Raw genomic sequence first — 72,089 nt, forward strand, 5'->3', positions numbered from 1 at the left:
ATGTATACTGCAGTGAACACATAAAGCTTCATGTGATTAATTGATCAAGTCAGAATTTACTTGTCAAAACCGACAGACAATAGGTTTAGACTTTAGAGCCTCAGCCATAAAATATCCTGACCTGCTATTTAAGCCTGGTGAACAATGGAATCTTACTTCTTGAGATCAGGCAGCCTTGTGGGGCCCTCCTCCAAAGTGGAGGCCCAGCCCGAGTGCCTCTTTTGCCCTCTGATAAAAACGTCTTTGGGAGGGCTGATGAGTCCCAGGAACGCTAAACAAAAGAGGCAATGGTTGGAAGCTTTGGAATTAATCCTAACCTCCGGCATTGCTCTGGCCAACAATCCAGACCATCGCTCTTCGCCTGCCAAGCCATTACAAAAGGGAAAATACCATATGCAAATCAGGCCTGGTCTGACCCCAAAAGAGGCAGTCCTGCCCAAACTGCTTGGTCATATACCTTCTCCACAAGACCACAAGCATCGCCAATCATGTTTCAGCCTTGTTGGGCCTCATCAGCGAGGAGTAGCTTGGGTCTCTAGGCCCAGCAGGAATGGGACCATGTCTGGGCACACTTGTTCCATCCGTGTTCACTCACACAAAACAAAAACAGGTACAACATGCGGCACTGCTAGATAAAGTAGATAAGCTAATTGACGCACTACCCCAACCTTACTTGACAGTGGTGGTGAAATTCACTGCCCAAACCAACAAAGCAGACAAGGTCTCACTCGGTAACGCTGCTGTGGAAATAACAGCCAAGCAAGCAGTGTATTTACAGGTGCCAAGTGTTTCTGAGTACCCGGCGGTAGCGCAGAGCAGAGAACAGCTGCCAGACTCCTACAATTCCTTATCAATTGCACAACTAATTGAGTTGCAGGGACGGGCCCTGTAGGAAAATAAAGATTTGTGGTTGAAAAGGGGATGCAAGCAGTTCCCTAGTGGCAACAAGAAACAATGGGCAAAGCAGTTATGCCACACAAGTCGCTGCTGCTCACATTCGACCAGCTGCATCATCCAACTCATGAATCAAAACAGCATATCGCTGCAGATATTCAGGAGGACTAGATTGCCCCCAGTCTGCAGGAGACAATAACTAAAATGGTAATCAACTGTCCTACTTGCCAGATTTACAGCACTGGTCTCACCCGCCGTTCAACTTGAGAAAGACTGCTGCGCCCTTCTTGGCCCTTCTGTGAGTTGCATATTGAGTACTCCGATGTGCATGAAAGGTGTAATGGTTCTCATTATATGATAGTGGTAGTGTGTCCTTTTTCTCGGTGGGTGGAGGCTGGTCCTTGTGCACACCCTGATGCAAACTGTGTAACTAAGTTCTTGGTCAGAGAGGATTTCCCTCGGTCGGGCGTGTGCAAAATATTACAGGCTGACAACAAGTTCTTCAAAGAGATCACATCATTATTGGGCATCAAGCATTGGACGTGTACAATTTACCACCCTCAGGCCAAAGTGGAGAGGATAAATGGTCTTCTGAAAAGCAAATTGTCCCAGTTTTGCACCACACTAAAGAAAAACTGGGTGCACTGTTTACCCTTGCTCTATTTAGCAAACGCACGCAGCCCTGCAAGGACAATCAATTATCTCCCCACAAGGTGGTAATGGGGTGACACATGCACATGCCCTATCTCCAATCAGGAAAACATCTGATGCTCACAAGGCTGCATCTATTTTAGGAGATGAAATTCGTAGGTACTTATGTGCACTAACACAAGCCATAAAATGTATCTCTCAACAGACCGCGCCACCAAGCACTAAAGCGACGACCAGTGCTGCATTTGATTCTCCACCCATGTTTTTGTAAGGAACTTTGTCTGCCGGTGGAGCGAGGCTAGATATAATGACCCCTTTGAGGTTGACTATGCTACTCAGCTTGTGGTAAAGTTTTGTGAGTTGCGGCACTGGGTGAACTTATCTGATGTTTGCAAGGCACCCCAGGCCACAATCCCCGGCCAACTTCATTAAAGTGATAACAGTCCAGGTTAAGTGCTGTACGTAAAAACTCTCCTCCTGATGATAATTCTGAAAAAAACACATATAGCTTCAGCGTCACTGTTGTTTCCTTCTGATGTGTGTTTAACTTTATGTTCCCAAAGTTCTACAACAAACCTAACTCTGTGACACATAGAAACAATGCAACGCATTGTTTGCACTACAAGATCTCCCTCTCTCTCTCTCTTCTTTCTCGCTCACTCTCTCTCTCTCTCTCTCTCTCTCTCTCTCTCTCTCTCTCTCCTCTATCTACCTCACAGTGAATGTACATGGGTCCAACAATTCCATTTATAAAAAGCAACTTTCTCGTTTTCAGAAAGACTCTCTTAAAACAGTGTTTCCCCCAAATACATGTGTGTCATGCATTGGGTAGCTGGTATATTTGCTATTTCTATGTTTGGATTAGGAATATATTTAGGGTGCAGTTTTATGTAAGGTGGTCATATAAAAAGGGGGGATAAGAATGACAACTAGTACTAACAGATCTTTTACTAATGGCTCTTTGTGTACTTTAACACATGACGATGTTGCAAATGTGACTGAAACAAATAATACCATGGCCCTGGTCCATGATACACAGCCTAGTGCATCTGTTAATGATACACTTGTCACTCAGCAACATATGGGGAATTTTGCAAATGTGGTCAGGTTATCATTATTTCTTAATGTGTTCTCTAACATAACTGTAAATGACACTTTCTTTCCTAGTGTTTCACATTTTGGTGGGTCCAAACGTTTTAAAAGTCAAATTAGATGGGGCAAAATACGATCAATACCAAGGACTTGGGTTTGACACAATAGAAGGTGTGCACCATCCAGAGTTATTGATATTTGTGAACTATTTGTCCTTGTGCGTGTGAAGGTGGGAAGCTGTTCTTTGTGGATTCTTGTGCATGCTATTGTTAATTTGTCATCCTCCACACAGCCCCCGAAATAAGAGGACTCCCCTACTCTGTACCACATATTCTGCATCCAGAGTTAAGTAATAGTTTTTACCTAGACATGATCTGATTGGAGAAAACGAAATTTAATGGAAGCTCTTATATTTGTTCCTTGATTTCACACGTGTCGGGAGCACCAAAGGTATTATTGCCAAAAATAAATTTGATTGTGAAGGCTCAATGTTTGTTGCATCTGACCTTGTGCATATTGTGAAGCACTTTCCAGCCACGAATCGTGCGAATAGAAGTAATGGATCCTGATTAACTGCAATGTGCTCAAAACCCCAAATGTGTGCAGTGCCTGCATAGCCCATACCTAAAGTTGGAAGATGTGAGGTTTGTGGCAAGCAGATGGCAAGAAACTACCATGAGCTGCATGGCAGGGGGACAAGTAGAATTCGAAGAATTGATAGATAAAGTGAAAAGTGCATGCAGCTGGTACTGGAATAAACAAGTGGCAAAACTCATGTGGATCGAGGCAATGGAGAAACCAGTGAAAGTGCAAAAGCAGGAAGAATATGAACTGTGTTTTTACAATGAAGGCAGCATCTTTGTGTGGACCAATAGTAGGTGCAACAAGACATTATACATCCCAGGTCTCAGGAAAGAACATCAGCCTTGATGAATAACTATTGGGTTTGTGGCCAGAAGGCATTTCTGCACCTCCCACCATCATGGAGGGGCGCCTGCTCGCTGGCCTTGTTGCACTTCACACTCCTGGTGGTCCCTGAAGAACATTTGATAGTGAGACCAGGTGGCTTGTCGGTTCCAACAACTACACCAGGGTTCAGCATGCTCACAACAGTCCTACTACATAACCCATATTCAGAATGTGGCCAGAGAAGGTCAGAAAAGGAAAAAATGCAGAGGACTCTACAGCAAAGAAGAAACCTTTTTTGCATTGCTGTTTCAACCGGGAGGGGGCTCCTGATTTGCAGTGGGAAGTAATCCAGCTGGCCAATGACACTGAACAAGGCCTCAGCACAATCAAGATGGATATGTGTGCAATCCATCTGATGACATTGCAGAATCGCTACTTCCTGGACCTCCTCACAGCCATGGAGGGAGGGGCCTGCAAAAAGATTGGTGATTCATGTTGCACCTACATACCTCCTAATGACGCAGAAAATGGGTCTCTCACCAACATAATAGGAGCTCTGTACGTCCTCAGCACTCATATGCAGTCAGAAGCTGGGATACATGAGAGTGATTGGTTTGATAACCTGTTTTTGTGGGCACCTTTGTGGATGGGAGCTATTGCATAGATGTTGGTTCCTGTGATCATGTTCATGTTTGTTTGTGTACTGCACCTGCCAGCTGGGGCATCGATTCAGTGTCAAAGCAGTGTCTAGCAGTGTAATGATGATGGTCTCAAATGGGGTACGAGAGGCATTGTGTGGTACAAAAGATAGTGCAGCTCAGACTGACAATCCAAACAAGCCATGCATGGTTGCAATAAAGCAACACCTTCACCCCCCAGGCACCACCACAGTTCCCCCATCTGAAGCAGAGAATTAAAATTAACACTGGATAGATTTAGCCAGGGATGGCGGCCTAACAAGGCTGAAACACATGTCTGTGGTTGCTGTTGGTACTCTTGTTCAGAAGAGAATGGCCTGGCATTTCGGTTCTGGACTGCCCTTGGGCAGGACAAAGACTGATATGTAATGGAACTTTCTCTTCTGTGAAAGGATGGTGAGCTAAAGACTCTGGTTGAGACTCAAACCCAGGATATAGGCCAGTAGAGAGAAACTCCCAGAACCCCCCTTACTTATGCATATTAAGTAGGATTGCGTTTTCACCCCAAGTTACTAGGGTAATCCAGACATGGAACCATTGTTCACTGTTCTTAGAGAGGCACAGCTCCACCTCACTGATGAGGCCCAACCAGGCTGAAACACGTGTCTGAGGTTGCTGTTGGTACTCTTATTCAGAAGAGAATTGCCTGGCATTTCAGTGCTGGACTGCCCTTGGGCAGGACGGAGAATGATATGCAGTGGCCATTTCTCTTCTGTAAAAGGATGGTGAGCTAAAGACTGGTTGAGACTCAAACCCGGGATATAGGCCGCTAGAGAGAAACTCCCAGAACCCCCCTTACTTATGAGTGTATATTCATGACATGTACCCCAAGCAATACGCACACGCAGGGGAAAGCATACAGTCTGTATGCAGGGCATGGGTACCAAAGGAAAGCTCACCTCCTTACTTGGATGCTGAAAAATGAGAAAGTTTAAGAAGGCTAAAGAAGAATGGTGACCTCACATGAGAATGTTTTAATGTAGTATTAAAGAAAGAGGGGTATGATGGGAAGGGGGTGATTGTCCCAGGCCACTCAGCGCTTTCGGATGAGGCAGAGGCCTGGAAGTGTGCAATAGGAACTCGGGGAGGGTGCAGGGGGAGGGTGGGGTTGACATGGGCTATAGTGCGGCGAGGGTGGTGTATGTTTTTGTTCTAGTATACATGGGGAACCAAACCTCATCTTAGATAGTAGCAGCCATATTGAAATTGAGGCCTAGTTATGGGCTGCAGCCAGGTACAGGGCTCAAGCCGCACGCACATGGAAATATGTTTATGCACGTGGGAATAGGGAATAGATTGTAGCGTGGCCATAGGTGAGAAAGGCCTGGGCTTCAGAGATTCATAGGCCCATCATTGTCTTATGTTGCCAGCATTCATACCCTAGAAGGAATGCGCCCCACAGTGCCACAATGTGGGATGAGAACTCTCTGTGAAAAGCGATCCCATCAGAAGGAGGACACAAGCCTCCAAACTTCCATGTCCCAGCTCTAAGTAATGGCACTCAGATACCCATCCCAAGACCCCCAGCATTCCAAGGTACAAGTCAATCCCAGCCCACGACCATAGAATCTGTTAAACCCCTAATTGATCAAGAAAGATCAGAAAGCAGGGTCCAGTTGCCTTCACCATAGGTCACAAGATTTGTGCTGCAAGGTGCCGGGAGGGGTAAAACAACATAACCAAAATGAGGGTGGAGAGCTTTGGATGGATGCTGATGTATCTAAAATCGAGCAGTAGTTTGTTAGATGTAATGACCTTGAAGTATCCTATTAACCCTTGTCTGCAGTACCATGTGCACATCGGGTTAAAGATAGAGCCTGCATTGTTTTTCTTTACAAAATCACTAAGTAATTGTAGATTCATGCCTGATGACGTGCAAGGAGGAGACCATGTGGAAGAAGATGGACAGAAGGGGCTGGGATGTGTACATTATGTAATTTACGTCACTGATGACGCTGTATGCCTTCTTAAAGTGTTGCTCGTAGGGATTTTGACAGAATGTTCTGTGGCAGCAGAGTGCTTTTCTGGAGTATCTTTATTTTAGTGGAAAACAACTGTGTTCTCCTTGCCAGAACTGTGCTTTGCCTTTTTCCTTAGTGGGTAGCATTTTTTCTCTTGTGAGTGTTGAGGGCTTTCTCTAAAATAGAAAACTGATTTACTGACAACAAATTCAACAGAACACTGTTTCTGTATTTTCAAAAGTGATTGCATTATTAGAGTTTAGCCCATTAAGTTATGAAAGCGTAATTATTGGTCATACTTTTCAATGATCATCACTGTAGTGCTCATACATAGACCGTGACAGATGTGCATGACCTTAGAGTCAATCATGCGCAATGCCGCAATTTCTTACACTGCTAGTGGCATTCCAATAGAAATGCATACGTTTGGAGTATGGCATTGTACATGTGCAGCATTACTATTGCATTGCAATGTTCGTATCCAGACATTGAGGCCAGGTGTGCTTTAATCCCTCATATGGTCTCAAATGAAAGTAAATTGCCTCTTGTCTGCAAATATTAATGGAAGTATGTAACATGTATACTTATGTGAGTCATTAAGATAAATGAAGATAAGATTTTTAAAAAAATGTTTTTTAGTTTGTTATGGCAATGTGTTATATTATACTGTACATAATCTATTTAAGTTTGCTGCACTGTAGAATGTAAATACTTGAACTCACACAACATTCCACATTGGAATGTGCAACCATTGAATGGAAAGATATTTGTGTAGATTTGGAAGGGAGACAGTTAGAAAGTGAAGAGAGTGACCAGCGAGAGGGGGCATCTGGGGGTCGTCTTACCCAGGTGCTGCAGTACATATGAATACATTGTATATCTGGATATAATCCAGTGGTGGGAATCCTACTTCTTATGACTGATGTCAAGCTGGATGAAGTGCCCCCCAGATGTCTTGTGATTAGGTGGATGCCTGAGATACTTAAAGGGATGCCTGCCTGGTTTCATTGGATCGTGTCGGATCATGTCTCTTGTTGCAAGGTTGTTCATCATCCGACCACTCAGTGCACATGGCCCTCATTTGCACAGGGCAGTAACAGTGAACAGCCTCGGTGCTTAGCTGCTAGCTATATCTTGGTCGAGCAAACAGAGTCGAAACATGCACTGGTGGAGAGCTCAAAAGCTGCCCCACACAGAATGTGCCCGGAGGTACAATGGCTTGCTTTTCAGCTCAACAAGCAACACCCCTGCGGATTCATGAACAGTGTTGGTGACCTTATACTACAAAGTATAGTGATACCAAAGTAAAGGAAAGGACCTAAGATCATGCTGTACCTTCTGTGCTTTGTAGGTGTGGTGCACTGCCTGGTTAAATATTAATCACTATAATCCTGGGTGAGGGAAGAAACTCTGACATGAACTTTTATTGTGTGCACTCAAGGAACTACATAGCTGCGTAGTGGCAGGATAGAAGGACGTATATCATCACACTGTTCTGTGCTCACACACCCTGAGCAATCTTTCTTCTCAATGTTTACCCAATTAGGGTGTACCTATTGTGAAATGGGAAACATGGGAGAGGACTTCCAGGACCATGTCCTGGCAATGCAAGTGCTTTCATACAGCTTGGAGCGGCGTCACACTCTCCTTATGCATAGCCTTCGATTGGAAGGAAGGGCTGCCAGATCATGAAAAGCCTCCCTGAACTATGAGTGGAACTGGGGGAGAAGAGGAAGAGCCTGTTGGTGGTGAATCCCTACGTTCCTATGAGGTCATCCTCTTTGAAGAAAAGTGTAGCATAGTCCTTGAGAGGTATTACTTTGGCATACAAGATCAAGGTAAAGGAGAATCGGTAGAGGACTTCATTATATAGCTAGATAACAAGTGTAATATTGGCCTGTCATACAATGAGCACCTTCAAAACAAGATCATGCTAAAAGTCAGTGAGACCAAAATAAGACAGGAGATCTGGATGAAGGGGACCCAGTTGGATGAAGTTCTTGAAATTGCAAAGAAAATTGAATGTTTGATGGTGTGTGCCAAAGAATTAGACAAGCAGAGTGTATATGATGGTTATAAAGTGTGTACTGCCATGGTTGGCATAAGAAGACACAAAGACCTGCTGTTAAAAAGCAAATATCTGTACAGAAGAGAGAGTACTCTAGGAAGGGATTTGCTTGTGATTTTACACAAGACAAAAAGCGGTGAGAATAGGGTGTTTAGAGGTGTTTCAGGTGTGGGAGCACGTTCTACTTTGCCAGTTATGGAACATACACTGGAATCAGGGCTGTATGTCATAAGTGTGGAAAAAAGGGGCTTTTAATTTCTGTTTTTTTTTTCATTCTTGCAGTGACGATTCCAGCTGAGAGGTCAGCGGGAATAACACGTAGCCAGGAGGTGAAGACGAGAAAAATGTGGAAGAGGAAAATGTAGAAGGAGGGAGTTTGGCTGGCACCCAGGTCGAGACTAGACCAAAAAGGGTGAGCAGTCTCATGCTCTAGTGATAACGAATGGGGTCAGAATCCAAGTTCTGGTGGATTCTGGTTCCGATTATAGAATATTGTACAGCAGGGTGTGGACTACCAGGTTTATGTTCTGGGACTTGTGGCTGCTGTGAACAGTCAGGCTGTCCAGTTTCCAGAGGAGAGATGTAGTGATGTCAGGTGCTTGAAGGTATTCATCATCGCATACAACTGAAAGGAGTTATTAAGCCAATGGTAACTAAAGTACGAACTGTGCCTGTATGTATGAGAGAGGAGCTTACTGCAGAAATCAGAAAGTTAGAATGAGAAGGGGTTATTGAGGCTCTTGCAGCATCTGAGTGGGTGTTACCTGTGGTTGTGGTGTGCAAGGCAAGTGGTCAGATGCAGTTGTGTGTAGACTTGAGAGGACTGAACCATGAGGTGATTGTGGACAAGTTCCAACTCCCCAACATCGTTGAGATGGTCAGCATGGCCACATCTCCCAAAAACATTAGCACACTTGAACTGGCCTCCATGTATCAGCAGGTGAGGCTTCATCCTGAGCCCAAGGCCCTTACCACACTTGTCACTCATAAAGGGACGTTTAGATTCAAAAGGATTTGATTTGGTTTCCATTTGGACTGGTTTCCGTAAACTGTGTTTGTTTAGAGAGTGATGCATATTCTGTTGAAGGACATAAAGTGCTTAGCATACTTCCAGGATGGCATAGTGATCGGGAGGAGTACTACCAAACATGATCAAAGACTTGTCAGGGTGTTGGGAGCATTGTGTGAGGCAGTTCTCACACTACACAAGGATAAGTGTATGTTCACAATGACAGCAATAGAATATCGAGGACACAAGTTGAGTGACAAGGGTCTTGAGCTAAGAAGGGAGATAGTAAAGGCAATTATGGACTTGGAACCACCCAGGAACAAGATAGATGTTATGTTGCTCTTGGGGATAGTTGAGGATTAGTCAAAGTTTGCAAGGCACTCTGTGGATAAATGCAAGACCATAAGGGAGTCCTGATATAATTGTGTCACATTTGATTAGTGTAAGCAATGTCAGCAAGAGTTTAATGATGTGAGGAGGGTTATTGCCAGTGCACTAGCTTTACCCAACTTTGATACAAGGTGAGAGACTTTCATCATGGCAGATACGAGTGATTCTGGTTTAGGGGCTGTTCTCGTTCAGATACAAAGTTGAGTGGAGAAGGTGATCACATTTGCTCCTCTGGTTTTGAGGGAAGAAGAACTATGGTTTTCTGTCATTAGTAGGGGGGCTCAAGAAGATTATGGCATTACTCTGGGGAAGGGGATTGACTATAAGTACCGACCACAAGCCATTGGTTAGGGTATTCATGAATAAAGGTCTACATGGGGTGTCTCATAGTATTGTGAGGTGGGTCACCTTGATTCAAGGGCATGACTTTGTTCTAGAGAATGTTTCCGGGAAAGGAAAACACTCTTGCAGACTTCCTGTCAAGTACCAGGCAGCAATTTTATGTTATGTTAAGGGTCTTGTACCACGTGTTGTTGTCACTTGCGTGGTCTATTGGCACTCTGGCAGATCTGCAATGGGAGGGTCTTGGGGGCTTGTTAGTGGGGTTGAGAGGGAGAAGAGCAAGAGAGCTGTTGGCAACTTCAGTTCAGAGGAACCGGTCACTGAGCATTGGGCATTTTTGGTCAGTAGCTGTCATGTGATGTTGAGGTTTGGTAGTGTATGGTTTTGTGTCATGCTGGGTGTTGTGAAGTGCATGCAGTTTGTGGTGTGGTAGAGGTATGGCTGTTTTAGTTCAGAGTTTGAGGGTGAGTTTGCAGAACGGTGAGTTTTTAGTACAGTTAGTTAGTAGCAATATATGTCCTACACCCAACCAACGTGTGACACATTAATGTTCCCAACATTTCATCTAAGTGTGGTGCATTTCCTATCCCCACCAGCCTATCTAATTGTGATACATTTGCTACCCCCAACCATCTAAGTGTGACAAATTAATGTTCTCAACATTCCGTCTAAGTGTGGTACATTTCCTATCCTCATCAGTCCATGTGTGATACATTTCCTACCCACACCAGTCCATCTAAGTGTGGTACTTTTCCTACCCCCATCAGTCCATCTAAGTGTGAATCATTTCCTTCCCCAAGCAATTCCATTTAATGTTCCCAACAATGTTCCCAACAACGTCAAACAGAAGAATCTGAAGAAGGGGAGGAAGATGCTGAGCAAATCTGGTGTGTTAAAATACAGTTGGTGAACATGAGTGGGGGAAGCTGCTCGGGAGGATGTAGAATTGAATCATGTTATAGAGTAAATTTTAAGGTAAACTGGAATGAATGGTCTGGCTCTGATGAGCTGGGAGCATTTGGCAAAGTTAAGGCGGATCTAAGTTTAGAAGGTGAACTTCTATGCAAGGCAGGCCGGATAGTGCCTCAGAATGGGAGTGCAGCATAAACTGCTTGAGGCAGAGGATTAAGCCCTTCTTGGAGTGATTAAAACTAAAGGGAGGCTAAGGGCTGATAATTGGTGGCCAAGACTAGACGTGCAAGTAGTGAACTTAATCAGCAGTTGTAATCTGCTTTGAGAGGCTGGGCAGGGATCTGTACCTATACACACCCCCTACCTAACATGCCCTGGGAGTTAATTGTTCTCAACATTCCTGGTTGTCTTCATGGAACTCTCTTATAAATGGATGGAGATGGATGTTGTGCTGGAAGTGGATATATGAATGGTGGTCAACGTCCTGGATAAAGTGTTCCAGAGAGAGGGCTACCCAAGGAGGATTATATCTGACAATGGGGTTCCGTTGATTTCTAGGTTAAGGAAACATGTTTGTGAGGTATTGGAGTTGCTCATCACAGAACATCCCTGTACCAGCCTTAGCCCAATGGGACTGTTGAACTATTTATGCACACCCACATGCAAGGCATTAGGATGTCTCTGGCAGTGGGGCATGGTTGGGAGAATATTATTGAGAGGAGGGTGTGTGCACTTAGGTTTGCAACACATGCTACCACAGATTTAGTTCTGTTTGAAGTGTTGAGAAAGAGAAAACTACACACAACGGTTTTTCCACCGTGGTTAGGAAGGCAGTGTTTTGTGGATTTGGATAAAGAAAGTCTGAAAGTGGAGGTGGGATAAAAAGCTGAGTGGATGAAGGAGAGGTATGATATGTTGAAAAGCACCAGGAGGAGTCAAGTGTCAGAAGGAGAAACTAATTAAATTAGAAAAACAGGTCTGGTGTTTTAATAACACAGTAGGTTTTGGGAACTGCGGCCAATGAGTAGAGTCTTGGACGATGCAGTTGTATTGGAGGATGGAAGAGTATGGAATTAAGGCAGGACTTTAAGGGGAATGGCTTTTTGATGTGTTCACGAGGTGACTATGAAGATTATCAAGTTTGTGGAGTGCAAGGGGCAGGTGTATTAAATTGTACTGTTTATAATGTATAGTTAATATCATACAACATTCCACTTTGGAATGTGCCACTGAAGAAATGAAAGAGCTTTGTGTAGATTTAAAAGGCATAAAGTTAAAGAGTGAAGCAAGTGATCAGCAGGAGGGAGCATCTGTGGGTCTTCTTACCCATGTGTGGTTGTACATATGAATACATTGGATCGCTGGACACAACTCACTGGTGCGAATCCTACTTCTTATCACACTGGTACTATTAACACATTGTCATGATTGTAATCCTATAATATTTGTATAATGTTGTGTGTGTATTTGTTCAATAAAAAATAATTTAAGGAATTATGTTTTTGAATAAATCATGTTATTGATTGATTGATTTTAATTAATATTGGTCGTGCTGTGAAAATGGACACACTAGTCAACACAAAATAAAGTAGCCTTTCAGGGAAATCCAATTAAAAGCATTGCAGGTTTGCTTAGAAGTGCTTGTACTATCCCTTCAGAAACATGGCATCAATGCCACCTGAGAAAGTCAAGTACTACCCCACCATTCATTTTAGAAGAACTGCTGGCCCTGATTAGCAACCATGCTGAGAAATAATGACAATTCCCACTGTAAAGTAAAGCCTGCATGCAGCTAAGAGCCAGTTTCGTCTTATTAATAATTCTTATTATTGATTGGGCTGACCAATGAAAAGCATATGAATCCTGCTGTAAAGGAATCTAAACATTAGATACCTTCAGCAAGTGTGGAGGGAGATCTCTGATATAGGAGTAACCATCTTGAGGTGTTCTAATACTGTTTCACTAATATAGTACTCTTCAAAGACAATCTCACAAAACAAACACACGCAACACATGTTCTTACTCAACACAAAGGTTGGGCTCACTGCCAAACAACAGGCCTATTGTCCTGTTATTTGTTTTCCTAGAAAGAGACATTGGAACCTTCCCGCTTTGGTTCAATGGTAAGTGTTTGCACTGGGTAGAGACACCAATAACCCCTATATACATGTCCCTCACTGTGACTTGAATTTCAATGCTGTGGGGAGGGCAGTTTGAATATCAAGCAGTTTTCTCAAATGTTTAACTTGAAACATCAAATTAAGGGCAATGCTATGTCTTGCAATTACCGGTGTTTCTCCTTCATTGCTCCAATTTAACATATCCTCTTTTACTCTTGTTCTGTCCGCCCATTGCCCAGCATGATGGATTGGAACAGGATACCCTCACCATCAACAGTGTGCGTGCATGTCTTTGCGTTTTGATGGGTGAGTATCCATGTTGCATTTTCTGTAACATGATGCCAAAGAAATCCCTGACAAACATGAGCACCGAAAAATGTCAGAAATCAGTATGTGCCATTGTTCCCCATGTTTGCTGCATGTGTAACTTCACTTATATGTGCTTTGCATGCTACCATGCCATGATGTTTTATTTTTTAAGTGGTACTCATGTCACTGTGTTACCTCCCTTGGTCAAATCATCTATGCCTGCAGCTACTGTGGTGTAGTGCATGTCATTGGCCATCTCCAATCTAGGCAGTGTACTCCTTGATGTGTGTTTAACTTGGTGGTCGATCTCACTGTGACTCTCTCTCCCTCTCTCTGTTGTGCTATGCTACACTCATGGGCAGATCACAATCTATGCCTTGTCACCATCTTGCACCGTGTGTTGCTTCTGCAGTGGGTGCTCTCTGCATGTTTTCAGGATCCATTAATGTGTTGTCATGGATGTGCATATTCTTTCTGTTGTTACTATGCATGTCATTGCATTTAGGGGATGCGTCTCCCGATGGGTTTCATTGTATGCAAGGCTGGTGGTTCCCCTGTGCAGGTAAGTGAAGGGCATGTGCAGACACTTGTGTGGTGTTTTGCTGGAAGTCTTGCACTGTGTGTGATCATTTTTAATTGTCTTGTCTTGTGGGGCGCCAGTACTAATTTGTGGGTTCATGGTTCACAGGGTGTGGTGCTGGTGATCGGTCTCTGCATGGTGTTGCGTCTATGGATTAGTGGGGCCACTGGTTTCATATTCAAATTGTGGGAGTTTCAACTGTGTGCGCATTTCTTGTGTGGTTGGGAGTGGGTGGCAGGGCCGGCTGTTTGTGGCCTATGGCCTATGAGAGGTGTTGATGGTTGTGCTGGTGTGTGTCTCATTGCACTTTGACCATGTGTACTGAGTGACAATTCACATCCCTTGCAACTTTTGTGGGGAATGGTTATATGGCGCATTTGGCCTCTCTTGCTTAGGCTTCCCCAGTTATGGTGTGCAGCCCCATTTATGAGCCACAACCATGGAACCATTGATGCACATTTTTGGGATGCTATGTTGTGAACCAACACATTACGTTGTGAGGTGTTGGTGTTTTCACATGCATGTCCCATGCATGCTGCATCATGTTGTTTGTAGCTTCAAGTTGACTGCAGCTGGGTGCATGATACTGCTGCATTACATTGAATGTGCAATTGGACCAATTGTATGCTGTCAAATTGAAGTCTGCATTGACTTTGCAGTTTTACTTTGCACCCTATGTTTAGCATGCATTTATCCTTGCTTGCAGTATCACATAGCTTTGTCTTGTCTGCTTATGTCTTCCATGAGCCTTCCAGTCTGACATCACCCTCTCTGAATAGATACCTAAAGCATGATCCTGCCAAGAGTGCAAGAGATGAGTATTTGTGCACTTGCATTCTTGTGCTTTGCATCATGGGCTCCCATTATGGTGTTCAGTGCACTGTCCCAATACTATGCAGGTGATGGCATGCCTTGTCATGTCATTGATAGTCTTCCAGGGGTCTGCCTGCTTTTTTGGGGGCTCAATTATCTGCATATGTGATTTATTCTCATTTTCATGCAGCATGTCGACTGATTCGTGCGTTGTGTATGTGCTATCATCTTGTGAATGGGGATATGTGACATGCACATTTGATGCATGTCATTCAGGGGGAAAAGCAGTGTGGGGGTTGTTGTTGTTTGTCAGTTTCTGTGTGTTTGATTTTCATGCAGTGTACAGGTGTTGCTGCATGTGTGCTGGGACACATGTTGATGGTTGTCTTGTGAGTTGTTGTTTTCATGTGTTGTATGTCACTGCGGGGGGCCCGTGGGTCTTGAGTTTTTGGGTGCATGGATGTGTTAGCTGCACTCTGTTTCATTGTGTTCAATGTCAGCAGATCCTTCCGTCAGGGAATGATGGCTATTTCATGGGATGAAGTTTGTCTGTCGGCTGCATGCCAAAGGGATGATTGTTATGGAATGGCTACATTAGTTGATGCATGTCTGGATGTGGCCATTCTGGTGTGTCACCCTCTTTGTCACAATTGTCAATTACCTCTTGTTAATTTTTGGTTTTTGGATGGGGTTTAGTGTGGTCATGTTGCCAGATTGTATCACATGTGGATTGATACTGCACTGCTTTTCTACAACCCACAATTGGGACATGTTTGTGTGCATCATGCACATTCTAGGACATCTGTGCGGAAATATGCCATTGCGCTTCTTGTATTTTGTGTCCATGTTAATTTTGGAGGCCATGTATGGCTTGTGGCTCAGACATGTTTCAGGATTTCTCGCTGCGTACACATTTGACAGGTATGTTAGCAAGTCAGATGGGATGTTTTGGGTGCCAAAGTGGTGATCTCATTAAATGGTTGGCATGGTGGTAATGGTGTCCTCCCTCTTCAATGTGTTTCTTTGTGATACTCAAAATGAAATGTCTTTTTAATTTTAAGGGATGCACACACATTTGCACTTCCATGGGCACCTTCTCAGTGTGGTTTTGTGGGCACATCATTGAATGGCACCTGGCATTTTCCATGATCGTGTGCACTCCACTGGGGAATTATTTTAGGTGAAAAAATATTGCACAAGCTGGTTAAGTACAGCCTCTCCACGTGCCCTTTGCACAGTCATACACAAGTGGTGTGGTGTGCCTGTGGGTGTGGATGGGGTGCCACTACCATGTCCACCGGGACGCCAGGCATTGTTGACACATTGTGAAGAACACATGCTGCCACAATGATTCTGCAGACTGCTGGTGGTTGTAGTGTGAAGCATCAAGGCTGGCAGAAGTGCATTAACCTACTGAGCTAACTATGCTGCACATTAGGCCAGAGATTATTGCAAACACCCAGAGCTTAGTCAAAGAGTGTAACAAAATGCTGCTAAGCATAGCTTCACGGATGGTTTGATTACATAGATGGCTAGCCTAATTAAGCACTTCTGTGCTTGTGAGGGGTTAACTGCAAAAGCTTTTCAGTTCGTAAACATCTATTTTTTCGCAAGAAGCTCCACTATTGGCAGACATTAAACCCAGCACGGCTTTCCACCGCGCTCTGCTCTTGCAGGTGCACTGATAGGATACATTTCAGGAAAAGCTTCCCAGAAGAAAAAGGAGGGGGCCTGAGCGCTAAGGAGAGTGGAAGCTTTCCTATCAAAAACATGTTTTGCGCTAAGAGGGCAAAGAGAGTTTTGGCAAGAAGTTTCTAGAAGGGCCAGTGTGCCACATTTATTGACAAGAAGGCCCTCATAAGAAGCCCCTACCTCAGCTAGGGAGGGAGGACACATCCTGGGCTGTTTGGAACGTGCATGGAGAGCAGTGCCTGGAAACCAGCCAGCACTGAAGGGCAGAGGCTCTTGGCTTTCACATCCCGCCTCCGTGAATGCTGCAGAGTTGGGGCTAGGCCAGTCCCAGAGGCGAGAGGCACCAGGTGCGAGGGTGGCATGGGTTCTAGATGTGACAAGATCGTGCCAACATCGGCGATTTCTAGGAACATAAGAATATTGTAACATTTCACTTGATAATGACCTGTATTGCTTAACTTGCACTTTATCCCATTTTGTTGAAAAATGCTGCTTAGATATAATTGGCTTATTAGTAAATAAATGCAAGTATAAATCATTCTTGTTAGTGGGATTCTTCCAGATTGCGTACATTGGGCCTCATTAAAACCCAGGCGGTTCGGGGTTAACGACGCTGGTAAAGGTGCCAGCGCCGTCAACCCCGTACCACCTGATTACAAGGTCCCCTCGCGGGACCCGCTCTGCATGTCTGGTTTCCAGACGTGCAGAGCGGGTCCCGCGAGGGGAGGAGGGAGCAAACAATGGGCCGCTCGTAATCGGCCCATTGTTTGCTACCTCACCCATTCCCATTCAGCCCTATGGGGTCTGAAATGGGAATGGGGAAGGTCCGGGCCCGGGTTCCTAGAAGAAGGAATTACCGGGCCCTCCGAACTCGGAATGGCCCGGTAATTCCTCATTCTGGGAACCAGGACCCGGACGCAATTTGGCGGCAGCCATGCCGCTAATAGCGGCATGGCTACCGCCGAGATCGTAATGAGTCCCATTGTGTCTCACATAGTTTCGAACCTATAATGGGAGTGGTAGGGTGTTTTAGAGCAATCAGGGCTGGTCCTGGTGTGAGCAGATACTCTTCACACTACAGTGGTGCTTATATCAACTCACCACCAGAGTGGTCAAGGGAGCGGAAACGTGACTTGAGCACTCTGAATGTGTGCTCCACTATGCCCAGAGTCGCAATATGGGCAGTGTTGTACCTTACCTTGACAGGTGTGTTGGGGTCGCGTATGGGCGTCATCATGTATGTGATCAGAGGGCTGGCACTGTCCGCTGTAGAAGTGAGAAGGGTTGTCATTGTCATTTGTTCACTGTACCTATTGGTCTGTGTGCAACATGCATGCATGTGCATGGCCATTCATACTCACCAATAAGCTATGTGTTGCCATGATTCCAAGCTTCCAGGGCACAGTGTAGCGGCGACATCCTGAAGATTTAACTATCATGTGTGCTACACTTCAGTAATGATGCCCTTGGCATCACACACAACCTGAACATTGATGGAGTGCCAATGTTTCCGGTTGTGGTAGATGTGACCTGTTGCTCTAGGTGGACGTAGAGCAACATGGGTGCAATCAATGGCACCTAGCACTTTTGGGAAGAGTGCCACCCCATAATAATCCTGGACCACTGATTGCCTTTCTGCCAGTGTCATGTGCATATAGATATGCCGGCGGACAGAAGGACGTGCAGTTATGATTGCCAATACCTAGTGTAAGCAGCGAGACTCAGTGGCCTGGGAGATGCCACCTACTCCAGCAGTGATCTGTTGGAATGAGCCAGTGGCCAAAAAATTAATAGCAGTGAGCACCTTTTTCAAGGGGCTCAGTGTCGGAGAGTAAATGGTGGGTGTTGTGAGGTCATCTTCCCACTCAGTGACCAGGTCTAGGATGATATGGGGGGGAACCTATACCTGCTATAGACCTGATCATCAGGCATCCCAAAAAGGCTGGTCCATGGGTGGAACATGCATGCATGCGTTTTATGCATTTGTTAGTGTGCACATTGCCTGGCGCAAGTGTTTCTGGATTTGAAGGTGTTTTTTCACCACCCGGCGTTCCCTTTTCAATTTCATTGAATATGTTTCTGTTGTGCGTGTATGGTTGGTGCTACAGTTTGACGGTGGAACTTCCCTCGTAACGTCCACATTTTCACTTGTTCTTCCTCATTCCACACGTTCCACCACCTTTTTTGGTGTCTGCACAAGGCTGCCAAGCCCTTCTCTTGGAGTCTCACTGAAGGCATTCTGGACCATAGGAATGGATAAGTAACTGCAACCTGATAAGAGCAGATGCTGAATGCTGAAATACACAGAATCTGATAGAGTGGTTAAACAATGTAATATGCTTATTGAGAAGCTTATTAAAGGGTATGTGGCAGGAATCCTACACACATACATTTGAGTTGAAAAAAACTTTACAAAATATAAGCATACTATATATCTTGTTAGATGCAGATGTTGTTGAATCTGCAAACAGAAATCTTGGAGAGCTTTACAGTAGTTTTTGATGCAGGTGGCTGTGAGTAACAGGAGATATGTACTCTGAGAGTTCAAGAGAATATCTGAATAGTTGAACTGAGATGACAGGGTTACATGTAGAGTTTTTTATGTGATTTGGGGATGGATGTGTGACTGTTTGAAAGCAGCCAATGAGTGTTACAAACATAAAAGTAAAAATTGTAAAAAAGCTGCCCTGTGCTACGGTGTTTGCGGACACATTGGTAGTCTGCAGACACCATACATGCCATCTGGGTCTTTCAAAGATGCCTGGCATGGAAAGGGGACTGCAGAGACTGCTGTTTGTTGTGGATGCCCGTAGATATATCGGGGATCAGCCAGTCAGGCTTGCTGGTTGTGGTGTGCAGCAAGACTGGGTAGCAAGAAATATCTTTGTTGTGTGCAGTGAAGGTGGCTATGACTATGCTTTCACAAAGCAGACTGTCTGGATTGTAGGTGAATCTTGGGTCCATTGGCTAAAGGTGTATTCTGAGAAGTGTGGATTGTATGAGCATCTTAGATTAGAAGAATTTCAAGTTTCATGGCATGGCATTCGAGAAATCAAGTGGGCGGACAATTCTCCTGTTTTGAGAGAATATGCTTAATTTGAAGCATCCACACATCATTGTTGTTCACTGTGGAGGCAACAGTTTGGGCTATGTTACCGGAAATTTCATTACAGTTTGCCATGAAGGATACATTTGAAAAGTTGATGGAACTTTTTCCACATTCAAAAATGATCTTTTCTTGGATAGCACAAAGACAAATGTGGATGTGGTTGAATATATTTTGTCCACAAATTGAGAAAGAAAGGCACACTGTGAAAAAAAGTTGTATGTGCTTTTTCAGGGATGTTGGAATCACATCTTTTTATAATGAAATTATCACATTTTATATTGTCAACATTTTTCAAAGAGTTGGAGTGCACTTGACTGATGGTGGCAATCAATTATTTTCTTGAAAATGTTCAAAATGCATTGCAGCAGTTTCTGTGAACACATAAAGTATGTATTCAAGTATTCTTTAGTAGTTGAAGTAAACAAAAAGGTGAAACTAAAAAAAAATAGAAGCAATTTTTATGAAAGAAAAATTAACTCCAATAGAACATTTGTTAGAGCCATCATGTTTTAACGAAAAACAAGTTAATTGATTTTTAATCCCCCACCCAACGACTGGAATTTTCCAGATGTCCACGGACAGTCATACTGTCTGCAAACTATGCAGACTAGACTGCAGAAGTTCCTGTGATTTTTATTCTTAGTACTATTTTTTAACTGTGAAAGTTGGTTCCTAAAGGACCCTTTTTGTGTTTGTATAGTTTGTATTTTTTGTATTATTGTATTTTCTTGGCTTTTTTGTTTCTTACAGGAGAGGCAAGATAAGATGGGGGAGGTTATGGAGGGAATGGGCACCAACCACAGAGACAGAGGGGCAGATGGACAGTGGAACATGCTGGGAGGGCCGTAAATTAAAGGTTGGTCGCACTGTTTCTGTGCTACTTGAATGCGGCCTCGAAAGCACTTCAAAATTGCTCCCCCCTGCAGATCGCTGTGGCGCAGTACAAACAAAGTACTGTGGCACTCAAAAGGTAAGGGTCAAGAGCATCCTGTATCACCTGCCAGACATATAACCAGATCCTCTGCCCCTAATCCGTGTGGTAGCAGGAGCGGTTGAGAAAGATTGGGTAGAGCTCATCAACCTGCTTCTCCATGCTACAGGAACAGCCTTTCTCAGAGCACCCGGGTGGCTGGATTTGGTGTGGCGGCGCATGGAGGGTTGTGGGAGTACAGCCTCAATGCATATTACCTTTTCTCCCCGAGCCTTTGGTACACCCTTAACAGTGGTAAAACATTGCCACACCTATGACTCACTCCGGGTGCTGGAAGTCGGCAATTCCTCTACCTCATCTTGCTTTTCCTCTTCATCCTCTTCTGCATCTCTGCGCCTGGTCCCCCGTCCAGCCCTCTATATGGTTGTTGTGGTTCTGGCGGTAGAGGCTGGGGAGCAGGAATTGCCATGACAAATGCCATTAGAAAAGGTTTTAGAAATTCTGCAAAGCAGGTCTTCTCCTGGATAGCCAGATTGAGAATGACTAAAAGTAATGGATGGGTCCCTACAGAGGAACCGACTGCAGACATTGCGAATGTACGTGGACTATGGAGTCGAAAGTAGCCATTGGAAAGTTGGAAAAAGTTGACATATCAACTAAGAATGGGTCTAGGAGCTCTGCAAGGGTAAACTTTCAACTTGAAACATATTAGATTGGCCAAAAATTGCAGTTTCAAACTGTCTGTGGTGACAAAACTGTTCCCAGAGATGCCGTCATGCTGCACGTGTGAGTAACATGATGACATCACCAGATGTCCATGGAGGGGACGGCTGTCCATGAACAGCATTGAGCAGGAGACCGCCGGACGCATGTGCATGGATGTCCGCCAACTGGTGCACTATACGCAGATTAATTAAAAGTGTGTCATGTGAGAATGGACATGTCCAGACACAGTGCGATGTCCGTGGAAAGTCCATTTCGTAAACAACAACACAGACAGTTGTATGGTCCGCTGACTATTATGAGGGTTTAAAAAAAAATGATGATGACAGTACAATATACACAAATACGTTTGATGTCATCTTTGATGTCCTGGGTATTAGTCTTAGCAGTGCACAGTGGTGGCGCTGAAAGACCAAAGAAATATCGAGGCTTAGTACCACATAATGAAATACGCCCATCACAGGTCGAAAGATACAAGCATCTTTATTTCTGTACAGATTTAAAAGCAAAATAGATCGCTATCTGGCCCCCAACACCTCACAGTGTGTACCAGCAGATACAGTGAGGGGTGAGAGTGATAGACATCCTAATGCAGTCTCTTTTATACATTAGTTCAATCATTATCCAGCCCCTCTACAAACTAATCATTTACATGCTGGGGTTTGTGCCCAGTACACATGACAAATATGACAATATTTTTTAACATATTTAACAAGTTTGCTTGTCCATGAAAATTCAATTGTAACGTTGACTCTCCAATCCACATTTAGCCTAGTTTCAAGAATGCACACAATGCAGTTCAGCAAAAACTCACGGTCTGAGTTTGTTCTACATTCTTTTGTTGTTTATATGAGGATGAGGCTTGTGAGCAGAGACAACACTTAGATTGCAATTCATACTTCTCAAACCTCAGTATGCACCCACCCAGGCACTCAGATCAGCCCAATCACATTGCCTAACCATTCCTAGATACAAACTTCAGAAAGCCGGGGATGTAATTTTCCCAGTGCTAGCCTCTAAACTATGGAACTCACTTCCACTTACCATCAGATCCTTATCCTCTCCTACTTTATTCAAACAAAGAGCCAAGCTTTGGATAGCTCCTACACTTGACTAACTGCCATTCACCCCGCTACTTCATATTCTTCTCCTTATCCCTTGACAACCACCACCTGTTTTACGGCATTTCCATGTACGTTATGTATTGCCTCACGCTGTACTTGTATAATGCATGTATTACAATGTAACTATAACCATTGCCTTAACTGTAACTACAACTACTGCATTCACTGTACCTTGTTGTTCTAAGATACGCACCTGGATGCCTTTGGACCTGGAGCGCTATACAAATAAATAAAATACCAATACAAATACAAATACGAGTTGCAAGGTTTCTTTGCATAGAACAAACATTCTGCTCTCGCCCGACTAGATGTTTACGTAGCTCAAAGGTCATTTGGCTCGGCTGTAGTTGAAAACACAATCCACCATATTAGGACACAAAGCAAGAGTTAAAATCAAAATGGCGGATGGTTCTTAAAATGGCGGCAAAGTTGATTTGAATCGGAGCATTTCAAACGCGGTTTTCTGTACAACGCAAATGTGTTCAGGCCAATATTCATAACAAGACGGTATCACACGAATATGGTTTAACAGTGCGAGTTATGGTTGCTTAGCTTACCATAACTGGAAACTTTATTGGGGTTTTTGGTTTAATTGTAAACATAACGTCCCTTTTACAAAGTAAAAAGGTAAATTCTTGCCGGACCGCACAGCAAAAACAGCTGGATGAAATGGGACCAGGTCCGAAATAACTTGGGTACGAAGCATTGACCCGCAATCCTTTTTTTCGGGTCAGGGGATATGGCGTCCAGTACTTTTTTAAAATATTTGATGGGGAAAGGGGATACCCCCTTCTCCCAAAATTATAGAGTCACCACCCATGGTGCTCCCATGGTACTTTGCAGCAGAAAGGCTGAGAGGCATATCAGAAATGAAAAGCGGCCTTGTTATCCCAACATCCTATTGCAAATAACATTTGACTTGCTGGATTGATCTGAAAATATTTTCAAAGCATAAAGTTTGTTAAACCCTTCCCCCTGCCCCAAACTGCACATTTGGGGAACAAAACATTATAAAGTGAAAAAGTTATTAAGAAAACAAAACACCACAGTTTCACAGTTATCAGCCCGTTAATTTTCCCATTAAGAAAAAAGTCAAGTTTTCTGAACAGCCATAGTACGAAGAAACCGCTTGGCAGATTTGGACCAAATAAGAAAAAACTTGGGCACATAACGTGGACTTACATTTCTTGACTGGTTTGGGTAAATCCATCCAGTAGTATTTAACATATTTGGCAGAGCTCCTTAAAAACTTTATATCGGCCTTGGTGCTTTATACAGGAGAAGGGCTAAGGGAGGATAATAACGTTTGATTTTCTGAATGGATTTGGATGACATTTTTCCAAACAAACAGTTTGTCAATTGCATCCCCAAACTGTAATATTTGCGAACAACTCATCAAAAAATGAAAATGTTATTAAGAAAACATAAAAGCAAAGTTTTCAGCCTAGTCCCACTCATTTTCCCTTAAAGTAAAAGTGCAGTTTTTGAACAGCTATAGCGTGAAAACTATGTGGCGGATTTGGACTAACTAAGGACCAATTTGTGTACAAAGCTTTAACTTAATTTTCTTGATTGTTGTGGAGTAAATCCATCTAGTAGATTTTAAAATATTTCACAGTGAACAGGGTGCCCTCTTCACCTTAAAAACTTTATTTTGGTTGTGGTGCTTTCTAGCAGAGAGGCTGGTATAGCCTAACAACTTTTGACTAGCTGGATGGATTTGGTTGCCATTTTCTAAACCAAAGGTTTGTCAAGCCCTTCTGCCCCTGGAAATCTGGACTTTTTGGGAACAATTAGTCAGAAAATGAAAATGTTATTACGAAAACATAAAACAACTGTTTCCGTTTTCAACCTACTTCATTCATTTTCCCATAGAGAAAAAGTACTGTTGTTAGTGTGTGAACATGGTAAACAATGTTTCCACATGAAGCATGCCCTGTGCAACATGGAATCCTTCTTAGGGAAGGTTTAATTATAAGTGTGCACATTCCCTATTATGCTTGTATGGCATGGAGCATATACAATGGAATGGTGTGGGGTGCATGCTTAATCCTGTTGTAGTAAATTGCTCATATAAACTGGATATGGGAACAGTGCTTTTAAAAAAAATGTTTTAAAAGTGCAATGAAAGCCGTCGATAATCGCCCGTGTTTATACACTTTTTCTTTCTTTTCTGGATTGGAAAATGCGTCAACGATACCAGGATTTTCTCAGAAACGCACCCGTTCAAATTATTTTCGCATTTCCCAGGAGATTTGCAACACACACGACAAATGCTGGAAACCGACGTTTGCCTCAGACCGTGGGTTATTTAATCGCTGCTTGTGTAGAAATGTACTCGAGGCCATCTCCCTCGTGTTTTTTTTCAATTCCCCTGGAAGGTAGTTTAAGTGAATTCACTCGTTTCTTGGTTAACTCGCCCCCTTCGACCTTTGAGACGAAATCCAAACTCATCCTCACTTTTTAATGAAGCGCACCCACACAAACAGCAACAGGGGAATGCTGTACAATCTGCCCAGTCAAGGCGCCGCATTTGCATGTGCTTCTTGTGACTAAAGGAAAGGTGAGCTGAAAGCACGTATTATTATGAATAACATAATTGTAGCCAGACCTTGCTATTTTAATACTTATTATTATGCAGTATTTCACACATAATGTTAGCTGGAAAAGGCTGTGGGTGTGTTGGTGCACGATCGTAAGTCACTTTCTAATTACAGGTATGTGCCAGAAGATAAACCATTTTAATAGCTGGTGCATGGGCGCATCTAAAGGCGAGGTCTCCCTAAATCTGTAAAATATAATAATTATGTGGCTGATTGTATGGAAAGGATATTTCCCCCCCCTCTTTTAAACCTAGTAATGCAGGTCCCCTCTGTGTTGCCTGCGCTGTGCGAGAGCAAATGTTCCTTGGCAACTCACAAACTGCTTTTAAACTAAAAGCAAAGAAACACAAAGGTATACCTTAAATGCACCTCTTTTCCTGAAACATGCGATCCGTCCTCTGAAATCTCTATAATCATGCGGCAAGCAGATACATTTGTGTAGGTACTTTTGTTAAGATTGTGTTCTTAGCTCTGAATTTAAACCTGCAGCAGTATTCGCTTTCTCTTGTGTGATGTCCAACTGAGAGCAACAATGGCGGTATTGAAAGTTGTCATTTTACACCGCTCTCTGGAAAGATACCATTTTTTATTTTATTCTATTAGTTCGCATTTGAAAACTAGTCATAAAGTTGCGCAGACTAATGCATTTGCTGTTGGATATTTTATGTAACCATAAAAAGGATTCTTTGTTCAGGATGAGGGGACCATGGAACATGAGTCATCCGTGACTAGGTTACATGATTGAGCGATATGGTGACCCGTATTTTTACTGCATAGTTGAAAACATATATACATATTGCCACAAAATGCCGAGGGGGTGTTTAGAAAAGTCAATATGCCGTGGAGGCCTGATTGGGAGAGGATGGATGGGGTTGGGTACACAACGAGGCACAGGGGAGGGCCCAACTTTTTTGCAGTAAACCATTTGTTAAACATGTGTCTGTAATACAAATCTACAGTGACAAATTGCATGATAAAAGCATAGGACCAAATAGAGATGGCATTAGTACTTCCAAGCTACACAATCCTTGAGCTGACGATTAACAACTTTGAAATCACACCTTTTTAATGTCAACATTCTTGGTCAAATATTGTACAATGGCACTTGACATTCCTGTCGCTCCGACACTTCGTGCCCCCCCCCCCCCCCAGATCTTTTCCTTGTCACCCCTCCACCCTTGCAGGCTCTTAGCACATTTTGCAGTGACAAGCTGCAATGTAACCGCAGTCTCATGTACTATGATAGTGGGTGGTGGTCAAGATCATCCAACCTGTGGTGCCCAGAACAGTTCCATCCCACCATTTCAAAGGTGCTTCATCCCGTGCTTGGGGAGGGTGCTTCTAAAGTGTGCTTCCAGGTAAGTGGAATGCTTTTTCCTCTTTTATGAGTAATATTAGTTGAAGGAGTTTAGTCTTATTAGAGGTTGCATGACATAACCTTAACTTTTCTGGAGATTTGTTAGGAAAGGTTTGGGGTCACCCAGTGGTATAAAATTCGGACCCAATAAGGGGGAGGCACACAAGTCCCTCTACATTGCACCAGTGCTCTAGTTGGTTCTTGCAACAGAACGCTGGTAAGTGGGGCATGTTAAACTATGTGTGACATAAAGGGGGAGGGGATTGGGAGCGGGGGGGGGGGGGTGGAGGGGGATGGGATGGAGGAGGGCTTGAGATGTCATGATTAGATCTGCAAAGGCAATCTGTGAATATTCATATGCCCCAGAAATATTCAAGGGTCACTTTTTGGTGCGTGAGATGACCCTCAGTGTTATTTCTGTTCGAGGCTTGTGTTACGACTACTTTTTTTCCATATGGTATTTGCTTCATCATGTTTAAAAACATGTTTATTTTATAATGCTTTCATACTGTACAGCGTTTTGTCATCACTTAAGCAGGGACCCCAATAATCATTTGCATTAAGTTGGTTTAATGTATTCCCTGGAGGAGTTGGAAGTGACACTCCAGACCAAAAGTCCATGCAATATATGGTTCCCATAGTACATATATTGATTTAAGTCACATTGAATGGATGAATGAATGGGAGAATTAATTAAATGCTTATTGCTATTAAAACTGAGAATCAATATGAAAAGATTACCACAAATAAAAAGAAACACTTGGGCAGAAGCACATATACATTAGAAATAGTACCCTCATTAAGCTCTATAAAGTCCACTTATATGTACTTCAATTCAAATAAATAATTTGTATCCTGTAGGATTCAAATAAAAATAAACATACAAAAACGAATCATGTTTTTTGCCAAAATTTAGTTACTATAGACCAAATTGACCAGTCCATTTCAATACATTTCTACATGATACAAATGCCATTTTTTATAATGTATCATACTACGGTAAAATGCTTCCAACCAAATTCACTGATCAATTCCGCTGACATCCTCTAAAGTGCAAGAAAAGATGCCTTTACCTGAAGCATAATTACATAATGGAACAATGTATTGAGAAAAAGTGCTAATCACAAATAATGAACACTCGGGGGCCGATTCATGCGAAAATCTTCGCGCAAGCAGGCGCAAGCAGGCGCAAGCAGTGCACTTCATGGAAGTCCCTGCGTGTGTTTTCCTCGGGATGTGCGCCAAACCCGTGCATGGCGCACACGTCACTGCAACATCCCGAAAGACGTGTGCGACGCGCACAGTGAAAGCGCACAACCTCGGCGCATACACTAGAAAGTGGGCGGAACACGGGGCGTAATGCGCGGAATGGGGAACAACTCGCGAAAACAAGGGCGTAACTGGGGATGTACTGCAGGGAAGCAGACGGAACGCCCACACGCACCCGAACCACACGTATTCATGGAATCGAATAGGGCAAAGCCACGCACAGCGAAAGACACGCACAAGCCGAAACACGTCCGCCACACGAAGGCAGGCGGTAGCGTCCCTGCGCATTACAAAAGTGGCAACATACAGCAATTGTGCCTGTGCGAGCGGGGCGTGTATTTCGGGGTTGCGCGGGAAGTTACACACGCGATTGAGCGGGGTACGTGTAATCCGGGGGTTCGCGGGATGTCACACACGCGATCTGGCCTGGGGGGTTTCACGAAATCGGGCCTGGGGGAGAGGGCTACGTGTATTTCAGGGGTTTGCGTGAACTTCTTCACGCGATCGGGCCTGGGGGAGCGGGCTACGTGTATTTCAGGGGTTCGCGTTAACTTCTTCACGCGATCGGGCCTGGGGGAGCGGGCTACGTGTATTTCAGGGGTTCGCGTGAAGATTTTCACGCGATCGGGCCTGGGGGAGCGGGCTACGTGTATTTCAGGGGTTCGCGTGAACTTCTTCATGCGATCGGGCCTGGGGGAGCGGGCTACGTGTAGTTCAGGGGTTCGCGTGAACTTCTTCACGCGATCGGGCCTGGGGGAGCGGGCTACGTGTATTTCAGGGGTTCAGTGAACTTCTTCACGCGATCGGGCCTGGGGGAGCGGGCTACGTGTATTTCAGGGGTTCACGTGAACTTCTTCACGCGATCGGGCCTGGGGGAGCGGGCTACGAGTATTTCAGGGGTTCGCGTGAAAATTTTCACGCGATCGGGCCTGGGGGAGCGGGCTACGTGTATTTCAGGGGTTCGCGTGAACATCTTCACGCGATCGGGCCTGGGGGAGCGGGCTACGTGTATTTCAGGGGTTCGCGTGAACTTTTTCACGCGATCGGGCCTGGGGGAGCGGGGTACCACTCACCGTCTGCCTTGCGTGTAGAAGAACGCGTAGCCAACACCCGCTGTGAAGTAATAGCGTGTGAACCCCAACGGATGGAAAACACACGCACCGCACGAAAAGCACATACAGAACATAAAGGCACGCGGGATCTCCAAGCCCTGCCAGGGCAACGCCCGTGCGCAAAACGTCACAGACGCGCGCTAAGGGCCTTTCCTCGATTTTCACGCTGACGTGCAGGATTTTCACGTGCCAAATCACTCCGCATCAAGCTGGCCACGCGAAAACACACGGAAGACCACGCTCCTGCCCAGAAGGCCGAATTACTGCCCCCCAGTGCCCCGAGCAGCCTCCCACGTGCCATCTGCTGCTGCCTGCCTGCCTGCGTGCTGCCACCGTGCCCTGCCATTTGGTGCCTGCACATCAGCCATCTGCAGGGGTCCAGTTGCTGTGTCCACCCCTGCTGGAACAGAAGACTCCCGACTCAGATAACATCGCTCCACAGCCCAGCCCCAGGACCCAGTTGCCCACCCACTCCTGCCCCTGGGGTTGCCATGTCGGGCACATCCACATCTGGCACCAGTGGCAACCCCCGGCCAGAGGGGCAGAGGGGCACCAGCTTCACTGCCACCGAAGTTGGTGTCCTGGTGGAGCAAGTCCTGGGGCAGTATGATGCCCTCTTCGGATCGTCCCGCGCCAACAAGGAAGGACGGGAGAGGATCTGGGCTGACTGTGTGGTTGCCATCAATGCGGAGGGGGTGGCAACCCGCACCATCCAGAAGGTCAAGAAGCGCTGGGAAGACTTGAGGTCCAGGACCCTCATAAAGGCCCGGTGCCTCGTGGAGGGGGGCCGGGGCCGCATGAGTTCCATCCAGATGTGGGTCCTGGAACGCGTACACCCAGCGCTCCACGTCCAGGTCCTTGAGAGGGAGACCCGTCTGGAGTTGAGCGGTAAGTGGCCAAGCATTGCTGTGTGAGACACGGCATGTTGCAGTGTGCTGGTTGTCTGATACTTGCCTGTATGTGTGACATAGGCCATGTACGCATGTATGTGTGCAGGGACATCATGGTAATGCATGTGCGACCAGTAATGTGTGAACCGCACGGTCGTTGCATGTGTTTAAATGCGACATGGGGAGCCCTATGCAGATTGTACACATGAGAGCATGGCAGTCTCTGTTCCTGGACATGGGTGGGGGTGAGGGATAGGTGCTGATGCCAGGTACATATATGGTATCCATGTCTATGTGCCTGACCTGCGCGTCTGTGACTTGTGAATGCCATGGATGCATGACACATGTCTGTGACAATGTACAGATTCACTGATGCAGCCTAGTCATCCTTGTATCCACTGTGATTGGGGTGTACGGGGCCAGATGGATGTGACCGAGGTGAAGTGTGTGCATGTGATAGGCATGACCCATGATGCATGTGAGTACCATTACATTGTATGTTTTGTGAGTCCATTGGACATGTATGGAAATGTCCATGGCATGCACCATGACTGTCACTGTGTGTGTTTTGCCTGGACTGACACATGTGTTGTGGAGGGACATGATGGAAGTGTACTTTGACAGTGGCACTCATCTGCTATTGCTTCCTGTCTAGGGGACCATTGTACAGTACCCTGATACTTATGTTCTATGTCTCCCTCTACGCAGCGGCTAGTGAAGAAGAGGGCGGAGACGGCGCTGTGGAGCAAGGCGGCGGGGATGCCCCCACGGCTGCAGCGGAAGGGGTGGGTGAGCCCCCACAGTGGCCTGCTACGGCGGAAGACGGTGAGGAGCCATCCAGGTTGGTGGTTTCCACAGAGGAGGAGGAGGCCGCCACTGAGGCGCACATGGGGCCTGGTGGGGGCATCCCTGCTGGTGCAGTCCAGGGGCAGGGGCAGGAGGCAGCACAGGTCACCGTGGAGGGGCCTGTGCATGTCGCTGTCCCTGACCCTGTGGGTGCACCACCATGCACCAGCAGGGATGCCCCGTCCCAGGCCTGTCCGCAGGTAGAGGGGATGTCCATGTCATCTGACTCCCCTCCACCTGCGGACGAGGGGACCCCTGGCCATATGGAGAAGGTCCTGATTGGGGTCGCGATGCGCACGGCTGTGATTCGTGATGCCGTGCGTGCTTCCCAGGAGGAGCACGCACGTCATCACGAAGAGCACCGTGCCGACGTGGCCCAATTGGGATCGTCCATGTTCGGGGGTTTCCTGCATGTGTCGGCCAATCTGGCGGCCCTCTCCTCCTCTGTGGAGACTATACGCCAGTCGTTCTCCTTGCCGTCTTCCGGCCCAGATGCCACCAGGGCCCCCTGTGGACCTGCCCTGACCAATGCAGCCAGCTCGGTGGGGATCCCATCCCTACCACAGTCAGGAGTCAGAGGTCCAGCAGGGGTGGACACCACAGCAACCGGACCCCAGCAGATGGAGGATGTGACGGCATCATCGGGCAGGGCACGTGCACGACGGCGTCGGTGGTTTCCATCAGCCTGGATGCCGTCGTGCTGGCACAGGCAGTTGCGTCGGAGGCAGCAGCAGGCTCAACGTGGGAGGCATCATGGCTCGGGGCCATCAACATCATGGGTGCAGGCATCGGCCGGAGGGCAGGAGAACCCTGGAATGGGAGTGGCTTCCGTGTGGGAGCGGTTGGGCCAGCAGATAGGTGCGGAGCGGCAGCGGGCAGAGGAGGAACGGCTCACAATGGTCAGGGCGGAGGACTCCATGCGGAGGGCGCTGAGGCGGGCTGAGTGCCTCGAGGGTCTTCGCAGGGAGTTGGAGCTGGACACTGCATTATCCCTGCGGGACCTCTGGGCCAGGGAACATGCCCGCCTCCAAGCCATTGAACGGGTGTTCGATGATGCCCTGGCGCATGACAACAACCAGTGAGCCGTCGGACTAGCCCGCTGCCTTTGTATATAGTTATATAGTTAGTGGTAGGTTTCCTTTAATTTTTTTTTTTTTATTGGTTGCGATTGGACAATGCGCCACATTTTTGTATATAGTTCAGTTTTTAGTTAGTTGTCATAGTTAGGTTTCATTTGGTTGGGCTCATGGACCCGGGATTATCTTGTAAATAGTTCTTCAATGGATTTTTTTATTTTTTGGATTTTTTTCATGGACATTCATCTTCTTTTGTTTGTTTTGCTTTGTGGTTTTTCTCATTTAATTTCCATTCAAGTTGATTTTCAATACATTTTTATTTTCATCCAATGTGTCGTATCATCTCATTACTTTCATGCATGTCATGTTGGGTGTTTTAACATTCACTTGCAGCCATTGTGTGTGACAGACATGTGTTCATTTGCATTATTTACATTGGGTGTGTAACATGTAATTGCCTTTAATATGTGGGTGGATGTGATAGTTGGTTGGGCATTTTGGCAGGGGAGGATGGCCATTACGGACATGATTGGGGATTGTTGGGACCCAGGTGCAGGGGGGCATGGATGGGACATGGGCGAGGGCCTGGTGGAGGGTGCCCCTGCACTGCTGGGGGGTAGGGGGGTGGGGAACATGAGTTGGACATGGGTGGGGGCCTGCTGGCAGGTGCCCCGCAATTCTGGGGGTGGGGGTGCAAGGGGACATGAGTTGGACATGGGTGGGGGCCTGCTGGCAGGTGCCCCGCAATGCTGGGGGTAGGGGTGGTGGGAGACATGGGTGGGGGCCTGGTGGAGGGTGCCCCTGCACTGCTGGGGGTGGGGGTGGTGGGGAACATGAGTTGGACATGGGTGGGGACCTGCTGGCAGGTGCCCCGCAATGCTGGGGGTGGGGGTGCAAGGGGACATGAGTTGGCCATGGGTGGGGGCCTGCTAGCAGGTGCCCCGCAATTCTGGGGGAGGGGGTGCAAGGGGACATAAGTTGGTGATCATTAGTGCAAGGAGACATGTGCCTTTGCTGGGGGGCAGGCCCATGTTGGATGGGCTGCCTGCGGGACATGGCCAGGGATGCAGGGTAGTCCCCTGTGGTGTGGGCTGCCTGCAGGGGCCATGGAGGGTGTACAGGGAACACCTGGGAGGACCCACACTGGCAAATCACATGTAGGACTCCCCGGCACCCCTGAAATACACGTACTCTGCTGAAATTGCGTGTAAAACTTTCCGCGCACCCCTGGTATACACGCACACACTCCCCCAGGCCAGATCGCGTGTAGAACTTCCCGCGCACCCCTGAAAAACATGCACCCAGGCCATTCGCGTGTGGAACTTCCCGCGCACCCCTGAAATACACGTACCCAGGCCATTCGCGTGTAGAACTTCCCGCGCACCCCTGAAATACACGCACCCAGGCCATTCTCATGTGGAACTTCCCGCGCACCCCTGAAATACACGCGCCCAGGCCATTCGCGTGTAGAAATTCCCGCTCACCCCTGAAATACACGCACCCAGGCCATTCGCGTGTGGAACTTCCCGCGCACCCCTGAAATACATGCGCCAAGGCCATTCGCGTGTAGAACTTCCCGCGCACCCCTGAAATACACGTACCCTGCTGAAATCGCGTGTAAAACTTTCCGCACACCCCTGGTATACACGCACACGCTCCCCCAGGCCAGATCGCGTGTAGAACTTCCCGCGCACCCCTGAAATACACGCACCCAGGCCATTCGCGTGTGGAACTTCCCGCGCACCCCTGAAATACACGCGCCCAGGCCATTCGCGTGTGGAACTTCCCGCGCACCCCTGAAATACACGCGCCCAGGCCATTCCCGTGTAGAACTTCCCGCGCACCCCTGAAATACACGCGCCCAGGGCAATCGCGTGTGGAACTTCCCGCGCACCCCTGAAATACACGCGCCCAGGCCATTCGCATGTAGAACTTCCCGCGCACCCCTGAAATACGCGCACCCAGGCCATTCGTGTGTGGAACTTCCCGCGCACCACTGAAATACACGCACACAGGCCATTCGCATGTAGAACTTCCCACGCACCCCTGAAATACACGCACCCAGGCCATTCGCGTGTGGAACTTCCCGCGCACCCCTGAAATACACGCGCCCAGGCCATTCGCGTGTAGAACTTCCCGCGCACCCCTGAAATACACGCACCCAGGCCATTCGCGTGTGGAACTTCCCGCGCACCCCTGAAATACACGCACCCAGGCCATTCGCGTGTAGAACTTCCCGCGCACCCCTGAAATACACGCACCCAGGCCATTCACGTGTGGAACTTCCCACGCACCCCTGAAATACACGCGCCCAGGCCATTCGCGTGTAGAACTTCCCGCGCACCCCTTAAATACACGCACCCAGGCTATTTGCGTGTGGAACTTCCCGCGCACCCCTGAAATACACGCGCCCAGGCCATTCGCGTGTAGAACTTCCCGCGCACCCCTGAAATACACGCACCCAGGCCATTCACGTGTGGAACTTCCCGCGCACCCCTGAAATACATGCGCCCAGGCCATTTGCGTGTGGAAATTCCCGCGCACCCCTGAAATACACGCACCCAGGCCATTCGCGTGTGGAACTTCCCGCGCACCCCTGAAATACACGCACCCAGGCCATTCGCGTGTGGAACTTCCCGCGCACCCCTGAAATACACGCACACAGGCCATTCGCATGTAGAACTTCCCGCGCACCCTTTGAAATACACACACCCAGGCCAATCGCGTGTGGAACTTCCCGCGCACCCCTGAAATACAAGCGCCCAGGCCATTCGCGTGTAGAACTTCCCGCGCACCCCTGAAATACACGCACCCAGGCCATTTGCGTGTGGAACTTCCCGCGCACCCCTGAAATACACGCACCCAGGCCATTCGCGTGTAGAACTTCCCGAGCACCCCTGAAATACACGCACCCAGGTCATTCGCGTGTGGAACTTCCCGCGCACCCCTGAAATACACGCACCCAGGCCATTCGCGTGTAGAACTTCCCGCGCACCCCTGAAATACACGCACCCAGGCCATTCGCGTGTGGAACTTCCCGCGCACCCCTGAAATACACGCGCCCAGGCCATTCGCGTATAGAACTTCCCGCGCACCCCTGAAATACACGCACCCAGGCCATTCGCGTGTGGAACTTCCCGCGCACCCTTGAAATACACGCACCCAGGCCATTCGCGTGTAGAACTTCCCGCGCACCCCTGAAATACACGCACCCAGGCCATTCGCGTGTGGAACTTCCCGCGCACCCCTGAAATACACGCGCCCAGGCCATTCGCGTGTAGAACTTCCAGCGCACCCCTGAAATACACGCACCCAGGCCATTCGCGTGTGGAACTTCCCGCGCACCCCTGAAATACACGCACCCAGGCCATTCGCGTGTAGAACTTCCCGCGCACCCCTGAAATACACGCACCCAGGCCATTCACATGTGGAACTTCCCGCGCACCCCTGAAATACACGCGCCCAGGGCAATCGCGTGTGGAACTTCCCACGCACCCCTGAAATACACATGCCCAGGCCAATCGCGTGTGGAACTTCCCGCGCACCCCTGGAATACACGCGCCCAGGGCAATCGCGTGTGGAACTTCCCGCGCACCCCTGAAATACACGCGCCCAGGCCATTCGCGTGTGGAACTTCCCACGCACCCCTGAAATACACGCACCCAGGGCAGTCGCATGTGGAACTTCCCACGCACCCCTGAAATACACGCGCCCAGGCCAATCGCGTGTGGAACTTCCCGCTCCCCCCTGAAATACACGCGCCCAGGCCAATCGCGTGTGGAACTTCCCGCGCACCCCTGAAATACACGCACCCAGGCCATTCGCATGTAGAACTTCCCGCGCACCACTGAAATACACGCACACAGCCCAATCGCGTGTGTAACTTCCCCTGCACCCTCAAATACACGTGCCCTGCTGATATCGCGTGTGGAACTTCACACGCACCCCGAAATACACGTACCCTGATGGAATCGCATGAGGTACTTCCCGCGCACCCCAGTGATACACGTAGCCTGCTTGCTGTGCTGGTACAGGGTTAGCGCAGCCCTTTTCGCTGGATTGGGTATATTGATGGCTTTTCCCTGTGCGAGAGGCGTTCTTGGGGGCGTAACTGGCGCTGCTGCAGGGTCGCTGCGCCACTGTGCGCCACGGCTGGTTTTGGTGGCTGGAATCCATGAATACGCTGTGCATGGAAATGGATTTTAGCGCACGCGGCTGGCGCAGGGATTCGCACGCGCACACTGTGCGCCAGCCGCGTGCGCCACTTGTGCGCTGAATTCTATGAATTACCCCCTCAATTTTTATCCCATTGCAGGCAAAAGTGTGGGTGCCATTGTAAAGTCATATGACACTCTCGGAAATGAAACTGTGTCACACATACCAAATAGTGAAATAGAGTAATGGGAGAAGTTCAGAGAAGCAAAATACAATGGAGTGGGGGACCACGGAAGAGGAAGTGGGACACGTGGTGAGTGCCAGTGAGGATGCTTAACACTTTCAAAGATTATCGCCTGAATAGGAAACATGGAAACAAATCACTGGGACAGTGACTCCTGCACAGATCACATTTACTAGGCAGGTGGCAATGGGGCTTTGGGAATAATTTGGGTAACAGGTGCAATGGACAAATATGTGGCCATTGGAATACAATAGAAACAACTGTGGCAAATGTACCATGAGGCCATGGCCATAGGTCATGGACAGTGCCTTTCCCTAGTTTAAAATCATTGGTGTAACTTGTACAATGGCAATAAAGTCCATGTCTAGGGGATCCCAAAGAAAGTATAGTAGAAATAACACCTTGAACTTCCGTTATGATAGAGTTAAGGTGAGCTGATTTATCACAACAAAACCCTTAAAATTCAGACAGTGTGGGAACTGCCGACCATCTTAACTCAGAATCCCCCCATGTTGCAAAGCCCACAAGCAGATCATTGGTATGTCATTCAAAACTACATACAAGTGACATAATTGGGAACATCAACAGCGCGGGGGGAGCCAACCTAAATTATTATCACTTTCCATGCCAACCACACACACAGCAGCTATAACCACACCAGCACACACTCATCCCCACCTCCATTGGGTACTCATTACAAACCTACACTCATGCAAAAAAACAATTCCAGCAACACTATGCAGCCAACATTATCCTGACCACACACAGCATATGCACACAGTCCCACTACATACACATTACAAGCATACAGTCAATAAGTTAAAAAGACACAGCAACCAAATGCTTAGCGACAATGCCACCCATAAGCATATCAGCTATAACCACACCAAGCATATGCACTCAGCCGCACTGCCTACACTATAGAACATATACTCAAGTAAAAAACAAAATAATGCCAGAAACAATATGCAGCCAACATTATGACCACACACAACATACACTCACCCCATTATCATAACCAAACACAACATACACACTCACCCCATTATCATGAGATTCACTCACCCCACACACTCCCGAAAAGCATAATTTCTGTAACAATATGCAGCCAGCATGATGGCCACATAAAATACACACTCACATCATTATCATAACAACACATAACATAAACACTCTCCCTGCAATATGCACACTCAACCCATCATCATGAGACATACTGAGCTCATAACCAACCCATGCACCCCATTGTCATGGCCACAGACAAAACATACACAAAGGACACACTTACCCCATAACATACATGACACATGCCTAAGAATAAATGCACTTATATTGTGGATATATAAAAATATTTTCTTAAAGAACGTTTACAACTTAATATTCAAAAGTACACATGCTACATTCACAACCCTTTTGCGTATACACTTATTTAGTGCTCCAATTTGAAAAAAACTACAACGCAAACGTCTTTGTAAAAAAAAAAACACTTCTGGGTTTACAAATTGCACATGCAAATAAATACAACTGTGCATGCATAATGTATATCAACTAATCAACACATAGAAACATTAAGCCAAACCTATGCTACAACAAATGGACATGCCATTTGTGCTTTAAACCACACTGAAACGTGCAACTTATTCAACCAGGCCTATTAACAGTATTAACATCTTCAACTGAAGACTATGCCCAGCTCTTACCCTTTACAGACGTATATACATTGTTAATAATAATGTTAAACTTGTACTTTTCAAATTTTACAATTTAAATTAAATAGTGTATTACAATTTAATTGCAGCAAATTGCAAAATGTCAACAACAAGATCACGCTTACAACCTTCAGCGGAGTGAGGTTAGTAAATTACGTTTTATAAAATCGCCTTTATCAGTGAATGCAACTATTGTTGACATGTTAACATTGTAAATAATAAACACCTTTTTATGTACTCATTTTATGATGCAATTTAACAAAAAATAAACTAGAAATATAACTTGAAACAGTTGTGTACTATTCATTTTTAAACAAATCAATAGGCTTAATTTTCTGCATAGCTTCAACAAGTGTGTATGAAAAATTCAATTATATTATTCATACTAAATAAAAGTTAATACAAGTGTTCCCTCCAGCGTACTGTTATAGAACTATATACCAAATGTCAATACAGATGTAGACATTAGCATACTATTAATAGCACCATATAGAAAAGGTAAATACACATGTAGGGAATAGCGTACTATAAATAGTAATAGATAGAAAATGTTAATACAAATGCAAGCAGTAGAACCTACTGTCCTTACAATTATAACATCAAGGTATTTACAAAATGTTAATACAAATCTAAGCAGTAGCATCTCATTTCCTTACAATAAAAACATACAAGTGTATACAGTAAACAGTTCAATGTTTCATACTTTATCATGTCTTCTTTTGCATAAGTGAAACATTAACATTGAGAAGAGGTAACATGACAAGTGTAGCCACTAGCATACTGTTAACAGCACTATATACAAAATGTCAGTACACATGTAGTCACTAGCGTACTATTAATAGAACTATAGAAAAAGGTAAATACAAATGTAGGCACTAGAATACTATACATAGTATTAGATGTTAAAACAAATGTAAGAAGTAACATGTAATGTTCTTACAATTATAAGGTACAGGTGTGTTCAACAAACAGTTGTATAAATCTATATGTTTCATTTGCTCCATAGCTTTAAAAAGTATGTATGCAAAATTGAGTTATGTTTGTAATGCTATGTACACATTAATATGGATATAGACACTAGCATACTGTTAATAGCAGTATATAGAAAATGCTAATATGACTGTAGTCACTAGCGTACTAAACATAGCACAATATACAAAATGTTAATACAAATGTAAGCAGTAGCAGGATATGGGCTTACTAATATAACATGCAGGTGTTTTCAGATATGTTTGTCATTCTAAATAAACATTAATATAACTGTAGCCACTAGCATGCTGTCAACAGCTCAATATACAAAATGTCAATACAAATGTAGGCACTAATATATTAATAATAGCACCATATACAAAGGGCCAATAAAAATGTAGGCACTTACATACTATAGATAGTACTGCATAGAACATGTTAATATACATGTAAGCATTAGCACCTTGTGTCCTTACAATTGTAATATACAGGTGTGTACAGTAAACAGTTGGACAAATCAATATGCTTCATGTGTTGTATAGCTTCAACAAGTATGTACACAAAATTCAGCTATGTTCGTAATGCCAGATAAAAATGAATATCCATAAGGCCACTTGTGTATTCTTAATAGCACTATGTAGAAAATGGACACATGACTGTAGGCACTAGCATACCATACATATCACTATATGCAAAATGTTAATATGAATGTTAAAAGTAGTATCAAATGTCTTTACAAATATGAAATACAGGTGTATACTGTAAACAGTGCAAAATTTCATATTTTAACAACATCTCTCCTTCTGTATTGGTGAAACATCAACATTAAGAGGTGAGAAGATGAGAAGAAAAGAGCAAACACATCATTGCAATACTTGTAAGTATAATTTATTGTAAAAACATATCAAACATTCACCAACTTTAAGTTTTTCACATAAACAATTGCCTGGTAAACCTAAAAATGTAGAAAGCCAATAAAAAACAAAACATAATTATCCACTGTTATTTAATTGCAGCAGGAAAACATAAGTATAAAAAGAAATCAGTGAAAGAAATAAGAAATCATAAAGAAAAATACCAACCAGGATTTTCAAGTAAACATTCCAACTGTTGACATTACAACTATACCAACTATTGATAATGCCATAGAGGAAGTAGTCGAAAATATATGTTTAAAATAACAACTTACAACAGAAACAACAATAGTTATTGCACCAGTTGATGTCTTACCATCTGTATCCACAAGTCCTTTAAAACATTTAAAAGAAACCAGAAAAAATATATACTTTTCAATACTCCCAATGTTACCATAGATACTGCTTGTACCACACCTCATGAATTATGTTCACCATAAAATCAACAAATTAATAGAACACACTCTAAATTACAATGTATTTCTACAGTTCAAACATCTATTGAGCTAGAAAAACAACCTACAGTGCATATTACTAGTTTTATCACTGCTTTAATATTGAAAGTGATGCTACACCACATAAAACAATGCAGGAATCACCTAATACTAAACATATTTCTATTCCAACAGTTCAAAATGCATAAATCAGATATTATTATTATTATTATTATTATTATTATTATTATTTTAACATTACACACATACTTTCCCTGTTTTTTTGTGTTTAATCGTGATTAACAATTTTTACAAACTTGGTGTGATTTTTGTTTTGTAGTATCTTTTCCTTTCTTTACTAAAAAATAATTTGTCTTCAAGCCACTTTGTCCTCTCCATATAGGATTTGGTCTGTGACCTTTCCATCCAGGTCCAGGCAATGCAAAAATGTTGCTGTTGCTAGTGTCAAAGATGAAGAATCGCCGCTCATCATCTGGTTCCACCAGACTTCATCAGTTGTCGTCTGGTGTTTGTGTCTGTGTGGTCGGAGGTAGATTGTTCTTAATGTGTCTGTTACTAGGCAGAGAAGAAGGAGGTGTCACACTGTCTCAATGTTTTGTGTAACTGAGCAATAGCGACAGATGTTATTTTCGGATTTCTTTTGGAAATGTAAGACTTTGTTCGTCTTTAGCACGTTCAGACGTGCTCTTAAAATGATTGTTACCAGATGTTTATTCAAAGTTTTCTTTAGATAAGTTCTCAACTCGTCTATTTTTTGGGTGTTGAATGTCAAGTGTGGCAAGGTTGTGTATTCGCTTGCTTTATCAAGTGTTTCGATCCAATCTCGAGTTTTCAATCTGTCCTTGATTTTTTCCTGGATTCTTTCGATGTCCCATTCCGAACACCCAATTTCTTCTGCCAGTTCAAGTTGTTTTTTGTACCAAACAGTCAAAGTCTGGGTCTTTCCACTTGTCATTTCTCTGTAGATGATGTCTAAGATTTGCGGACGAGGCGATCTCAGTATTTTCCCCAGGAATAGGAGACTGTTTCTCTCGATTACATATTTCATTGATGACGGGCTTAGCTCACGTCTGATTACTGCTATTGGTGTTGAGTTTAGCAGCTTCAGTACTTTATGCCAAAATAAACCCTCGAGTCTGTCCCACAATGTGGCAGGAAGTTGTAGCATCACTTTGGCTCTGTATGTTAACGCTGGCGTAGCTTTTGTTTTGAAGATGTTTATCAATGGAAGAAGTGAAAATTTGCCATACTTTCTGTCTAGAGTCAAGGCTTGGGCTGCAAGAGTTTTTGTCCTTGCGAAAAGGTGTTCCTGGATAGAAGTTTTAATTTTGCTGTGGCAGATTTTGACCCCCAGGTATATGAAGCTTTCTACTGTTTCCAATTTTTCAGAATTTATGAACCAATGATGTTTTTCTGTTGATGTTTTTGACTTTTCGACATAAGTGACATAATTGGGAACATCAACAGCGCGGGGGGAGCCAACCTAAATTATTATCACTTTCCATGCCAACCACACACACAGCAGCTATAACCACACCAGCACACACTCATCCCCACATCCATTGGGTACTCATTACAAACCTACACTCATGCAAAAAAACAATTCCAGCAACACTATGCAGCCAACATTATCCTGACCACACACAGCATATGCACACAGTCCCACTACATACACATTACAAGCATACAGTCAATAAGTTAAAAAGACACAGCAACCAAATGCTTAGCGACAATGCCACCCATAAGCATATCAGCTATAACCACACCAAGCATATGCACTCACCCGCACTGCCTACACTATAGAACATATACTCAAGTAAAAAACAAAATAATGCCAGAAACAATATGCATCCAACATTATGACCACACACAACATACACTCACCCCATTATCATAACCAAACACAACATACACACTCACCCCATTATCATGAGATTCACTCACCCCACACACTCCCAAAAAGCATAATTTCTGTAACAATATGCAGCCAGCATGATGGCCACATAAAATACACACTCACATCATTATCATAACAACACATAACATAAACACTCTCCCTGCAATATGCACACTCAACCCATCATCATGAGACATACTGAGCTCATAACAAACCCATGCACCCCATTGTCATGGCCACAGACAAAACATACACAAAGGACACACTTACCCCATAACATACATGACACATGCCTAAGAATAAATGCACTTATATTGTGGATATATAAAAATATTTTCTTAAAGAACGTTAACAACTTAATATTCAAAAGTACACATGCTACATTCACAACCCTTTTGCGTATACACTTATTTAGTGCTCCAATTTGAAAAAAACTACAACGCAAACGTCTTTGTAAAAAAAAAAAAACACTTCTGGGTTTACAAATTGCACATGCAAATAAATACAACTGTGCATGCATAATGTATATCAACTAATCAACATATAGAAACATTAAGCCAAACCTATGCTACAACAAATGGACATGCCATTTGTGCTTTAAACCACACTGAAACGCGCAACTTATTCAACCAGGCCTATTAACAGTATTAACATCTTCAACTGAAGACTATGCCCAGCTCTTACCCTTTACAGACGTATATACATTGTTAATAATAATGTTAAACTTGTACTTTTCAAATTTTACAATTTAAATTAAATAGTGTATTACAATTTAACTGCAGCAAATTGCAAAATGTCAACAACAACATCACGCTTACAACCTTCAGCGGAGTGAGGTTAGTAAATTACGTTTTATAAAATCGCCTTTTATCAGTGAATGCAACTATTGTTGACATGTTAACATTGTAAATAATAAACACCTTTTTATGTACTCATTTTATGATGCAATTTAACAAAAAATAAACTAGAAATATAACTTGAAACAGTTGTGTACTATTCATTTTTAAAGAAATCAATAGGCTTAATTTTCTGCATAGCTTCAACAAGTGTGTATGGAAAATTCAGTTATATTATTCATACTAAATAAAAGTTAATACAAATGTTTCCTCAAGCGTACTGTTATAGAACTATATACCAAATGTCAATACAGATGTAGACATTAGCATACTATTAATAGCACCATATAGAAAAGGTAAATACACATGTAGGGAATAGCGTACTATAAATAGTAATAGATAGAAAATGTTAATACAAATGCAAGCAGTAGAACCTACTGTCCTTACAATTATAACATCAAGGTATTTACAAAATGTTAATACAAATCTAAGCAGTAGCATCTCATTTCCTTACAATAAAAACATACAAGTGTATACAGTAAACAGTTCAATGTTTCATACTTTATCATGTCTTCTTTTGCATAAGTGAAACATTAACATTGAGAAGAGGTAACATGACAAGTGTAGCCACTAGCATACTGTTAACAGCACTATATACAAAATGTCAGTACACATGTAGTCACTAGCGTACTATTAATAGAACTATAGAAAAAGGTAAATACAAATGTAGGCACTAGAATACTATACATAGTATTAGATGTTAAAACAAATGTAAGAAGTAACATGTAATGTTCTTGCAATTATAAGGTACAGGTGTGTTCAGCAAACAGTTGTATAAATCTATATGTTTCATTTGCTCCATAGCTTTAAAAAGTATGTATGCAAAATTGAGTTATGTTTGTAATGCTATGTACACATTAATATGGATATAGACACTAGCATACTGTTAATAGCAGTATATAGAAAATGCTAACATGGCTGTAGTCACTAGCGTACTAAACATAGCACAATATACAAAATGTTAATACAAATGTAAGCAGTAGCAGGATATGGGCTTACTAATATAACATGCAGGTGTTTTCAGATATGTTTGTCTTTCTAAATAAACATTAATATAACTGTAGCCACTAGCATGCTGTCAACAGCTCAATATACAAAATGTCAATACAAATGTAGGCACTAATATATTAATAATAGCACCATATACAAAGGGCCAATAAAAATGTAGGCACTTACATACTATAGATAGTACTGCATAGAACATGTTAATATACATGTAAGCATTAGCACCTTGTGTCCTTACAATTGTAATATACAGGTGTGTACAGTAAACAGTTGGACAAATCAATATGCTTCATGTGTTGTATAGCTTCAACAAGTATGTACACAAAATTCAGCTATGTTCGTAATGCCAGATAAAAATGAATATCCATAAGGCCACTTGTGTATTCTTAATAGCACTATGTAGAAAATGGACACATGACTGTAGGCACTAGCATACCATACATATCACTATATGCAAAATGTTAATATGAATGTTAAAAGTAGTATCAAATGTCTTTACAAATATGAAATACAGGTGTATACTGTAAACAGTGCAAAATGTCATATTTTAACAACATCTCTCCTTTTGTATTGGTGAAACATCAACATTAAGAGGTGAGATTATGAGAAGAAAAGAGCAAACACATCATTGCAATACTTGTAAGTATAATTTATTGTAAAAACATATCAAACATTCACCAACTTTAAGTTTTTCACATAAACAATTGCCTGGTAAACCTAAAAATGTAGAAAGCCAATAAAAAACAAAACATAATTATCCACTGTTATTTAATTGCAGCAGGAAAACATAAGTATAAAAAGAAATCAGTGAAAGAAATAAGAAATCATAAAGAAAAATACCAACCAGGATTTTCAAGTAAACATTCCCACTGTTGACATTACAACTATACCAACTATTGATAATGCCATAGAGGAAGTAGTCGAAAATATATGTTTAAAATAACAACTTACAACAGAAACAACAATAGTTATTGCACCAGTTGATGTCTTACCATCTGTATCCACAAGTCCTTTAAAACATTTAAAAGAAACCAGAAAAAATATATACTTTTCAATACTCCCAATGTTACCATAGATACTGCTTGTACCACACCTCATGAATTATGTTCACCATACGAAACCCCTAAAATCAACAAATTAATAGAACACACTCTAAATTACAATGTATTTCTACAGTTCAAACATCAATTGAGATAGAAAAACAACCTACAGTGCATATTACTAGTTTTATCACTGCTTTAATAATTGAAAGTGATGCTACACCACATAAAACAATGCATGAATCACCTAATACTAAACATATTTCTATTCCAACAGTTCAAAATGCATAAATCAGATATTATTATTATTATAATAATAATTATTATTATTATTATTATTTTAACATTACACACATACTTTCCCTGTTTTTTTTGTGTTTAATCGTGATTAACAATTTTTACAAACTTGGTGTGATTTATGTTTTGTAGTATCTTTTCCTTTCTTTACTAAAAAATAATTTGTCTTCAAGCCACTTTGTCCTCTCCATATAGGATTTGGTCTGTGACCTTTCCATCCAGGTCCAGGCAATGCAAAAATGTTGCTGTTGCTAGTGTCAAAGATGAAGAATCGCCGCTCATCATCTGGTTCCACCAGACTTCATCAGTTGTCGTCTGGTGTTTGTGTCTGTGTGGTCGGAGGTAGATTGTTCTTAATGTGTCTGTTACTAGGCAGAGAAGAAGGAGGTGTCACACTTTCTCAATGTTTTGTGTAACTGAGCAATAGCGACAGATGTTATTTTCGGATTTCTTTCGGAAATGTAAGACTTTGTTCGTCTTTAGGACGTTCAGACGTGCTCTTAAAAAGATTGTTTGCAGATGTTTATTCAAAGTTTTCTTTAGATAAGTTCTCACCTCGTCTATTTTTTGGGTGTTGAATGTCAAGTGTGGCAAGGTTGTGTATTCACTTGCTTTATCAAGTGTTTCGATCCAATCTCCAGTTTTCAATCTGTCCTTGATTTTTTCCTGGATTCTTTCGATGTCCCATTCCGAACACCCAATTTCTTCTGCCAGTTCAAGTTGTTTTTGTACCAAACAGTCAAAGTCTGGGTCTTTCCACTTGTCATTTCTCTGTAGATGATGTCTAAGATTTGCGGACGAGGCGTTCTCAGTATTTTCCCCAGGAATAGGAGACTGTTTCTCTCGATTACATATTTCATTGATGACAGGCTTAGCTCACGTCTGATTACTGCTATTGGTGTTTAGTTTAGCAGCTTCAGTACTTTATGCCAAAATAAACCCTCGAGTCTGTCCCACAATGTGGCAGGAAGTTGTAGCATCACTTTGGCTCCGTATGTTAACGCTGGCGTAGCTTTTGTTTTGAAGATGTTTATCAATGGAAGAAGTGAAAATTTGCCATACTTTCTGTCTAGAGTCAAGGCTTGGGCTGCAAGAGTTTTTGTCCTTGTGAAAAGGTGTTCCTGCATAGAAGTTTTAATTTTGCTGTGGCAGATTTTGACCCCCAGGTATATGAAGCTTTCTACTGTTTCCAATTTTTCAGAATTTATGAACCAATGATGTTTTTCTGTTGATGTTTTTGACTTTTCGATGATCATAATCTTCGTTTTGTTTGTGTTGATATCCAAATCATTTTTTTTTCAGGTAGACTGAGAGGCTGTCTAATTGGCCTTGTAGACCGATGGCAGTTTGGTCCAACAAGATTATGTCATTGGTGTAGAGGAGCTTTGTAACATTGGATTCTCCTATTGTGGGAGGGAAAGAACGGGTATCGTTTTACGAATATGCAATTTCGGCCATGTAGGCTTTGTACAATGCTGGAGCCAAAGGGCAGCCCTGCTTGACCCCTCTTGCTGTCTTTATTACTTTTGACAACAGGCCGGCCGTGTTTAGTCACACTCTCACCAAAGTTTCACTATGTAGAGCTCTGATTGGTGCTATAATGGAAGGAGGGCATTTTGATCTTTCCAGTTTCTTCCACAGTTTTTTTCTGTTTACCAGATCAAAAGCTTGTACTAAGTCTATGGAAGGTATGAATGTTGTTAACTTGCCTTCCCAAGCTCTTGCCTTCAAGATACTGATCATCATGATGTTGATAGATGTTCCCAGGTTCTTTTCGAATCCAGATTGGAACGGGTCTGCCGTTTTGGCTTCTTTCTGCCATTCTTGCAGGTCATCCAGAATCAGTGATCCGAATAGCTTCCCAATGACATCCAATAAGGCTATCACTCTGTAATTCTTTGCTGTACTCTTCAGACTCTTTTTAAAAACTTGGACGATGTTGGCCTTTTTCCAGGTGTCCGAGATAGATCTTGTTTTGAGACATCTGTTGAATATCTCCATGATCAGAACTGCCCAGGTTTCAGGGTCCTGTTTTAGACATTTGAAATTCCGTCAGGTCCTGGGGCTCTTGAGTTTTTTAGAGTTTTTATCTTTTTCAGAAATATTGCTTTGTTGAAAGTGATTGACCAGTCACACTCGGCCTTGTTTATTGCTTCGTCTTCACCAGTTGTTTCAAATAGATTGTTAAAATGTTGCAGCCATTTCTCCTCACTGAAACTGTTTGAGATGGTTGTGTCCATTAACGCTATTGAGTTTTTAACTAGTACTACTACTAATTGTACCACTTCAACAGTGAAATGTACTTTTATTGAGACAAAAAACTGAAACTACATTGTAGCACACCGACTGCTTCTATTTCAAAAACTATAACTTCTCATATAACGTAAAGTAAAACAATGAATGTTTCAATAGCATCTCCTATAACATAAAAAAATAACAATTTACAACTCCTTCACTTTCGAACAGCAATGTCTTAGAAAGTAAAACTAGCATGTCCCTCAAACCAAAAGCGTATCTCTCTATTACTACTCCTTTAACTTATATACATCAATAAATTCAATAATTGAACAAATATCACAACTGGATGTCTGTAGTATTGGCAGTAATACAAGCATGTGAAGTGTTGTTACATGCAAAAACAAAACAAAAAGCTAATTCCAAAAAATATAACTACCTCTGGAACAATTCCAATTGGAAAATTAAGATCTTGGATTTGAAACTACTTGAAAATCCTGAACTAGATGATGTGCAAAATGTAAAAGATATAATAAGCACCATCTACAAATCAAAATTAAAAGGGGGTAACCCTCAAAAATATAATTTAGGACATTCTGCAATGTTAGCAGAGATTTAGATGTATTTTAGAAAATGTATTTATTTTATGTATTGGACATTTGCATGGTACCTATAGACAGGTGTTTCCAGGCACCGCAAGATGGGAGGGGGGACAAGTGAATCGAAAAAGTAGAACAAAAAACAGTTATATTGGCCTGTGACAATCCTACTGTGTAAGTGTATGAGAAGGTAGTAAGTGCAAGGCGTGAGAGGGTAGAGGGAGAAGTGCAGGAGTCGAGTGCTCCCAGGAAAAGGGGACAGAGAAGTGCTATGCAGGCCAAGGTGGCAAGTGACAGGGGAAAAGGGGGAAACAGAGGATGAGTGCAGTGGACACGGAGGACCAAGTTGGGTTAGTCCAGGAAAGGAGCCTGAGGGCAATGCTCGATAAGGATGCAGGGGAACTGGTAGGGGTTGGTCTGGCACCTGTATGACTCTGAAGGGAGCGGGTTGCAGCAGCAGAGGGAGAGTTAGCATGGGAAGGAGAGAGGGAAGAAAGAGGAGAAAGGCAAAGTCTTGAGAAGTTTCTGGAATTTTAAAAGATATGGCTCAAGTCTGATGGGGCAGGGGGGCGTTCCAGAGGGAAGCCAGTCAAGTAAAGGGATCTATCTCCCATTCTCTGCTTGGAGAAATGTTTGACCTGCAGGGAGTTGGAGCCAGAGGACCAAAGGACTCTGGCCGAGAGGTATTTCGGAAGGGAAAGCTGGATGTAAAGAGGTTCCAAGCCCTACACAGCCTTGTGAAGGTTGCAAAGGGTCTTACATTTGATCCTTGCAGTCACCCTGAGCCAGTGGAGAGATTTTATGACTGGAGAGATGCAGTGTCTGGGTTTGAGGCCAAGGGTTAGTCTTGCAGTCCTATTCAGGATTAGTTGAAGGGAGCGAAGGGAGGAAAGAGGCAGATTGAGGAAGAGGCTTTTGCAGTAGCCAAGCCGAAAGGGAACCAGGGCTCCGGAGACATTGAGCTTCTGGGGTAAGGTGAGGAAAGGTTGAATGCCCCTGAGAAGGTGGAGCTGAAAGTTGGACTTCTTGGCAAGGTCCCTGATGTCTGGAGAGAAAACAAGAGATGAGTCAAAGATGATCCCAAGGGTTGTTTGCCTCATCAGTGAGGGGATATGACCCAAGGAGTCTAGCTAGTGAGTAGGGGGAAACAAGGAGCAGGTGTACCAATGACTAGGATCTCTGTCTTACTGTCATTAAGGTAGAGATCATTGGCGTAGCACCATGCCTGAATAACAGTCAGGCAGTCAGGTATGAGAGATGAGGAGGAGGTAGAGGATGGCAGCTTGAAAGAGAGATATGTGTCATCTGCAGAATACTTGAAATGAAGGGAAAAGGTGATCAGGTGGGCCACAGGGGTCAGGTAGAAGTTAAAGAGCCATGGTGTGAGTTTAGAGCCCTGAGGGATGCCACAGGTAAAGAGTGTGGTGATGGATGAGAGAAAAGGAGCCTTTTGCAGTTGGAAGGGTATGTTTGAAAGGAAGTAGGTAAACCAAGCTAGTGCCCTGTCCGTGATGCCTAGGGTATCATGGAGATGGTTTATGAGGATGTAGTGGTTGACTGCGTCAAAGGCAGAAGAAAGATCAAGGAGGATCAGAACAGAGGGAGTGTGAGAGTCCAGGTTAGAGATTTGGTCTACATGGGTGATCAGAAGCAGTTTCCATGCTTATGGCTGTCCTGAAACCAGACTGGTTGTCATGGAGGCAGCCAGCCACTTCGGTGTGGAGGGTCAGTTGGGGGATGACCAGTTTCTCCATGAGTTTGCCCAAAAAAGGAGTGATAGAGATAAGGCAATAGTTAGCCAGGCAAGAAGGGTAAGCAGATGGCTTTTTATAGGAGAGGGTGCACACAAGAGTGCTTAAATGGTTGAGAGAAGGATCCAGTGGTCAATGAGTGGTTGCAGAGGTCAGCCAAGGGTTGGGCGAGAGAGGTGATGTTGTCATTGATGGTTCTGGAAGAGCAGGAGAGTGCCTGTTTAGAGGAGAAGTTCATAGAGCGGACAACTCTAGAGATCTCATCTGTTATGTTATGTCATGTTAAAGGTATTGTCAACAGGAAATCATGGTATTGAAGAAACATCAGTAACAGAGAGGCCTAGAAGAGGAGGTTATTTACGTGTCGACAAAAGATAAAATGGTCATCAGTTTCCTGGATTAAAAATGACAAAGTGTTCCACAATTTGGCTGCAGCCACCGAGAAACAACAGCCAACTATATGTTCCCATCAAAATCAAGGAATGACTATGAGCCAGACATCACAAGATCTCAGAGGGTGGCTAGGATGCTAGTGCTGACATTTCTTGTGCATGGATTGTGTTCCCACTCCATAATAAGCTCACTGCACGCTGCACGATACAGAGGGATTTAAAAATAATCCACTTCTGGACTAGCAGTCAATGGAGTGAGCGCAGGGCCGGGGATATGTGTGTCTTGAAGCAGTGTTCGTAGCAATGCAGGCAGTTAGATTTTGCAGTAACTGCAGGAGATGAAAGGTCTAAACCGGTTGAGCCAGGAACAAGGAAATACAATAGTCAAGATGATTCATTACTAAATAAAACAACACAAGAAGGCAAAGCTTCTTAGGGAGGAAGGGCAAGACTTTCCTTAACACCTTAAGCTGATAGAGGCCAATTTTGCAAATCGAGCTGAACTGTACTGCAGCTGATAAGGATTCATAGAACATGAAGCCCAGATTCCTAACCATGGAAATGGGCGAGGGGCAGAAGCCATCTTCCGGCGGTCATCAAGCAGAAGATCACAGAGTTAAAGATGGTGAGGAATCCAAAGAGACAGGAGAAGAGGAGGGACACCCCACCAACAGAATTTCGGTTTTGTCCCCCTTAAGTTTCCATCAGTTGCTGCCCATAAAGTTACTCACGGCTGCCAGACAACCCCTAAGCTGGGACGCAGTGTCTGGCTGGGTGAAGTCCAGATGGACCATGATTTGAGTGTCATGAATGTAGGATTACGAGAGGAAACTGTGAGAATGGATGAGCAGCAATAGGGCCTGGATTTATATGTTAGAAAATTCAGGGGACAGGGCAGAGTGAGAAGAATTTGTGACCTAACTGACAGAAAAGATGCAAACCAGGAGTGACTTGGCCAGTAAGGCCAGCTTGGGAGAGACAGAGGAGCAGCATAAGATGGTCCACAGGATCAAATGCTGATGAAAGGTGTAACAAAATCAAAGCTCCCATCTCTCACTGGTCCACCAACTAGGTCAGGTCATCCATGACCGAGACCAGAACACTTTCCGTGCCCGGAAAGGGTGAAACCCTGTTTGAAAAGGATCCAGAAATCTAGAGTGCTCAAGGAAGGAAGTGAGAAGTGGGGAAATCAGAGATCCCAGAAGTTTCATAAGGAATGGGAGGATTGAAATGGGATGAAAATTGGCCAAAATGGAACGATCAAGAGATTTTGTTTTAACAACGGGATAACACAAGATTGTATTAGTTCCGCTGGTATCGAGTCAGTTGCACATGACTGATTACTTTACAGCAATGGTGCAATGGGAGGGAAAGAGGAGAATATGGGGGAGAGAGGGTGTCCAAGGGAGGCGAGAGAAGGGGAGAGGTGGGGAGAAGATGACATGCTGTCTGTAGTTTTGGAGGAAAAGTGTAATTCCAGTGTATGCCACAGTGTCTGGTGGGAGGAGGACAGGAGGAGTGGCAAGTAAGTTCTTTGCAGATTACTTTCTTTTAAATTGAATAATTTAAAATGCCAATTGGTTAATTCAAACCTTATGTATAATAGTTAAAAAAACAATAATCATTAAAAATAAAAACAACGTTTTCTAAAATTATCCAATTTATACAAAAATATCACAGCATCCTAACACACATATTATATCTCAGTTAAATTAAAATCATCCTTAATCTTAGTACATCATTATCCAAGTAAGACATTTTTTTTCCAAATATAATATGCTGCTCTGAAATAGAATATTTTCACTGCATAAATAGCAGCCCAAAATTGATCTGTAATAATCATTCTAATGTCACAGACCAGATTCGTATACGCCCTGTGATAGAGTTTCTGTAAGTAGTAGCATACAGTAAGTAAATGTCTAGCCATGTATACTTCTTGCTTACAAAACCTACAGATTATGGGCCTCATTACACGGAATGCGGTAAGGGTTAACCGTCACCGGTAATGGTACCGGTGACCGTTAACCCTTACCGTCTTACTGCGAGGTCCCTTTGCGGGTTGGGGCTTTTAACGTCTGCTTTTTGCAGGCGTTAAAAACCAACACGCAAAGGGACCCAGGGAGCTAATTACGGTACCGCAATTTGCGGTACCGTAATTAGCGCCTTCCCCATTCCCATTATGCCCTATTGGGCAAAAATCGGAATGGGGAAGGGCAATGGTGGAAGGGGGAATTACCGCCCCTCCAACCTTGGAATGGGGCGGTAATTCCCCTTTCCACCAAGGCGGTGCCGGTATTTTACCGGCATGAACCATGGTGCTAATTGTGCCATGGTTCACCGCCTACCGTGTAATTAATCTTCATATGGTACCGAAGTCCAGGCCCCAGTGTACTCATAACAGGGTGATATATGGAATCAAAGACACATAATAAATCAATTAAAATCCTGATTACAGAATCTCAACAAATAGTTACAGGGTTTAGCTATCTTAACACCTCGGCTGCTATGAAATACATATTGTTTCTTTCCACTTAAAATCCCCAATGTATTAAACATATCCCACTCTATGGCCTTTCTTTTTGAGATGGAGATGAATGCTATGGGTAAACATCTTATCCTCCGGCATAATCAGACTGGTATCCTGCGAAAAAGACTGTACCAGAAATTGCATCTTCTGCATAAGAGGGGTTTGTTTCATGCTGTCAATAGCCTTGGCTGTGATGCCCAAGAGACTTCCCTGGTTCTTCTGAGTATGCATTATCTTAACATACAATTTAGTACATCCTATCTTGCACAAAGTGGTGAAGGAGACAAGGCTTTATTTTCATCTGATGGCTTTAGAGCATGTGCATATAACCAGCGTATAACAGCCGCACCTATGGCAGCCAGTGGAGAGGTTGTTTGAAATATGGTGCAGTCTGATCGGGGTGTAGTGGTATCTATGAAGTACCTTGAATTGGATCAGCTTGAAGTGGGAGTTGAAAGATACCCCATGAATGCGAGCACACATACGGGCCCATCGCTCGTCAGTCATTTCCAGTCCGAGGTCGTCATCCCAGACTTGCCTTAGTTTGGTGAGTGGCGGGGTAGAGCTGGACTACACTAGGGTATAGAGTCTGGAAACTTTACCCCTCATGGGATAGGGAGAGGTTAACTCCGTGACTATGAGCTTGTCTTGTGGTATTGCCGGGAAGCTGAGGTATTTGTGTTTAAGGGTTTTCCAGAGGGAAGAGTACTGTAGCCAAACAGATGGTCTCCGCCTCAGGGATAATGGGAGGTCAGGCCACTAAATTAAGTTGCCCTGTTCAAAGACGTCACGGAGCAGTTCGAAACCAGCCTCTGCCCATCGGCGAACAATAAGGAGAGGTACGTGTGGGACTCCCGGGAGGAAGTTCCAAAGTGGTAGGTTGCCATGAAACGGGTGGGCGATTCCTAGTAGTTTCCAAGTCTTTGATAGGGCCAATGACGTACAGGCCACCTGGTCGAGAGAACCCAATATCCTCGGCATGGGTGCAACAATCAGGGAGCGGATAACATGGTCGCTGACCGATAGCCTCTGGAGTCTGACATGTGGTGGGGGGTCAGATGCGTTGAACCAGTACGATGTGTATTGGAGTTGTGCAACTAGCCTGTACTTGAGGAAATCGGGTGCGCCGAAGCTGTCAACCTCCATTGGGGTTGCCAAGGTTTTGAGTTTAAGGCGGACCGCACCGGCGTGCCAAAGAAAGGAGTTGAGGATACGAGTCAACGCCCGAAAGAACCCGTCGCCCGGCCACCGAGGGATGTTGGTGAAACTGTAAAGAAGCTGGGGTAGCACCACCATCTTCAGCACTCCTATCCTGCCCGCAAGTGAGATCGGGAGTTTGCCCGAGCCCAGTGTCTTTGTGATAAGGCTTGTAAGATATTTTTGGTAGTTCTCGTCGAACACATGTTCGCAGTGATGGGAAACCACTCTGCCTAGGTAGGTGAAATTTGATTGGGCCCATGGGAATCCTAGGGTATCGGGAGGGGGCCGTGTGCAGGCAGTAAGCGGGAAAAGGGTGGATTTAGAGCAATTCACTCTGAGGCTGGAAATACGCCCAAAATGGATGCTATCTTCCAGTATCGGAGCCAAGTTGGTGTCAGGAGAGTGAATGAAAAGAAGGGCATCATCCGCATATAGGTACGTAGGCCCCTGTGTGCGTGGGATTGGCAGAGCATGTCTGCATAAGGTTGCATAGCATTGGCGAAGACTAGGGGGGAGAAGGGGCAGCCCTGTCTTGTTCCCCTAGCTATTTGAAAGAGGGGGGAGCATCGGTCTTCAGTACGGACCCTAGCTACTGGACCAGAGTACAGCAGTTTGACCCAGGAGAGGAAACAGGGGCCGAATTTGCATTTTTCAAGAACCCGCCAGAGATACTTCCACGAGACTGAGTCGAAAGCTTTTTGCATGTCAAGTGTCGCGGCTACTGCATGGGTGTTTGGGTTAATTCTGCTGATAATGTTAAAGAGGCATCTCAGGTTTCAGAGAAGTAGAGAGATGAATAATGTGTGGCATGTAGGGGACAAGGCCTAGGGCTAGGAGTTTGGCATACATTTTAACATCACTGTTGATAAGGGAGAGTGGGCAGTAGGAGCCGCATTGTGTGGGGGGCTTGCCGGGTTTCAGCAAGGCGATTATCGTGGCTTCGCGAAGTGAGGGGGGAGCTGGCCCGCCCCTACCTATTCATCCCAAAGGGTCATCAAGTGAGGAAGGAGGAGAGATTTGAAGTGTCTGTAAAATTCGACAGGGATGCTGTCGGAACCAGGGGATTTGCAAGAGGTTAGCAAGTCTATAGAGTTTGAAAGTTCTTCAAGGGTGAATGGGTTCTCGAGAGAGCCAATAGTTTCAGGGAAGAGGACTGAGAGGGGGAGATTATCCAGAAATGAATCAATCTCTGATATCGAAACACTGTCCGCGTTGGTGTACAAGGACTCGTAGAAGGAATGAAATTCGGAGTTGATTTCTTGTGGTGTCGTGGCCAGGGAGGCATCGGATCTCTCCACGCCAGGGATGAATGGGGTACCGAACTCTCGGAGGTGAACCCTGGCTAGAAAGCGGCTTGGGCGTTCGCCCTCACCGTATTTTCTCGCAAGGCCCGGGTTGTCCAGGAACCGCAGTTCACGGTCTGCTAAAGAACGGAATGTTGCGAGTTCCACACTGATTGATGCTAGGAGTTCCGGAGTATGGTGTAGCGAGCATTGGGCCTCAAGTGTGGACAGCGAGGCCTCGCTTTCAGTGATGTTTCTACAGATTGTTTTAAGGATGCCGTTTTCCTTGGACAGAGCAATGCCTCTAATGTATGCTTTGAAAGATTCCCAGAGGGTGGCCTGCGAGGACACCGTGTTGGTGTTGGTCTAAAAAACTCCTCAATGGCAGTCTCGAGCTCGGATCTGAAGACTGGGTCGAGGAGAAAGTGGGGTTTCATTCTCCAGTGTCTGACCCGGTCGCGATCTGGGCCCAAGCTGAGGGTAATGGTCACTGGTGAATGGTCAGAGAGGGTTCTGGGAAGGATCGTTAGGCGGGACACATTCCTTATAAGTATGTAAGATACAAGTCATCTATCGATTCGGGAGTACGAGTCGTGCACTGAGGAATAGAAGGAGTGAGAGCGGGATTCGGGGTAGAGGAGTCGCCATGCATCAACCAAGGAAAGGCGGGGGAGAGATGACAATGTCATGTAGGCTGCTTTGGAGAGTTGGCAGGGTCTGGAACTAGATCTATCTAGGTCTACATCCCCTGCTACATTCCTCCCCCAAACAGAGGAATGAACCGCCACTGAAAAGTCTGGGTATAAATGGATCCTGACGGCCCCCAGCAGGAGTTCATCCTTTTCTCTTGCCGCCCTGAGGAGAGCATCTCGATCGCAGAAGTTTAGCACTCTGGCTATGATGGGTCTGGGAGGCGCGCCAGGCCTGGGTTTCGCAGTGAGGGCACGGTGGGCTCTCTCAATCGCAAACTGTGGGGAAAGCTTTGGGGAATCAAGCAGTGTTAGTAAGGTGCACTCGATGTAATCCTCCTTAGGTTCACTTATGCCATCTTCGGGTATTCCGATAATGCGGAGGTTGTTGCACCTCGAGCGCGACTCGAGGTCCTCATTCTTTTTCTCAACCTCAGTAACTAGAGAGTGCGGAGACCTCAGCCCTAAGGGAACCCAGATGATCCTCGGTGGTGCTCACCCGTGTCTCAATCTCAGCCACCCGGCCGTCCGTTCTCTCCGTGTGGGCTTAGATGGAAGATATGGTGCCATTCATGTCGTCCAGTTTACTGTGGAGCGTGGTAAATCCCTCACAAATGAATTCCATCATTTTTTGAGAGTCAGAGGGGTCCAAGGTCGATGAGCTAGACGGTCCCTGTTCAGGAGCCTCTGACACCACCCCCGACGGGGCCTTCGTGAACATATTTATCAAACTCTGTTTCTTTCCTGTTCCCTTAGTCATGACGCCGGTTGGATAGGAGGGCCGGAGGGCCGAAAGAGGAGCCCATGAGCTGGAGACAGATCGGGAAGAAAGGAGGGTCACTGGTGGAGGGCAGGTGAGTTGAGCGGGGTTCCCAGGGGGCCCACGGGCACACCAAAGTTGCAGGGCAGTGCGGTTCAGTGGTTAAATGTGGGGTTGTTGAGATATGGTTGACATGCCTGCCAATGGATCCGGGGAGGGCCCCGCCGGCCAGCAACAATGTGCGCTCTGTGGGTGGGCCAAGATGAATCCGCTGGTAAGAACTGATCTTAGTGCGATCCAGAGGAGACCAGGAGCCAAAGAACCGACTGCTGCTTCAGTATTAAGGAGAGGGATATCTGTGTACTCTGGTATGGCATGGAGAGCTGGAAGGTCCGCCTCACCAGACAGGACGTGAGATGATGGGGTGACTCGGTGCGGAAACTGTGGGTGAACCAGAATCTGGCAGGGAACCTGGAGCCAAACAGCAGAACTGTGGCACGGGCAGAGGCTTTGGGTGCCCAGGAACTCGGATGCTGCTGAAGGATAAACTGTCATGTAGCCAGGCAAGAGGGTCTGGTTCGACCAGTATTTAACCCAGGGCCACAGAGGGTCAGGGCCTCCCGCAGGTGTGCGTGAGTTGGGGGTATGGCCAGCGTAGAGTAGCAGGTGGGACCACCACACAATGCTCCTGGGACTGACGAGTCAGTGATGTGCCTGGTACATCAGTACCACGGGGGAGAGTGGGTGTGTAGGAAGCCACTCGAGGGGACCACACCTCTGCAGCTATGTCCACCAGAAGTGTTGGGGGCGCGTGAGGGGAGCAGAGTCACAGCACCTGTTGCCTTAAGTGCTAGAGGGGGGTACAGGCGCCGGCGGGAGTCCCAGAGAGGGAGGCAATCCAGACGGAATCAGGTGGTGTCAGGGCCGGGCCGACTGTCCAGGCGGGGAATCACAGGACTCACCACAGTGAACAGGAGGACGAAACTCCACCGGAGCTACTCTGGGATCAAGTCGGTGTACCACAGGGCCCCCTTGGCTCCGTCTGGCGGCACACCGCTCAAGAGGGGCAGCGGAGCGGAGCGCTCTCTGCAGAAGGGGGCCCCCGGGCCTGGGAGGGTGCTTATACCCCGGGTGCAGGCCACCGGCGCATTGCCCAGAAGGAGCGGCGGAGCGGGGCTTCAAATCGGTTAAGGGACCTCCAGGTCCAGCAAGGCTTCCAGGCTCTCCAAGCCCCCGGGTAACAGCGCATGGCACTCCGGGCCACGATGGACCTCCGGGTCTCAGCAGGGGACCAGACAACAGGGGCTACGAGGATGGGGCCGCGGAGCAGGATATGTGGCTATAGAGGGCCTCCGGGTCCTGCCGGGTGGAAGACTCCTTCGCCCAGGCCACCGCAGGCTCCAGATGGGTGGGGGAGAGATGGCAGTGCAGCGCGGCCTCAGCACCCCTCCCCCACTGCAGGCCCCAGATCCGCGGCCCCAGGGCAAGCCGCGCCGGAGCGGGAGGATGGGACAAAACAGCTGCAGCCCCATTCCGCCCTCAACGCGGGATATCTCTGTGCAGGAGCCGACCCGGGACACAGGATTTGGGCAGTTAGAAAGGGTCCAACTAGTCAATCGATGCTAGGTATAAAAGCGCACTAAGGCAGATATTGTAAGCGAAAGGTGCCCTGTGTAATGGAGCTCCAATTCAGGCGGCCATCTTGATCGAGCGCAACAGCGCCACCCATGCATAATTCTAAACTCTTCCTCCAGTTAGCATTTTTATATCCTGCTTCTGCGCCCATGTCTAATTCTTAAAATTCATACAGGGGTGGTGGTGGGCACATGACAGAGAGGACAGGATGTCCAGAATCTTTGAGGAAAAGTAGGCTACTAATGAAGAGCAGAGGCCGTGGGAGGGAGGCGAAGAGGAGGAGACTGATGTAGGATTGGCAAGTTCCTTTCAGATTTCAAAGAGTTCATCCGTGTTATTGGTGGCTCCAGAGATGGGGGCTTGGAGGAGAGCCCTCTTCTTGGAGAAGATTGATTGATATGTAATTTATAATGCACCTATACACAATGTGTTTCAAGCCGCAACCAGGCGAGGGATGGGGAAAAACGGAGGACAAGACACATGATCTTACTATGACTAGTATCATTTAGATCGTGCAAGTCTGCAGACAAGAAGTGCAGGGGAGATGGTACAGGGATACGTGCTCCCAGAACAGCAGGGCCCTGTGTTAAGTGCAAGAAAGTCTGGGACTCCAAGGGGAATCACAGCCCGTTAGCGCGAGGGAGGCCAGGCGGCAGTGCAGGAAGGCCAGCAGGCAAGTGCAGGGGTCCTGGACGATGGATAGTGTCCTGTAAACTCAGAGGAACACCAAGTAGCCACTCAGCAGAATCCTGCAGGAGCAAGGGAAGCTTAGCAGGGGAGAATAAGAGAAAAAGAAGAGGAGAAAGGGAAGGTCTTGAGGAGCTTCCGTAACTTAAGGAGATCGGGCTCAAGGTGGAGAGAGACTGGGAGGCCTTTGCAGAGGGAGGCACCTGCAGAGGAGAGAGATCTACCCCAAATCTTTGCTTGGAGAAGCGACTCACCCGCAGATAATTATGGAGATGGAGAGACGATATTGCCTGTGGAGTAGGCGGCAGGCCAGTTTGTCAGAGGATGAGCTAGATGCCTGCCATTTCCTCTTTGCAGCTTTGCACTTGTATTTCAAAGCAGCCGAGTCAGAGTCATAACAAGTGTTGCATTTAGAGGCAGGCTTCATGGAGATCCTGATGACGAGGGCTAGAACAGACTCAGAAGGATTGTCAAAGGAAGGGGGCAGAGGAGGAATGAAGGAAAAGGCCGAATGACAGAGAAGGAGACTGGCAGTGCGGGTAGAGGCATCATCAGGGGACAAGGGTGGTCAAGGTGGGTAGAGAGGAGAGAGTGGGCAGACCTTGAGAGAGGGATATTAAGAGGGTTGGAGAGGGGGATATCTGTTGAGATGAGAGCATCCAAGTTGTGACCGGCAGAGTGGGTTGAGCCAAAGGGAAGGATATTGAGGGAAAGAGTGTCCTAGAGGTCAAGCAAGAGATCAGTGGCCACATCGGGAGAGTCGAGTTGGATGTTAACATTCCCAAGGAAGATACGTTTGGGGGAGGACTCAAGCAGAGATAAAGACCGGTCAGACCATTCTGTAAGGAAGAGGTAGGACTGTCCGGGGGGCCTGTAGATGGTAGCAAGAGTAAGAGAGAAGGTGGGCAAGGTAGAAAGCCTGGAGACTAGGCTTACAAAGGATGAGTAGGTTTGAGTGGTGATGATGGAGTCAGGAACACACTCAGGGAAGATCAGAGGCACTCCACCATCAGGCTGGGAGAGCCTGCGATTGGACAGGATCTTGTAGCTCTCGGGGAGAAGAGTGTCAAAAGCAGTGATGGAACTGGCCTTGAACCACGTCTCGGCGAGAGCAAGGACATTAAGGGAATCAATGAGGTGACAGATGTCAGAAGAGTTTTTTTTATAGAAGAGCGAGAATTGAGGGTACCTAAGTGAAGCTGGTTGTCCCCTTTAAAAGATTTGCGAAGGGGGGGATCAGGGGTGGAATGCCACTATTTGGACAAGGCAAGAGGGGGATGAGGGATGGATGGCAGGAAAGTGAGTGAAGTTGAACAGAGATGGAAGACAACTGTCAAGAAAGAGGAAGTTGGGCTGAGAGCCCTGGGCCATGATAGTGCCATTGTGAAATACATTAATGGTGCATTTGGAAGATGTGAAATGAGCCAAGAGCACTTCCCATCCGGTGCCACCAGTAATGGGTGAGGAGGATAAAGGGAAGAGAACAGAGACCATATGGGAGTCCTTACCCCACACGAAAGAACAGCAAAGATAATGTCAGTGATAGTCTGTCTGGAGGAAGCATTTTATGTAGGTTTAAGTTTATAAAAATCAAACTACAAAACAAACATCAATAAAAAAACTGTTCCACTCTAGTTGGTAACATTAAAAAACATAATACTAAACGAAAGCATATTGAAACTGTAACTGTAGAAAAAAAAACATTATCCTATACCTTCTAAAGTTCCTAAAACATATCAAGTTGATGATTCTGTTTCACTTCCAAACTTACCAAGTTTTGAACCAGAGTACACATATTCTTTTGTAGGTTGCTTAAAATGTGAACAAAATGTGCAGTAGGAGAAACACATGTAGGTTCTTGTTTGCAAATATGAATGTTTCATCAATTAAGACATGCTTTTAAAAAATAAATATTTATTAAAACAAGTTATATTTACAGTCTAATTTGCATACAATAATGTAACACTGTATTTTAGTGCACATTTATAAATGTTGGCTGTTGCTATTTAATAATAATCAGTGTATTATAATCGAATGTGAATATATGAACTAAAATACATGTATTGCAATAAAACATTTGTATATTTTCAAAGTAAAATAAATTATATTTTTGTTTAAATAATTATTAATCCCGCTCACAAAAAAGACAACGCAAATGTTATACCAATTTTTGTTTAAAAAAATCAATCCATTAACTTTAAAATGCAGAAACACATAATATATTTTTACATTTTGCTACATGCTCTACAAAACATATTAACAGTAAATTATTGTTTTGCTAATTAAAAACATTCACACTACCAACATCAATCCAAAAGTTAAATAAAATATTTTTTTAATATTAACATGTAATTCAACTTTTACATACTTTCCAATTTCTGCCGATTGTCATAATAATACCCATAAAGAAATTGAACAAGTACCTACAAATATTCATAAGTACCTTTCATTCATTTTTTTCAAAAAGCTATTAAACATAAATACAATGTAATTGTAATGATTAAATTCAATTGGACTGTTTTTTGAAAGTTTCTATGAAATATTGAGATGAAGGATGGCTTTAAAGGGTGATGTAGAGGCCGTCACAAAAATGATTTTGCCATTTTCACAAATCTAAATAATTTAAATGTTACACAACTACATTGAAAAACACAATCACTAGAACAAATCATGTATGTCGTTTGAATCCATTATAACAAATATTCATTTTCAAAATAAAATAGTACTTAAAAATATTTTACAACTAATTAAAAAACCTTAAAAAAACAGGATAGTCCCACTGTAGAGAATGTTAGAAACATTTTTTTAGCATGAGATTTCAAGCACATGAAGAGCAGCAAAAAACACAAACACTCCATGGTGATAATCATATTAAAGGTAGATTGTGAATCTAAAATATTCACCTTGATTCTACTTTTTCATAAGGTCCCATTTTATGTAGTAGAATGAACTTATGGCAACCTATCTGGTCTGGTGTCAGAAAACCCCAAGCAGTCCTATTTAGGATAATTTCCCCAAACCTGTTTGTTTCCAAATTAGTTGGGCAATAATCTTCTTACCAATGCTCAACATTGTCTCTTGGAATTTGATTTTTTCTAATTTTTCTCATTTGTAATTTTTCTAGATTGTGAGATAGACTCTTATATGACCAATTGACTTACAATGCTTGACATGTTTTAAATTACTTTTAGTAGCATGTCTTTGGTGTGTCTACACCTGGACTTGCATCTTTCAGTCCCCTGCATAGAGCCCACACCAGCTAACATGTAGGTCTTAGTCAATGTCCAACAAGCCTTTTCCCTGAAGCAATCAATAATATAGAAGTGCTCTTTGTATTTCCCAAAATAGAAATCATTGTATCCACTGTATGTGTCGATGCTACAGCAGAACATTATCATAAAACATGTTAACCATTTAACAACCCTATGGTTAGTGGTTACACTATGGGGTTCCATAGGATTTTTCAAGTTGTAGCCTAGAAGCATGAGGACAGAGATGATAGTGGCATTGTTCAGAGGGTTGTGATCAATTACCATTTTTACAAACAAAAATGCAGACATCAGAGGCACTGTAGGGAGCTAAGGTTGTCATCAAAAAGCAAACAATAGACAGTCTAATGAAATAGTGAGTAAATGGGGAGAATGCAGGGCATCTACTGCTAAATGCTAACAGACAATTATCTATTGCCAAATCCCAAAACACTTTGGCAAATATCAAATATTTGAGGTTGCAAATAGTATAGAAAGGCACAATAAAACATTTTTTATGGAGCAGGTCAGAGGAAATGGCTGCACAATCTGTATTGTCGATAGTAATATGTAAAACCCCTATAATCTCAGCCAGTGCCCTGCTCAGATTGTTCCAGAACATGCGAGAGAACAGGTAACTAGAAAGGATACACACATAGTCCTATAGTAATAACTGTACACATTGAATATTATTATACAGATTATGGACACTTACAGCATTTTAGGACATTGGCATTCTAATCAACCTATATTTGCTTGAGCATTTATTCAGATTAATGTTATAGAGTTCCAAGTTAGAAGGAGTGTCCCTCTATTTCACTGCAGCACTTTCCCAACATGTGGCTGATGCACATTTTTATGCATTTCTGTTGTTTTTTAAGTGTGTATTAGGCAGAATCATATGCAGTACCCTTTGGGAACACCACATACAATTAAGACTACATGTGTAATTACAAATTCCCCTTTGGTACAAGCCTGTACTACACAGTAAAGTGGTAGCGATCGCTGAGCAGCCAGACCTATCTCAAGAGTAAAGTGAGCAGTATCAGAAGTTGCACAAAGGACAGCAATGGCTATTGTTCAAGCAAACACTGACTCAAGGTTTCAAAGTAAAAGAATATGCATGTATTTACACATCAGTTGTAAAACAGTTCACTAAGTAAAGCAGCAGAAAAATCACACTCTCAATATACTACACAACACCAAATTAATTCTTGACAAGTTATGCTCAAAATGAAGTGTGAGCAAAATAGCACTCCAGCAATTAAGAAGGGAGGGAAAGACATGGTTATACAAAATTAAGCAGCACCAACAAGTAAGTAGGCAGGGCAATCTAGAAAAGGCTTTCTACCATGAGGATTCAAATCAATAGGCCCAGGCCAATGTTAATGGGTCACAGTCTTTGCTCAGGATCACACAGTTCAGGGTAGTTTGCGGTTAAGTCTTTTCCAATAGTTCGAAATAAGTTGGTCGGCAGAAAAGTTATTCAAAAGAGTAGAGAAGGACAAGCCCTCGGATTGGCGAAAGATTTCACTTTTACTGCGGTCGGAACAAAATGAACACCCGGATTTAAACAGTACCTTGAATGAAGAAGGAGGTTGTTGCTGAGGCAGAAGTTCCTGGCAGATCCTGCAGGCTCATGGTTCCTGAAGCGACTGTTGGACTGACACAAAGGAGGAAGACTGGAGGGTCCTGCAGTGCCCAGGGAAGAAACTAGCAGCAGAGCACAGCAACAAATAAAAGGTGCATTCCTTAAAAACCAAACAGGGTCCGAGCCTCCTGGATATCCAGTTCACTGCAGCTGTGCACAGCAAATTCGACCAGGAGAGGGAGGCCTTGCTTGGTGTTTGGCAAACTGGTTGGTCCCTCCAGCTCGGTGGAAGAAGATTCCTTGCAGATCTTCTCTGTCATCGAAGTTTGGAGATTCGGACCCACAGCAGGGCTTCACCGTGAGGTTCAGTCGTGGTAGTGGTCCTCTTCTTTCAGCTTCTCTTCGGTTCTCTCGATCCAGTGGCGACTCTGCCTTTCTAGTGCCAGAGACCTGCTTTTTATGCAGTTTTCCCCCATTCACACAGCCTGGCTGTCAATCACACAGCAGGGTGGCTGTCCTGGCAGGACAGCAACCTAGCCAATAAAACAGGAGTGCAACTTGGGTTACCAAGGGAACCCGTGGCAGGGGTCCTAAAACCCCTCCCTCACATCCTGCCTACCCAGACATTCAGGCGCCTAAGGAGAGCTTCTGTGCAGAAGCAAGCCAAAGGACGGTGAACAAAGGTCCCAAACCTGGTTTGGCACGCTGAGTAAAACACAAGAAAGACTTTTACAAAACAAAATGGCGAATTAACCCAGCCGGAACCAAATTAAAGTATATGTGGTCCAGCGGGTTTAAGTGTGAGGCTATCAAGACGGCCTAAAACAGTACCAAGGCTATTTAAATAAACCACGGTAGGAAAAATATGGTAGATACCACTGCCACCAGCCATATCTTAATGAAAAGGGAACAAAACAATGTTCCATGAGAGACAGTCAAAAAAGGATAACTATTAACTTTTTCCAGTACTCTATGTAAGATAGTTTGTACTGGGTCTGTGAGGTTAAAAAGACTAATAACGTCAATGGCAACTTTACATGTTCTGAGAGACAGTAGTCAGTCCCAGAATATGGAGTTTAAAGTGGGAAATCAGAAAACGACAACCCTGTGTCACTGCACTGAAGGTGCAGTGTCACACACAGTAAAAAGATGATGCCTATGAAGTAGGTGAAGCTCCACAGTCTATGAACACAAACATGTTAAACACACACAGCAAAACACATGTAAGAGTGGGAAAAAAAGGATCACCCTGTTACCAGGTGAAAAAATAAATCCTAAAAATCCAGCAAAGCTTCCGAGGGACTCAGTAGGTAAGGGAAATTAGCCATTCTGGAGAATTCTCCTGAACAGTGTGGTAGCAGAAGTAAGGAGTAGAAAGAAATGGAATTTAGGGATAGTGTGATAGAGGAAAGAAGAAGAGGGGTTAGTTAGGGGGTTTGCTCCCAGGAATTAAAACAAAAATGTGGTTAAATGTCCTCTGTGGATAAACGTCACAGATCTATTTGAAGACCACCTGACAGATGTGTTCTGCCTTTTTCTTCACCATGCTTCTTTACTATCTTCATAGGTGTGGGTTTTCAGAATTTGCCATGTCAATGACATCGGTACAATTTTGTAGTTCCAAATCTAGCATATGTGACTATTGAGGGGTCAATGCTTTGCATAACAAGGGATCTGGGTTGATTAATATAACTGTGATGAGAATGCAAACCTTATTTAAGAAAATGATAACAGGCCCCTCAAATCAGCCAGTATATGTTGTGTGCTTGAGGCATTCACGGTTCTTTGTACATTTGAGTGAAAACATGCACGGAAACTCAGGTCTACCTAGATTTCCATTCAATGTTTGCAAACAAGGACAATGTCATGGATGAGATTGCCCATACAAAAGTGCACACGTTTATTGTCGCATCAGTGCAATTTGCACAGATTTTTTTTTAAATAAGGTACATAGTTATTCAAAGGTTTACTGCTGTTGAGGTATCGCATTATTCTTCTTGACCTCAGCTACCAGGCACCTGCTCAGGAGACTCCTAGTAACCCATGTAAAAAAGAGCTTGAGACTTTTGGTCATTATTACAAAATCTGCTTCCCTTTTCTTCTCCTTAAGGCCTCCTTCTCCAAATCAAAGTGTTCCATTAGATCTATGACTCCCTTTCTTTACATTTGTTCCTGTCCCTCTCTTGGGTTGTGTTCCCCGTGATGCTATCCTTGCTCTGTCTCTAATTTGACTTTTTTCAACCACTATTTGCCTTTTACCTTTTCTACTATTTCTGCTGAGTGATCACCCTACTCACCTTGGCTGCTCCATCTCCTTGATCTGCTATTTATATATCGCTCCTCCCTTCCTGCACGCTGTCTGTATTTTCCTATCAGCTTGCTCCCCTTTCTGATAGTTGTTCTTCTCCCCATTCCCTTCCTCCTTCTCCATTTATATTCCTCGTCAACCACCTCATTCTCTCTCTCTCTCTCTCTTTCTCCTCTCATCTGCTAACCACTCTTCCTGCCCCGCCATCTCTTCTTTCCTGCCTCTTGCCACCTCCCTTCTGACCGGTCCCTACTGTCTCCTTTCCTCTCACTCTGCTCATCCGACTCAGTCTACACAATGTACCTCCTTACACCCACACCTTATCAGGGACTTCCTCTGTTTTTATACACTAGTGTAGCATGTGATTGGCTCTTTGATCTCAGGGTATACGGAAGATGGATTTTGGGGATTGGTCTAACACTGCTTGGAGTACAATTTCCCATGGACTAAATGGTGCAGCAGATTGCCCCATGCCCCCCCAGCAAGGTTATTTAAACTCTGACCATCATCTTCGGTTTTGAGTTTCTTTTTTATCTTCTTTTTTTGTTTTTGTTTGTCCAGAACATTTACAGAATAACCTTAGGTGACAAAAGCCTGAAGATGCATATTCTCTAGAGGGTCTTTCGAATCACATGAAGCTTCTGGAGCTATTTGTAGTTCTATTCTAGGAGATTTTAGTTATGTCTCTTTTTGGGATTCCGTACAGGATTTCTTTTCATGTTTCTTCTTGTTTGGTGCTGCAATAGTCCAGGTTTAGACTCATACATCCAAGGTTTAATAGGTTATTGGAATAAAGTGAAAATGTTATGCTGAGATGGTAGATCCATTAGCTTTCACATTCCTAGGAACGTCTTCATCAGATTGTTGTCACACAAAAAACTAGCAACAAATAAAGTCACACTCAGAGCTCAATATCTCTTTTATATAGATAAGAAGCTAGACAAAAACAAGGACATTTCCCACTTTAAACTCCATTGGCAGCAAACAGAAGTTTGCAAGGAATTCATGCCTGCCTTGCCTGTTCATCTAGAGGCAGACATATTCTCAAACACTGGAAATCAGTTCTCGTCACCAGTGGAGAGAAATGACATATCAAGCAGAACCATGTGACAGCCAATGTTCTGTAATTAATGTATAATGTGTCCAAACACTTAAGCAGGAAGAGTCTAATAAGTGGAACCGGGTATGAACAAATCATTGATTCTATTGTAGAGACATTAAACAATGTTCGATTCAAAGGCACACAGTTCCAGAAAGCAAGGTTTTATTTTTCACATCTTTCCTACACAGTTTATTTGAATGAAGAATATGTGTGACTGTTTGAGTCTGTCAGCACCAACCTGTCAGCTTAGCTATGTAATAATACTTATTATACTTACTGCCCAGAATAAAATACCATGCTACTGTAAGGAATAGTTAGATGGCTGCACCAAAATGCCATTCTAGTCACCCAATACCACCTGTCATGCTTACTTTATCAAAGTTGCCCAGAATAAAATGCTGGTAAAGAAATAGCTAGACTGGCTGCCTCAAAATGCAAGTCTAGCCATTTAATAACTCAAATGTTGCTTGCTTTATCATAAGGGCCCAGTACAAAATGGTTAAACTGGCTGCTCCAACTAGTATCTAATGTCTAGACTGGTTGCACCGACATGCCAGTCTAGCCAGGTATTAAGACATATTATGCCTGCTTATCATAGATGACTGTAAAAATGCTATGCCACAGTAAGCAATGACTAGACTAGCTGCACCAAAATGACAATCTAGCCATGTAATAACACTTATCTTGCTTGCTTTATCATAGATATAAATTATAAAAAGTCATGAAACGGTAAGAAAAGGCGAGACTGGCAGCACCAAAATGACAGTCTAGCCACATAATAACACACAAAATCATTGCTTTTATCAGCAACAATTTTTACAGGGCATCTATGATAGATGGTCAGTAAAAAAATGCTGTTGTTACCACTCCCACTATCTGCCAAAATCAGCTCCCCAGGAGGGCTGGGCTAAATTGTGAAATTCTGTTCCGCCCGCTATTGAAGCAAAATCTGTAAGATTTGTATCCTTTTCACCACAATCTGCCGTTTTGCCACCCCTGCATATCAATACAACCATTCAGAATGTTCCTGTGCCATCTTGCAAACTGAAATTAGCATGCAAAGTTTATGGTGCCGTTGCATGAACATAGCACGGATCGAAAAAAGCAGAACAAAGTTTCTCATGACGTGCGTATCTAGCATGAATCAAAAATAGTGGCAAAAGGTATCTCGTGCTGCTGGGCGGACCTAGCATGAATTGAAAAGAGATGAACAAGTTTCTCATGGCACTATGAGAACCTACCACAAATCAAACAATAAGCTGTACATACGTTCTTGTGCCACTGCGTGAAACCAGCATGGTTCAAAACAACCGTGCAAGTTTCTCATGCCACATCACGAAACTAGTACTGATGTAAAATAAACTTTACTGCCTTTCCACAGGAGGAGCTGGAGCTCCCCCCTCCATTGAAGGAGCAGTGGCCCGCATAGAAGTGCATCAGATGTGCACCCGGAACATCACCAGGCTGCCTGCCTATACCTGCTGTATAATGGAGAATCTGGACCGACTCCTGTAAAAAAGCTTCTTAATTTACTGGATGTAAATTATACTTCATATCCATTCCTCGTATGGCATTTGCACGGTCCAGATTGTGCTATTAATCAGCTTTACACTGTTGTGTAATATTTATCCATTTACTGCCACGAGGCAGAAGCCCTTCCAAAATGGCCGCCCGCAACTGCGCTTGATGTCAATGCTCTGAACCCTAGCAACAAGCCCCACTGTCCGTGCCCATTGGCTGCCAGACCCTTTTTCTCCAACCAATCGTGAGCCGGAAAGCTTGAGTCAGCCCACACGAAGGCACTCACAAAGGCACCTTGCCTGTCATGAGCCTGGAGGCCACACAGTACTGCCTTTCCACAGGAGGAACTGGAGCTCCCCCTTCCACTGCAGGAGCAGTGGCCCACATAGACGTGCATCAGATGTGCACCCGGACCATCACCAGGCTGCCTGGCTATTCCTGCTGTATTATGGAGAATGCGGACCGACTCCGGTAAAAAAGCTTCTAAAATTACTGGATGTAAATTATACTCAATACCCATCCCTCGGATGGCCTTTGCACCGTCCAGATTGTGCCATTAATCAGCTTTACACTGTTGTGTAATATTTATCCATTTACTGCCACGAGGCAGAAGCCCTTCCAAAATGGCCGCCCGCAACTGCGCTTGATGTCAATGCTCTGAACCCTAGCACCAAGCCCCACTGTCCGTGCCCATTGGCTGCCAGACCCTTTTTCTCCAACCAATCGTGAGCCGGAAAGCTTGAGCCAGCCCACACGAAGGCACTCACAAAGGCACCTCGCCTGTCATGAGCCTGGAGGCCACACAGTACTGCCTTTCCACAGGAGGAACTGGAGCTCCCCCTTCCACTGCAGGAGCAGTGGCCCACATAGACGTGCATCAGATGTGCACCCGGACCATCACCAGGCTGCCTGGCTATTCCTGCTGTATTATGGAGAATGCGGACCGACTCCGGTAAAAAAGCTTCTAAAATTACTGGATGTAAATTATACTCAATACCCATCCCTCGGATGGCCTTTGCACCGTCCAGATTGTGCCATTAATCAGCTTTACACTGTTGTGTAATATTTATCCATTTACTGCCACGGGGTAAAAGCCATTCCAAAATGGCCGCCCGCAACTGCGCTTGATGTCAATGCTCTGAACCCTTTCACCAAGCCCCACTGTCCATGCCCATTGGCTGCCAGACCCTTTTTCTCCAACCAATCATGAGCCGGCCCACACAAAGTCACCTCGCCTGTCGTGAGCCTGCCTGGAGCCATATGGGCAATGGGCCCCCACACGCTGGCACCCATCCGGTAAGATCTGCCTCATATCTAATGTGATCCCCGCCCCCATAACACGTGTAACATTTGGTCACTGTAAACCTTTGAAGTAACGCTTCCCGCTAAAAAAACAGTCTTGCCCCTGCCCTACACGTCTTTGAAATTATTTGGTCACTGTCCCACACATTCGCAGTGCAGACATATGGAGTCTAACAAGGAAACTACTCCACCTGCTGTCTACGCTCCACCTTTGCATGTGTATCATACTCTTTATGCAATCACGGCAATTATGCTACCAGACTCTCTAACACTGCTGGCATTTGACTTTCTTGACCATATGTTGCCTGCTCCCAAAATCAGTGCACAATAATGTGTGCCATATATGCATTGTTTAACCTAGCCACTGCAAATGTTTTGAACGTAGCCATGTTGTGTCCACACTGATCTTAGACTCGTGACCACTGTGACCATTGTGATAGCATTCTTTCGATACATCTGTGCTTATTCTGAACTTTGTTATTTGTGCATATATTGTAGCTAGCCACTGTGTCCATTCTGATCCTAGCCGTGTGACTTCTGTGACCATTGTGATAGCATTGTTTCTAGACATCTGTGCTTATTCTGAATGTATTTATTTGTGCCTATTCTGAACCCAGACACCCTATGTCCATCCTGATCCTAACATTGTGATCACTGTGAAAGTACTGTATCTAGACATTTGGGCATTTATTGAATCATTGCTATCACTCCACCCTAGATAGATTGCCTCTATCTACTCACATACCTGCTATAGCTTCCGTGATACCACCTTACCCAGTCACCTACGCTTGTTCTTTGACAACCCTCAACCAACTTTAAATGTCACATTTACCATTAGCTAGCCATTTCACGCACAAACCATGTATATTCCTGCGATCTACAATGTCCTACTGAGGACTATCCTATACCTGTTTAGCACACTAGACCTTACCATGCCACATACTTTGCCCTTATCAGCACATGCGACTCTCCTTAACAAACCCCCTAGCCAAAATGACCTGATCACAAGACCTTGTAACCTCCTCCAAAGAAACCTTAAACTTCGTGCTAGTCTCCCCAAAATTTACGAACCTCCAGCCAAAACTTTATATCCCTTCTCTAATAAAACCACGCCTTGAAACACTTGTGTATAGGCGCGTTACAAATGCCATATCATATCATATCATATCATAACACCACCAGAAACACAAGAGGCCCTCAGCCTAACACAAAAACCCCCTCTCACAAAACCACCAACACTCTGCTCCCACTCCAGCTCAACAGCCGACTCACTCAAGACCCTAATACCCACCCAAGGCAGCACTACAACACCCAGGCACTACCTATGGAGTCCACACAGACCGGTATAAAAAGAGCTCTAATAAATGCCTGTTTTCTGGTGGCCCATGCCACAGAAATAGCCAATCTACTCCTAACAGAAAAAATGGACTTCCTCACGTCACTCAGCAGCTGGTCCAGCAATCATGTTAGCCATCCCCGAGGACTATAACCTTCTAAGAATAGATCGCACCACCTCCTGAGGTGGAGGCCTTGCCATCATTGCAAAAACCAGCCTAGCACTGAGACTCACCTCTCCACTAAATGCAGACTCAAGCGATTACCTTACTGCCAAGCTGACAATCTCGGACACCCAGGCCTTATCCATTCACCTCATTTACAGACCCCTGGGCCCTCTAGCCTCTTCTGAAGAAGATCTAACTAATATCCTATCTGATAACCTTAAAAGCTCCTCACTATGCCTTCTCTTAGGAGACGTCAACCTCTGTTTCAAAGACCCATCAGATCCCAACGCCACGCAGATTAACGACTCCCTTGATGAATTAGGGTTTACCCAAAAAGTAACAAGTGCGACCTATACTAAAGGTAGGACCCTCAATTGGATAGCAGAGCACAATTGCCAGACATCCATCACTTCTATAACACTGTTGCCCTGGTCCGATCACTACCTGAACTCCTTCTCCTAGAGGCCACAGCTCCTCGACATGCTGATTGCATAGCTCCTGCTATTTCCACTAGAAATAGAAAAACATTACAGCCGATAAACTCACTTCCCTGATTCTTCCAACCTTGAATTCTCTTCCTGCCCTCACTGACCCATTAATCTTGGTAGAAGAGTACAACAAAGTAAAGCTACCTGCTTTAGACACCAAAGCACCATTGAAAATTAGAAACAGCAAACCGAAAAAACATGTGAATAC

This window comes from Ambystoma mexicanum, chromosome 5p, assembly GCF_040938575.1.
Source record: "Ambystoma mexicanum isolate Mex_15411 chromosome 5p, UKY_AmexF1_1, whole genome shotgun sequence".
NCBI lineage: Eukaryota > Metazoa > Chordata > Amphibia > Caudata > Ambystomatidae > Ambystoma > Ambystoma mexicanum.